Here is a 72089-nt window from a genome sequence, read left to right on the forward strand (position 1 = left end):
CGACTGAACGCCGATCATCATGATGTCGGGACCCATAGGGCCCACCCCGCGGAGGGGTGCGTGAACGGCGACGATCTTCGGGATTCATGGAACGGCTGCCTCCCCTGTGTCGTTGGTGAAACCAGGGCTGTGAACTGACCGATGCGTGTTCGCATGAACAGAACTATTGTGGATCCTGTTGTGCGACTAGGAGACCACCGAAATTTGCTGCTGCGCCGTGTGCAACAGGGCGCGGATCTGCTCGATCCCCCTGCCAGCCTCTAAATCAGTCGGCTGAAGGGAATCGGCTATCTTGGCAGCCACAGCTAAGTTGATGATGAGTGTGCGGAACAACTCCACGTTGCTCCGCCGAGTGTGCCGGCTGGCGGAACGGCGAGGCGGGCGACGTGCGCCGGACGTTTCGCCGATCTCGTGCTCGTTCGGGCCAGCTTGACGGGGATCTTCATGGGAGTTGGCCATGTGTACTTCTTCTGCAGGCCCGCGACCCGTGTACTCGGAAGGAAACTCAGTCGGAACCGAGTCCGAGCGCTGGGACGGCGGGGCAACCACAACCGACTCTAGGACCGCCACTTGTGAAGATGCGTTCTGGCGCGCCTCGGCGTGCTGCACCCAACGCTGGAGCCGCGGACGGCGAGACCGCTTGTTGGAGCGCGTAACGGCGGTGTAGGTCTGCACCGGAGCCGACTGCTGGAGAAGAAGAATGCCACGGGCGCCGACACGGAAGTGCGTAACCCCGCAGGGGGGAAGCGCCTCGATGTCGAGAGGAGCGTCCCGAAGCCATGCCGAATCATCGACGATGAAGGAGAGAGCGTCGAAGAGGATCTCGTGACCCATGCTCGAATCTCCGCCGAAAGACATGACAAAACGATGTAGTCGCAAACTCGCCGGAAGTCGCTTAGACGCCTGCCCCATGGTGGGCGCCAACTATCGTGGGTATAAGTCTGACAGTAGATGTGTAGGGTACAAAAGGATGGGCAGAGCCTTAGCTACGGCGAGGTTCTATGAGTTCAGGCCCCTCTGTGGTGGAGGTAATAGCCCTACGTCTCAGTGCTCTGGGAGCTTGTTGTCGAGTGGAATATAGAATACAGTGAATTGCTAACCCCTGCGCCAGTGGGAGGACGGTGGCTTATATAGAGTGCGCTGCCCTCCACAACGGTCCGGCGTACAGGGGTGGAGTAGTGGCGATTAAATGTCTACGATACAGGTAACGTACGTCTTAAATGCTAATAAAGGCACATGGAAACGCATGACCGTTTCCCTCCAGGGGGGTTACGATGCACAGAGTGGAATCCAGTCGGTTAGTTTGATATTCTCCGAATGCTAGTCTCCGACTGGATGGTCGAGGACCTGTTACCGACTGGACGATGGGAACTCCTTAGTTCAGTCGGAACTGACTAAGGGCCTTGTCCCTTATGAGGGGTAGTCCTTGGGTAGGACCTACAGGGCAGGCCTATGACCCTACCCTAGGACTATAACCCCATCACCCGTCAAAACTAACTCGATTACATGATAGATCTCATCCTACTCATCACCGCCCAGCGAGCCTACAAATAGATTACTCACGAACGATGAAGAGCTTCATGGAATTGGAGAGGGAAGAAGGTTGATGATGACGATTTCCCCTCTCCGGGGCCCAAAACGGACTCCAGATCTGTCCTCCACATGAAGAACAGGATGTGGCGGCGCCTCCGTATCGCAAACGCGACGAAATCTTCTCTTCTAATTTTTTTCTGGGCGAAAGTGAATTTATAGAGCTGAGATTGGGGGCGGCAGAGCCACGTGGGCCCCACAAGCTGGGTTGCCGTGGTCAAGGGGTGGCCGCGGCACAGGTCTTGTGGCCCACTGGCCCACCCCCTCTCGTGGATCTTTGCGCGGGTATTTTTCATATTTTCCAGAAAAATTCTCCGTAAATTTTTAGGACGTTTCGAGAACTTTTATTTCCGTACAAAAACAACACCATGGCAATTCTGCTGAAAACAGCGTTAGTCTGGGTTAGTTCCATTCAAATCATGCAAGTTAGAGTCCAAAACAAGGGCAAAAGAGTTTGGAAAAGTAGATACGATGGAGACGTATCAGAACTGAAAGCAAAAAGTAAACAAAGCAAAGTAAAAGTAAAAGCTGAGATAATAATTATGGGTAGACCCGGGGCCGTAGTGTTCACTAGTGCCTTCTCTCATGAAAGCAAGTAGACGGTGGGTGAACGAATTACTATCGAGCAATTTATAGAACCGCGCAAAGTCATGACGTTATCTATGGCAATGATCATACATATAGGCATTGCTACTACAACAAAAGACCTTCCAACGGTGCCAGAAATAGGTATGTTGACGGCACCAGGAATCCTTCAGCTGTGGCTACGCCTTAAGGGACTTCCTAGGAAAGTATGCAAAGGATTTCCCCCGTGGCCTTGGAGCCTTGCGTTGGTGTTCCCTCGAAGAGGAAAGGGTAATGTAGCGTAGCGGTGGTAAGTACTTCCCTCAATTTGAGAACCAAGGTATTAATCCAGTGAAGGAGTATCTCAAGATCCTGCAGAAACACAAAAACTTGCTCCCAACGCTATGAAGGGGTTGTCAATCCCTTATAGATTGTTTGCCAAGTGAGAACTGAAAGCAACAAAGTAACAAAGCAAAGTAAAAGCGGAGGTGTAAACGATGGATGTGAATAGACCCGGGGGCCGTAGTGTTTACTAGTGGCTTCTCTCATGAAAGCAAGTAGACGGTGGGTGAACAAATTACTGTCGAGCAATTGATAGAACCGCGCAAAGTCGTGATGATATCTATGCAATGATTATTTCTATAGGCATCACGTCCGAAACAAGTAGACCGATACTTTCTGCATCTACTACTATTACTCCACACGTCGACCGCTATCCAGCATGCATCTAGTGCATTAAGTCCATAAGAACAGAGTAACGCCTTAAGCAAGATGACATGATGTAGAGGGATAATCTCAAACCAATGATAAAAAAACCCCATCTTTTTACCCTTGATGGCAACTACTTGATGTGTGCCTTGCTTCCCCTACTGTCACTGGGAAAGGTCACCACATGGTAGAACCCAAAACCAAGCACTTCTCCCATTGCAAGAATCATAGATCTAGTTGGCCAAACAAAACCCAAGACTCGGAGAGACTTACAAGGATATAAAATCATGCATATAAGAAATCAGCAAAGACTCAAATATATATCATAGATAATCTGATCACAAATCCACAATTCATCGGATCTCGACAAACACACCGCCAAAGAAGATTACATCGGATAGATCTCCATGAAGATCATGGAGAACTTTGTATTGAAGATCCAAGAGAGATAAGAAGCCATCTAGCTACTAACTACGAACCCGTAGGTCTGAAGTGAACTACTCACGAGTCATTGGAGGGGCGATGATGATGATGAATAAGCCCTCCAACTCCAAAGTCCCCTCCGGCAGGGTGCCGGGAAGGGTCTCCAGATGAGATCTCGTGGAAACGGAAGATTGCGGCGGCGGAAAAGTATTTTCGAGGCTCCCCTGATTTTTTGCGGAATATTTGGGAATTTATAGGCCAAAAACCTAGGTCAGGGGGCGGCCAGGCAGGCCACAAGCCTGCCCACCGTCGCCTCCCCCCTGGTGGCGGAGTGGGGGGTTGTGGGCTTCCTGGAGCCCACCTGGCTTGGCCCAAAAGCCCCCTGGTCTTCTTCCGTTCGAGAAAAAAATCATTTCGGGGTTTTTCTTCCGTTTGGACTCCATTCCAAAATCAGATCTGAAAAGAGTCAAAAACACGGAAAAAACAGGAACTGGCACTTGACACTGAATTAATAATTTAGTCCCAAAAAAGATATAAAAGGTACATAAAACAACCAAAGAAGACAAGATAACAACGTGAAACCATCAAAAATTATAGATACGTTTGAGACGTATCAGGCATCACGTCCAAAACAAGTAGACCGATACTTTCTGCATCTACTACTATTACTCCATACATCGACCGCTATCCAGCATGCATCTAGCGTATTGAGTTTATAAGAACAGAGTAACGCCTTAAGCAAGATGACATGATGTACATGGACAATCTCAAATCTATGATGAAAGCCCATCTTGTTACCCTTGATGGCAACAACACGATGCGTGCCTTACTGCCCCTTCGGTCACTGGGAAAGGTCACCGCACGGTATGAACCCAAAACCAAGCACTTCTCTCATTGCAAGAATCATAGATCTAGTTGGCCAAACAAAACCCAAGACTCGGAGAGACTTACAAGGATATCAAATCATGCATAAGACTCAAATATAATTCATAGATAATCTGATCACAAATTCACAATTCATCGGATCTCGACAAACACACTGCCAAAGAGGATTACATTGGATAAATCTCCATGAAGATCATGGAGAACTTTGTGTTGAAGATCCAAGAGAGAGAAGAAGCCATCTAGCTACTAACTACGGACCCGTAGGTCTGAAGTAGAGTACTCACGAGTCATTGGAGAGGCAATGATGTTGATGTAGAAGCCCTCCAGCTCCAAAGTCCCCTCCGACAGGGCACCGGGAAGAGTCTCCAGATGAGATCTCGCGGAAACGGAAGCTTGCGGCGGCGGAAAAGTGGTTTCGTGAACGCCCTTATTTTTTCTAGGATTTTTGGGAATATATAGGTGAAAGAGCTAGGGCAGGGAAGCTCCAGGGGGGCCACAAGCCTGGTAGCCGCGGGCCCCCCCTGGCCGCGGCTACAGGGCTTGTGGGCTCCTTGTGGGCCTCCTGCCTTGGCCCTCAAGTCTCCCGATCTTCTTCTGTTCTGGAAAAAATTATTTCAGGGATTTTATTCCGTTTGGACTCCGTTCCAAAATCAGATCTGAAAAGAGTCAAAAACACAGAAAAAACAGAAACTGACACTTGGCACTGAATTAATAAGTTAATCCCAAAAAAGATATAAAAGGTATATAAAACATCCAAAGTTGACAAGATAACAGCATGAAACCATAAAAAATTATAGATACGTTTGAGACGTATCAGGCCCCCTTACCAATCGCTCTCAGAAGGCCCTTGCCCTCGAACCATATCTCGCAGTCGGAAGACCAGCTCAGGTAGTTCAGTCCTGTCTGGGGCAACTCAAGAAACTCCATGTTGACGATTCCGGCCATCTGCAATTTATGCAAAAATAATGAGATTACAGCAGGTAATCTTTTGCATAAATGCGATGTGCATAAACTTATTCAATAAAATGACGTTTCATTATTTAATACATTTATTATTATTATATGATTTACCAAAAGATTAAAAGTGCTAAACAATTAATCTACAACAGTAAAAACACATAATAAAATTTTTAATTGAGATAGTATATTACGCGTATAGGATGCGTGAAAAAAAAACCAGAAACGAATTTCTGAGGTATCTTCTATTTTCATAGAGACTAAAGTACGTTTTTAATTTAAAAACCGTACTGTTTTCAATATCTAAATTTGGGCTGCCGGCCCAGTTCGCCATCAGGTGGACCGGTGCTCCTCCTCTTTTTTTAAAGGAGAGGCCCAAAATCGCGGTGGCCCAGCCAGGCCAGTCCGAGCCAGACCGGGTCCCTAGGGTTCCTAGCGCCCGATCCAGCGACGGGGATCCATCTGCCCGAGGTTGGCTGCGACAATGCAGGGGGCGAGGCGGGGCACGGCGAGCGACCAGCACGGCCACCGGGCGCGGCGCCGCGGCACAGCCAGCACTGCCAGCAGCCACGGGATGGGGCGCGGCCACCGGGCCAGGTGGTGGTCGAGGCCAGCAGCCACGGAGGGGCGCGGCCAGCACGGCACGGCGAGGCCACTGGGCCAGGCGGCGGGCGAGGCCAGCAACCACGGGGGGGGGGGGGGCACGGCCATCGGGCCAGGCGGCGGCCGAGGCCAGCAGCCACGGGAGGCGCGCTGCCAGCAGCGGCACGGTGCGGCCACCGGGCCAGGCGGCGGCCGAGGCCAGCAGGCACGGGGAGGGGCGGCACGGCCAGCGGGTCAGGCGGCGGACGAGGCCAGCATAGGCCAGCAGAGGCCAGTGACGCCAGCAGGGCACAGTACAGCAGTGGCTCTGACGCGCAGGATGATTCATCGTCAAATTCATCTGGAATCATGACGGCGCTTGGCACAGCAGGTGCGTTGTGGTGGTACTATGGCCATCTGGGTCATGATGTGTACCGACTCCCATATGATGTAGTCAACAAATCCGTGCTAATCCAAGAACATCGACATTGGTCGGCGACGTATTCGTCAGCGGGTTCTTGGCAGGAAAATCCACACCATAGGTGAGTTAAATCCGAAAAAATATACTAAGCGCAAAAACGGAATCGTGACAACGAGGGGAATCCACTTTTGCAAAGAGGGATCGGATTTATACCTCCGTGCGATCGACGATAGCCTGCTTGGGGTAGGCTTGACGCAGGCTCGATGGAGAGTTGGTGAAGCGTAGCATGCTGATAACGTGTTCCGCAACTCCTGCGGGCGAGTCCGGTCCAAGGTTGCGGAGCGGAGCTAGCGTCATAGATGAAGTAGTCCAAGTAGTCGAACACACAAAGTCATAGAACACGAGGAAGTAGAGAGGGAACAAAGCTTTATTAATCAATCAAGTCTCTGTTACAATGATGGCCTCTCCTCTGCTTATATAGGGGTATGGGGTGAAGGGATAAGTACCCATCTAACGTGAGTTTAGGAAACGATAGGGGTTGGCTAGCGCCAGCCACGCTATCCACGCGCGTGATGCGCCGCACCGTGACCTGGTCAGTTTCCCAACAAGGGGATCGCAAGGGCTATTTGCATAGCGTGTGGGTGTGCGTGCGTGTGCGCATCCATCGAACGGGAGTAGGACTAGGTCCAGGTGGTTAGGGGATCGCGAGGTGGGCGTGATCGCTGTGGGCTCACCGCGAGTGGTGGCCGCGAACGGAGCGGGCCAATCGGGACGCCGATTGGGTAGGGAGAGTGGGGGTCGTGCCCAGCGCAGACCCAGCTATAAAAGGCCTCGAGCTGATCATTGTAGCTGTGTGGTGTCGAGTTCGTGTTCGGGAAAAGGATTGTCGTACGAAGCCACAGGCATATGTACGCCCGAAAACACCAATGTCCTGTGTCTCCTCATTCCTTCTTCCTCCTTTGTTTGTGCCGAGAGAGAAGTATCCAGAGAGAGGTAGAGAGCGAGAGGAGGAGCTGAGCATGGGCACAAAGAGCAAGCTAGGGCTCGGAGCCAACAATGTCTCAAGAAAACCATAAAGGTTACGATAACGTCCACACGTGTGTTGGGAGTAACATCCGCCACACGTCTATAAGGCCCACCACTATGTAGACCAAAACTGATGCCAAATTCAGTTTCTAGTCTTTGGGCACTGGTGCCATACATAGCTCAGCCAGAGCCACAAAAAGATTTCTAGGCTTCGGAGCAAGTAGATGCTCCGATGCCAAATTCATCAAAGCTAGCTCCAAGGCACTAGCATCTGTGTTTGTTTATCAATTCCTTTGTTCAATCGGTGCCCTACATTGTGGAGCTGGTGCCATAATTTTCATTGTGATGAGATGCCACCTTTTTGATTAATAAGACACCGGCAACATAGTGGAAGGCCTAACACACAGATTGTGTCACGTTATCGTATGTATGCATATGGGAATTTTTTTGGATTCTCAGTTTTTAAAAACTTGAACAGGTTTTATAGTTACAAATAAATTTTAAAAATGAGACATTTTAATTTTTGAACCTTTTATGAAAAACACAAACATTTTTGGAAAATACTAACCATCTTCGAATCCATGATTTTGTGAAAAAAAAAAAGAACACTTTTTAAATTATGATTTTTTTCTTCTGAAAACGCGAATATTTTTTGGAAACTCAAACACTTTTAAAATTAATTAAATAATTTTAAAAATTTGAAGATTTGTTTAATTTATGATTTATTTTTTGAAAACACATACATTTTTGCAAAACATGAACAATTTTTAAAACAGGAGCATCTATTAAACAAGGAATAAAAAACATTTTTTTAAAGTACCGAACATTTTTAAAAAATACAAATAATTTTAGAATTTATGACCATATTTGAAAAATGGGAACCTTACATGAAATAACCAAACATTTTCTGAAAGTGCGAACTTTTGTTCAATTTTATGAACAAATTTTCAAAACGGGAACATTTATCAGAAATTCTTTGGAAATGCATATGTTTGTCGATATTTCCAGACAGCATTTGGAAAAACCGGATTCATGAACATTTGGAAATTTGTACAGACTTTGAAAATTTAAACAACAAAAAGTTGATTACATGAAATTTTTTAAAAGGGAAAAAGGAAAAGTGACAAAAATGAAGGAAATAAAAACCGGAAAAGAAATCGGTTTGCTACCATTTTGAAGGTTCCCAAAACTGGATCCTTATCCACGCAAATCGGCCGGCCTATGCCCGGTCCGCTCGCCTCCCCACCTATGGGCGCGCTTGGTTGCCCACAGACCTGTAACTAGGCCCGCTCGATGCAACATCTTTTTGATGTTGGGCTGTTTGATATATCTACATATATTGTTGGGTCTGCATCATACGTTTCTTAAAGCATCTCTGGGCATGGCTCAATGAAAACTGCCAGATCGACAATTTCTAGCTAAACAGGCCCGAAGATGCGAGTAGCATTAGCAATTAAGAGCATCTCCAACACCCGCGCTTCGCGCCGCGTTTAAAAAATTTATTTACCGCGCGCGCTTCGGCTGGTTTGACGCGTCGCGCAGCGCTGGTTCCAGCAGCAGCGCTAAAATGCAGCGCGCGCCGCTCCAGCAGCGCGTAAAAATGCAATGAACATGTGAATTTGACACAAACAAGTTGATGCATAAAAGTTCATGCCCACAAGTTCATCCAACCAAGTTCAAAATGCAAACTAAAGTTCAAGACATATAAATGAAAGACACATCAATCATCATCTTCCTCGTCTTCGTCCTCATCTTCCGAAGACGATTCTTCCGCCTCCGTAGATGAATCTTCCTCCCTAACCTCATCACGCACCGCATCACGTGAAGCTCCGACGGTGTTGGCAAGATCTTCAACGGCATCTTCATGGGAATGTGTGTGAGGAGGCACATCGAAAGACCTTCCACCTATGGCTGGAGGTGCACTCATGCCTCCCATGGCGGCCGAATGTGCACCCATGCCTCTCATGACGGCCGGAGGTGCACCCATGCCTCCCATAAGAGAAGCAAAACTCATGCCTCCCATGGCGGCCATAGCGTCGGAGGGTGCTCCAAAGCCACCCATGCCTCCCATGGCGGCCGGAGGTGCACCCATGCATCACATGGCTCCAAAGCCACCCATGCCTCCCATGGCGCCGAGACCACCGCCATCCATGGTGCCGAGGCCACCGCCACCCATGCCGTGGATCATGGCTCTTTTTTGGATCAAGACTTCTTCACGGCCAAGGTTGACATATTCCTTTTGCGCATCATTGAACAAAGATGTGTCCAAGAAGAACAAGTGCTTCTCCCATTCCAACAACTTAGCTCGCTCCTCCATGCCCACCTTCCTCTCCTCCAAAGCCATTTTCCTCTCCTCGGCGGCCATCCACCTCTCCTCGGCCGTAGCATCTTGGTTCCTTACCATTTTCCTCACCTCGTTGGCTTCTTTTCTTGCCTTTACAATAGCTTCCATAGCATTTGTGAGCTCATCATCTCCTTTCCTCTTCTTCTTTTCGGTTTTGTCCTTCTTGCACCCATCCGGTCGTTTTGGTTTCGAGTATGAAACCGAGTTGGGTGTGGGGCTTCTCTTGCCCTCATCACTTGATGCATCATCCTCCTCCTCATCATCATTCAACTCAATTGTTCGCTTGCGTTTGTTGCTCAAATGCAAATCATCCAAATCTTCACGCTTCTTCCATTTCTCATCATCCTTCAACACTTCATAGCAATGAGGCAAGGTAAAGATCTTTCCTTTCTTGATCTTCCCCTTTTTGGTTGTCCTCGTCTCTTCTTTGAACAAGTTTTGTGCAATGTTGTACTACAAGAAAAACAAAACAAGTTAGCACTTCGGACACCAAAAACAAGTATGATGAACATGTATGAGATGCCACTTACTCTATCATCCTCATTTGTGCCACTTGGGTTAAGCTTGTCAACTGCCTTTTGTGCGGCCGCCCACTTTTGACAATCCGAGTTGATTGTCGACCATCGGGACCGAAGTGATGTCTCGGAGCGGTCAATTCCACTCACGTTCTGAGCATCAAAGTATTCTTTCATTCGCCCCCAATAAGCATCTCTACTTTGATCACGTCCAATGGATGGATCCCTCGACACTTGCAACCAAGTATTGCATAGTAATTTGTCAGCGTTGGTGGTGTGATTGCCCGCTCTTCCTTTCGGCGCCGCGACAATGCCCTCACCCTCCTCGTCCACCTTAAACTCATGGTCGTCCAAATGGATGTCATTGGTTTGAGACCAATGCGAATTGTTGGACCCAACACCCATAGTTGACATGTATGCATCATCGTTGAGACTACAAAATTTTTTGAACAATGCAAATATAAGTTATCTATATGATGATGCATTGAAAAAATAACAAGAAAATAAAAGTTGGATTTTTTTTCACCTTGGGGGCATTTCGTCGAACACGTGGTGCGCGTCGGCCGCCGGCTCAACGAGTGAGCTCGTTGGCGCTTCGGTAGACGCCGCGCCGGTCCGCCGCCCTGCAAGCTTCTTCTTCGCCTTCGAGCTCCCGGAACCGTCCGCCGCCTTCTTCTTCGCGGATGTTTTTCCTTTCTTCGACCCCGCCGCATTGGGGAGCTTCGAGGTGCGGCGGCGGCACGGGACGGCGCCTGCGCGACGCCACCCGTCAGCGTGGTCATCCGCGGCGTCAAGAAGAGGCTGCCCGCGAGGCCGACGGTTGGCGGAGCTCCGGCGGTGGCGGCGGGGGGCTCGCGGCTGTACAGCAGGGTGAGCGGGGTGCCGGTCTGCGCGTCCATGGTGGCAGGGGCGCTGGCGCCGGCGCGCGCGGTGCGAAAGAGGAAGAAAGAGAGAGAGTTCGCGCGCGCTCGAGTCTGCCGCGCGCGAAAGTGAGCGCTTCAAATTACCAGCGCGGGATAAGGCGATGGACAGCGCGACCAACTTGTTTTAGCACGCGTGCGGTTTTTACGCGTCCGCTGAAGCATCCCACCGCGTCGCGCGCGTGCTAAAAAGGCATATTTTTAAACGCGATGCTTGTTTTGCGCTGCTGTTGGACCTTATCCCCTTATTTTCTTCCTCCCTCTCTCATTGTTCACACCGTCCCTCGCGCGCCGGATCTGTCTCCGCGCCCGCGTCGGCCGTGGCGTCCGAGTCAAATGCTACCTGCATTCCAACCTTCCCAAGAGCCCAAACAGCCCTCCCTGGCTATATCATTCAAACCATTCGAAAAAGGCACGGAATACCTTCTGTTCTTTTTGCAAAATAAGTTAGATATACTACTTGAGGTGAGAGAAAAATAAAGGCCAATTAATGACCCGGCGTATGGTCCATGTAAATAGGGTGCTTGACTGCCACGATGCCATGCACACCAAGCATTCTCTTCTTTATTTCTTCGCGTCCAAATCAATTAGTTTGCCCTCCCGCTCAAATATCCCAAATCCTTTCTTCACCCCGGCCATGACTCCATGGATGTACTAGCTTGCAAGCTAAGCTACACTTCTTCTTCATACCTACACTACACGTATGCATCTGCATGCATGGCCGGCGGGGTTAATTCCTTCCATCAACAGACCAAGCTTCGAATCAACCGTCGCCATGCCAACTTCATATATACATGGCGCATCATGCCAACACCTTCCCATCCCATCCCATCTCATCTCACCTCTCCATCATCACAGACAGAGCTAGCTAGCATCACTCGCCTACGCTCCCTCATGGCGGCCACCGGCACCAAGCAGCAGCAGCAGCAGCCGACGGCAGCACCGGCGGCGAACGTGGTGGATCCCAAGTTCGAGTGGACGGAGAAGGAGCACAGCTACGTGCTCCGCATCACCCTCACGGGCTTCAGGAAGGACAACTTCCGGGTGCAGGTGGACGGCACCGGGAGGCTCACCGTGCGAGGGGCGACCCCTCCGGGCGCCGGCGGCCCGGGCTCCGCCCTCCACAGGGTCTTCCAGCTGCCCGCAACCGCCAGCCTCGACGACATCGCCGGCCGCTTCGAGGCCGGTGTGCTCACGCTCACCGTGCCCAAACGCGCCTCTGCCGGTGCCGGTGTGGCCACGGAGGACGGTGCCCCGCCGACGTCCACGAAGGAGGCTGCCAAGCCGGCGCCACCCGCGGAGGTGGGCGGCGCCAAGAAGATGCCAAAGGAGGAGGGACTCAGCGCCAGGCAGATGCTCGCCGAGGACGACAGCGGCAAGAAAAAAGAAACCGCCGCGGGCGCCGAGCCCAAGGAGAGCACGCTCAGCCGGACGACTCGGCAGGTCGCCGAGCACGTTAAGCGCATGGAAGAGGAGGCCAACAGGCGCAAGCAAGAGGGAGAGAAGAAGCCAGCACCGGCGGCGAAGAAGGACCAAAACCCGAGGCCCAAGCCTCCTCAAGCTGCGGCGACACCCGAGGTGCCGGCACTGAAGCTAGAGCCTGCCGTCGGCGAGAAGGCCAAGGCGGCAGCTGACCGGGAGAGCCTGGCGGAGAGGGTTAGGCTGTGCGGCGACGGCGAGGAAAAGAGGGCCAAGGTTGCTGCTGCCATGCCGGCAACCATGGAAGAGAAAGCGGAGCGCGAGAAGGCGGCGGTGGCGGCATCATGCACCGCGTGGAAGGAGCGCATCGCCCGGGAGCTCAAGGGGCTGACGGACATGAAGTGGGCGGATAGCGCGGTGGAGATGGCGAGGAAGAACAAGGAGGTGGTCGCCGTCGGCGTCGCCGCCTTCTCTCTCGGCTTCTTCGTCTCCCAGAAGCTCTTCGGCAAGTGAGCAGGGATGCATACGAATGATGACTATCTCACGTACACCAACAGTGGGTGCGTAATATGTACAGGCTACTATTGTATGATTAAAATGTACGTACACTGACTGAAACAAGTACTATTTGTGTAACTAGTAAGTAATCGTGCACACGTGTTGACTAATAGAGCAAAAGTGAAAGTATTAAAAGCACAAGAACTTTAGAGCATAAAAAGCTTTCACTCATTGGAAAATATATTCATACGTGACATCAAGGATGTTAAGAATCAAACTGATTGCGTATCCTTCATTGATGATTTACAGTAAGTATATATATCTCCTGAAGAGTCTCGACTCTCCAGTCTCGACTCTCTGGAGGGGCGTCGGTCCTGGAGGACACGGCGGTTCTAACAGAAGAAGCGCCCGTGCGGGAACCGCATGGCGGTTTGGGCAAGAGGAGATTCCTTCCTAATTACATATTGTAATTAATCACAATACTCCCCCTAATCTATGCTTGACCATGTAGAGTTGCCTCACGATCATTCAGGTAGGGCTATTATCTTGAAAAGATACTCCAGCTATCATCTTGTAAAGATTCTCCTTCAAAAAGTTCTTCATGAAAACTTGATGAGAATCTGAAACATAAACTCACAAAAATAGCATAATGTGATGTTATTGAACAATGATATCTCAAGAAAAGACTCCCCCTGTTGCCTGCAAGTCTCTAAGTCGTCGCATACCAATTCCATGAACATATTTCTGGAATGTTGAGTTTGGTAGAGACTTAGTAAATAAATCAGCAAGGTTGTCGCATGATTTGACTTGCAGAATGCTTATTTCCCCTCTTTTCTGAAGATTGTGAGGGAAAACCCATTTAGGAGAAATATGCTTAGTGATATTACTCTTGATGTATCTTGTTTGCATCTGTGCAGCACAGGCTGCATTATCCTCATAGATAATGGTGGGTGATTCAATTGAACCAATTCCACATGATTGTTGTATGTGGATTATCATTCTGCGAAGCCATACACATTCACATGATGCTTCAAATAATGAAATTATTTCAGAATGATTGGTAGATGTAGCCACTAGAGTCTGTTTTGAAGACTTCCATGATATAGCTGTACCACCATGTAGGAACACAAAGCCGGTCTGAGATCTGGCATTATGGGGATCAGACAAATAACCGGCATCGGTATATCCAATCATATTAGAGTCCAGATTGCGCTGAAACTGGAAAAATAGGCCTAGATCCTTTGTGCCTTGGAGATATCGAAAGATATTCTTCACTCCAGACCAATGACGTTTGGTGGGAGCTGCGTTGTGTCTAGCAAGTAGATTCACTGCAAATGCAATATCAGGTCTTGTGCAATTTGCAAGATACATAAGCGCTCCAACAGCACTGAGATATGGAACTTCAGGTCCCAACACCTCTTCTCCATCATCCCTCGGTCTGAACGGATCTTTCTCTACGTCTAGAGATCGAACCACCATAGGAGTTTTAGATGGATAGGATTTGTCCATATTGAATTTCTCCAATATTTTCTGGATATAGGCAGTTTGGTGTACCATGATTCCTGAGGGAAGGTGCTCAAGTTGAATACCTAAGCAAAATTTGGTTTTACCCAAATCCTTCATCTCAAATTCCATCTTTAGGTGATTGCGTGCTTCATCAATGACTGGTGCACTGCCGATGATGTTGAGATCATCAACATACACAGAGATGATGCAAAATCATGTAGAGGACTTCTTGATGAAGACACATGGGCAATCATCACTATTGGAGTAACCTTTCTTAAGAAGAAACTCACTTAGTGGGTTGTACCACATCCGTCCCGACTGTTTTAAGCCATACAATGACTTATTCAGCTTTACACAATACATGTTGCGTTTTGCACTGTTATTCGGGACAGAGATTCCGTCAGGAACCTTCATATATATGTCCGAATCTAGTGACCCGTAAATATATGCGGTCACGACGTCCATCAACTGCATGGATAGACGATTTTGTACTGCCATAGATATAAGATATCGGAAAGTGGTTCCACTCATTACTGGAGAGTATGTCTCATTGAAATCAATGTCGGGTTTCTGCGTAAAACCTTGTGCTACGAGCCTTGCTTTATATCTCACCACCTCATTGTTCTCATTCCGTTTCCGGAGGAAACCCCATTTGAATCCCACAGGAAAAACATTGGGAGGTGTAGGTATTGCTTCAGTGAATACCTTTCTTTTGTTAAGCGAGGCAATTTCTGCTTGGATTGCATCCTTCCATTTAGGCCAGTCGGAGCGCCTTTGGCACTCGACGATAGTCCTTGGATCATGATCGGTGAGAAGGGTATCTGCAATCTTTTCAGCAAAATATATGTCGACAGTCGTAGTCTTACGGTCAAATGATTCTCCAGAATCAACATAGTTGATGGAAATTTCCTGCACCCCTAGAGACTCTTCGTGATTTCCCAATACGGTTGAGTCTGGGTGTTCCGATGTTCCAACCAGTTTGTGCACACTAGAGCTGGGTTGTGGAGGTTGCCCTTTCACTGGGTGTGAACTACCCATCAGGTGTTTGTCAACGTTGAGTTGACCTGCATTTAGTGACTCCGAGGATTTTCTCCTCGATTTCCTTTGCTGCTTGCTAGAAGCTAGCTCCAGGTCAGAGGCCATACTACTCCCCTTCTTTTTAGGAACAGGGAGTTGAGTGATTTTTATTGGTACCTCCACTCTTTGTGGCGCGTTTCTGGCCGGATTTAAGGATTTTGTAACACCTTTCATATGAGTAAATGAATCTGGCAGATTATTTGCAAGATGTTGCAAATTAATGATCTTTCGAACTTGAAGTTCGGTCTCATGGGTACGTGGATCAGAGGATGAAATGGCATGAGCATTCCAATCAATTTCCGGGCATTCTTTCTGGTACTTGAAATCTCCCCCTAATGCCGGAAAATGTTCCTCATTAAATATGCAATCAGCGTGACGGGCTGTGAACAGATCCCCAGTTAAGGGTTCCAGGTACTTGATAATCGACGGCGATTTCTACCCCACATAGATCCCCAACTTTCTGTGTGGGCCCATAGATGTCTGCTGTGGTGGTGAGATCGGGATGTATGCAGCACATTCAAACTTGCGTAGATGGGAAATGCTTGGAGGATTACCACGTACCAATTCCAGAGGGAAGAACTGTGATATGCAGTTGGCCTCAATTGTATCAAGTCGGCAGCGTGTAAAGCTGCATGACCCCAACAAGAGGTTGGCAAGTTGCAATTCGTCAATAAAGGTCTTGCAATGAGTTTAATCCTCTTAATTAATGCTTCAGCCAAACCATTTTGTGTATGGACATATGGAACAGAGTGCTGAACTTCAAACCCAAAGCCATGCAAAAAAACATTGAAAGCCCGTGAGGAGAATTCTGCAGCATTGTCCATTTGAATTGTCTTAATTCCACTTTCAGGATAATGGGCTTGCAACTTAATGACTTGCCTCATTATCTTGGCAAATGCATGGTTTCGCGTGGATAGAAGACACACATGTGACCATCGTGTAGATGCGTCAATCAGAACCATGAAATACCGGAAAGGTCCAGATAATGGTTGAATGGGACCACAAATGTCTCCTTGAATACGTTCAAGGAACTGAAGTGGTTCAGCTTGTATTTTGAGATGCGAGGGCCTCAAAATTAGCTTTCCCGTGGCACAAGATGTGCACACAAAATCAGATTGAGGAAATTTTGACTCAAGCAAATTATGACCAATGGAATTGCTAGTAATTTTTCTCATCATCCCTATTCCGGGATGGCCTAGGCGATCATGCCAGGTTTGGAATGCATTAACATTCTGAAAAATTACTTTGTATGCAACATGTTCCACGGGTTTGATGTACGCATAGTACAAACCAGACGATAGAGAAGGAATTTTCTCATGTACCTTTTTGCCATATCCGTGATCTTTAGTAAAGAGTAAATACTCCTCTTTGTTGTCTTCATGGGTTTCAATATGAAAACCATTCTTACAGATATCTCGATAACTGATCAGGGTACGTGATGAGTCGGGATACAATAAAGCATCCTCTATCGTCACTTGTGTACCACTTGGGAGGGTGAATATGGCACGTCCAGTACCAACAATCACTGTATCGCGTCCAGCGATAGTTAGAATATCTCCATTCATCTTTTTCGGAGTTTGGAAATATTTTATCTCCCTCAGTATGGAGTTTGTGGTACCACTGTCCACAAGGCATAATTCCTCTTCCATCGGATTGTCCCCGTAGAAAAACAGGGGCAAGGTGCTCCCTCTCCTTTTCTCCTTCTGTGTTCTTTTGTCGCCCTTGTTGGCTGTTCTACGTGCTGATAACGTGTTAAGAATCAAACTGATTGCGTATCCTTCATTGATGATTTACATGAAGTATATATATCTTCTGGAGAGTCTCGACTCTCTGGAGAGGCGTCGGTCCTGGAGGACACGACGGTTCTAACAGAAGAAGCGCCCGTGCGGGAACCGCATGACGGTTTGGGCAAGAGGAGATTCCTCCCTAATTACATATTGTAATTAATCACAGTAAATGACATCTAAGGCTAAGGAAGAATTCTAGAAAGCCGAGTACTCACAAGTGGTAATCTCATCTGGTGTTGCTTTTGGAGAATGGAAGCTTCCGAACATATAGCATGGTGTCTGTTGTCCCTAAATGATCATAAACAACATCATTTGTAGTACTCTATTACAACTTGAATTGATTTATTATTTTCGTTTAGAAACTCAAGTGTTTTGTCTTCGTGATTACACAAGGATTGGTGCAAAGGAAGGACCAAGGGGACTTTTTCTTTCGACGTCCGAAAGGGCATGGTCTTGCTTATTCAGTTTCGAAATTGACCATTGATATACAAATGTAACCTTGATAAGTACAACGTATGACGTCAGATCCAATGTTTAGTTGATAACCATTCTACTGCAGATTTTCAGTTTTGTGCATAGGCATAAGAACTGTAACTAGTGTTGCTCAATTACCATGATGACATAATAATTGTAACTAGTGCTGCTAAACTACCATGATGCATTGCAGGAAAAGAGTACATCATGCATTGATGTGTTTGATTACCTGCACCATTTTTTGGAGGTTGCATAAAATAAACGGGCCAGTGTTTGATTACCTGCACCATTTTTTGGAGGTTGCATAAAATAAACGGGCCATGCTGAATAGAGTCTGGTTGAGGAGATGCATGCCAAAATACGATATTTGCACGATGTTTGGTCATCTCTATATATGTTGCCTGCATAGTGAAAGCTATTGGGAACCACTAGCAATCAGACTACTGATGGCTAGCTTTCTATCATACTAGTCTATTGCCGTTGGATTACTAATATGTGGGCCGTTCGATTATGTACCAGGTGTGCACCCACGTTGTGGGATTTTTTCTGTTCAGATTTGCAGTAATTAAGCCTTGAGCCATAACAACTACCTTAAATCACGTTGGGTCTTTCCATGCTTCCGTCCTGTCCCATGCTTAATTGTGCCACATCCAACGTCTAGGTTTATAAGGCTGATAGTTTACGGTTGAAGCAAATTTATAAACTGAAGGAAGCAACATTTTTTGTTTCCAATGTTATTAAGTTTTGCTTCTAATGGAGTTGTTGCTTTGAAATGTAGCCACGTATTGGAAGCAATTACCCGCAAAAAAAAATGCTTCACACAAAAATAAGAATATTCTTGCTCTCATGGATGGAGTGTTTTACCCATAGAAACACCATTTTTTAGGAAATAATCTGTGATAATTGCTTCCAATACTTGGCTACATCTAATTATGAGCCATGCAGTTCGATTCCATATGATAAAAATTGTTTTCAATTGTTGCAATTTAATTTTGCTTCCTACCTAAAATATTTTGTTTCCCTTGGCTAACTAGATTGCTTTAAGATATCTGAATCTCGTTTCCAACATAGACGAAGAAATATATTTGCTTAGAGAGCAAATAATCAGCTTTCAAAGATAATTGTGTTTGCTTCCCAAGTTACGAAAGCTATTTGCTTAGATCTACATTACGTCCAAAACACAATATCATTCAATATCGAAGAAAACATTGTTCCTTTTTTGCTTCCAACGAAACTATGCTTCCAACAAAAGTAATACTATTTGCTTCCTGTGATATTAGCATTTGCTTTTGTATACAAGAATTGTCACAGGGTTAGCTTCGTCCGACACAATGCTACCGCGATGGCGCATGCGAGAGGGGGACATGCCAGACGGACCATAGAAGCATCCATTGGCACGACCCATGATTAAACATAGATGCTGTTGGCCGTCGTCTAGGCGGCAGAGCGTGGAAACGGCGGCCAAGAGAGAAGGGGAGATGTCTTTGAGATTTAGGGGCTCCGTGTGAAGTGATCTTCACCGCTGATAAGGAGCGCCATGGATGGTCGTCGGCGAGGCAGCATGCTAAGAAAGATGAAGCATGGTGATACAGATGATGGGAGCGGTGCGTTTGATGCGAGCTGGGTGGAGGTACGTGTAAGGAAAGAGAGAAGAATGAGTTTTGGAAGAGCATCCTCGGGCCATTGATCAGGGGAGGAGATTACGCGGCATATGCGGGTGATTAGCAACTGATTGACGTGATTTGTTTTTTTCGAAAAACAAGAGATGGGATAAGAAGTATCCTCACAATGAGATTCGGACGGAATCGGCGGTAGTCAATTGGTCTGATGCATTACCTCCGATCAGACTACAGACTACAAGAGTTTCCCAAAGCTATTTCTACTCGGTATTTTGTTCCATAATTGCACCGTGATTAGTAGTTATAGCATATCCAACAGCCCCACAAAAAATTCGCGTCCAATAGAAGTCATAGCATATCCAACAGCCCCACAAAAAATTCGCGTCCAATAAAAGTTATAGCGCGCCACTGTAGTACTTTTAATGCGTCGGGACCAACATTATTTTAGCAGACGTCCAAAAACACGCGCCCAAAAAAGCACGCGGTGTAAATTGTAAAGTGTGCGCAATCTGCCACCCATAATATGTTGCGCGTGATAACATTTTCAGCGCGTGGCCAAAACATTTTAGCTCGTGCAATATTTTACATCATCGATCTATTGAAACTGTTCGACACCAAAAATATGGATTTTTAACGCGTGGAGCTTTTTTTAGGTGCCGGCTGAAGATGCTCTTAAAAATTACACTGAAACGTGAACAACACACCCACAAGTTCACATTAGCAACACACACACAAACATACATTTTCACATGAATAACACACACATGACAACACCCTCACAAGTTCGAAGCACTGTTGTCTGAGGTGTATATGTATTTGCCTATGACCGTCGAAATAGAATAGGTACAACATGAAAGTCATGTGAAACAGGTAGATGAGACTACTGGTCAAAGAAAAATTCAAATGGTTGACTGTGCGAAATTCATCGAAATAGCTTCAAACATAAACATGAAATTAAACATTTACGGTCATGAAATCACAAACCAATCGCCTGAATGAAACCATAACATTGATATGCATTTTTTTTGTATGGAGAATTTATAGACCGGCGAACGAGATTAGAGGCGGAATTGCTAAATCTCAGTCGAGTGAGATTTAACCAAGTATCAGTGGATACTATATTCATGAGATTTTACATGGAGATCTGTATAAAAAATATTTTTTATCTTTGTTTTATATGTTCTACTCATTTTATATGTTTTACATGGAGATTTGGTTAAAACTCAAGTCTTTTTTGGAAGGTGATCGTAGGGTGCTGTGCACGCGGCCGGCCGAGGATGGACGGAGTTGGCTTGGGTGCCTCGATGACATGCACACCAAGCATTAATATTCCCCGTCTTTCTTTCTTCATCCATAAATTTGCCCTCCCGCGCAAAGATCCCAAAACCTTTCCTCACCCATGGATCCATGTAGTACTAGCTTGCAAGCTAAGCTACACGTATATGCATCCATCCATACACCAATCTCCTCACAGCCCAAGCTTCGAATCAATCACCCAAACATTCCATCCGTCACCTACGTCCTATATGTATGTATATATACACGGCGCACCATGCCACCCTTCAATTCCCATCTCACCTCTCCATCATCACCATCATCATCCATCCATCCATTCCACAGAGCTAGCTAGCATCACCCGCAGGCCATCACGATTCCTTCCCTACGCTCCCTCATGGCGGCCACCGGCGCCAGGCAGCAGCAGCAGCCGCAGGCGGCGGCGGCGGAGCCCAAGTTCGAGCTGGCGGAGAAGGCCGGCAGCTACGTGCTCCGCATCACCCTCCAGGGCTTGAGGAAGGACGACTTCCGGGTGCAGGTGGACCGCGCCGGGAGGCTCACCGTGCGCGGCGCCACCAGGCCGGGCTCCTCCCTCCACAAGGTCTTCCAGCTCCCCGCAGACGCCAGCCTCGACGACATCGCCGGCCGCTTCCAGGCCGGCGTGCTCACGCTCACCGTGCCCAAGCGCGTCCCGTCGACGAGCGTCGAGGAAGTCAAGAAGAGTACACCCGGCGTGGCCAAGGAGGAGGACGCCGCCAAGACGACGCAGTCCGCAGAGGTCGACGCCGCCAAGAGCATGCCCGCCAAGCCGACGCCACCGGCAGAGGTTGACGGCGCCAAGAAGATGGGCAAGGAGGAGGGTGCCGCCAAGCCGACGCCACCGGCAGAGGTCGACGGCGCCAAGAAGATGTCCAAGGGCAGCGGTGCTGGAAAGAAGGAGACCGACGGCGCCAAGCAGCCGGCTGGCAGGGACGACGGCGGCGAGAAGAAGGAAACCGCCGTTGGCACCAAGCCCAAGGAGAGCACGTTCGGCAGGACGACGCGCCAGGTCGCGGAGCATGTTCAACGCATGGAGGAGGACAGCAGACGCAAGGAAATTGAGCACAAGCCGGCGCCAGCGGCGAAGAAGGAACAGGAACCAAAGCCCAAGGCTCCTCAGGCGGCAGCGACACCCGAGAAGCCGGCACCAAAGCCAACCTCCGGCGAGGTTGGAAAGGAGAGCCTGGCGGAGACGGTGAGGCAGCACGGCGAGGAAGAGAGGGCCAAGGCTGCTGCCGCGGCGACGGTCATGGAAGCAAAAGCGGAGCGGGCGAAGAAGGCGGTGGCGTCGACGTGCGCGGCCTGGAAGGAGCGCATCGCCGGGGAGCTCAAGGGGGTGACGGACATGAAGTGGGCAGACGACGCGGTGGAGATGGCACGGAAGAACAAGGAGGTTATCGCCGTCGGGGTTGCCGCCTTCTCCATCGGCTTCCTTGTCTCCCAGAAGCTCTTCAGGAAGTGAGCAGCGCTGCATATGTAACATGTAAATATGCACTGAACATGTAAAGATATGTGTGCAAGTAAAGTGTGTAAACCAAAACCTGGCTGAAGATTGATATGACAAATTAGTATGCCTTTCTTTTACACATGCGCAGCATATACTCCCTCCGTTCCTAAATATAAGTCTTTTAAGAGATTCCACTAGAAGACCACATACATAGCAAAATGAATGAATTTATATTCTAAAGTATGTCTATATACATCCGTATGTAGTCTTTTAATGAAACCTCTAAAAAGACTTATATTTAGGAACGGAAGGAGTAGATGATACGGCAAATTTCACACAATTCAATTAAGCTTTAAACTTGCTCCATCCCAAAAGGTATGAAACGCTAGTCTGAATGAATCTAGAAAATGTGAAAGTCTGAACCTTAAGATTTTTTTCAACTTCCATGAGAGTTTTCGTTGTCCGGCACACATTTATTATATGTTCACCATAACCCAAGAAACCGTCACCGAAATAGCTAAGGAATTACTAGTTATCACCATAAGGCGACATGCTTACTGCAAGCCTGGTAGTACAACAAATGTTTACAACAACAACAACGGGAGGCAACTAGAAGATCACTTGACAATGTCCAATGCGTCTCGAGTTGGTCTTCAGGGTTTTTTCTTGAGCAGCCATACTCTTGTCGAAAGGCACCTTCTACCTGAAATAATGGAAAGGAATGACATCAAGCATGCAAAACTCAGGTACACCCTAATCTGCTAATATTCCCTCCGTCCCAAAATAAGTGTCTTCATCTTAGTATAATTTTATACTAGAGCTAGTACAAAGTTGAGACAGTTATTTTGGGACGAAGGGAGCATGAAATATGGTTTACTGTCTGTAGTAAATGACAGTCATTATGAATATTGTAAGTGTAAGCCACTCACAAGTGGATGACCTAACTGACATATTTCTTATATATGTAAAACCCTCAATGCTCTAATTAACACATTCTCTTATTTATGCAAAACCCTTAATGTTACACCTGCAAAGACATCCCACGGATCACAAATATCGCATTGACTAAAATATGACACCGACGCATGCTTTTCCATGGAATGTGAAAGCTTTTAAAAAAAAATATCCAGAACATCCATGCTTACCATACTGCAAACTAACGCTTTTGACTGATCAAACATGAATCATTCATGGTCTGGATTGCCTTTTAGCTTAAGCTCAACTTCTAGCTCCTTGTGCTTTAGCTGAAGTTCCAAACGCTTGTTCTCGAGCAGCATGTCTTCATTCTCCGATTCCATCCTTTCGATTTCCCTGTCCTTCTTCCTCCTGAATCTCTCCCACTTGAGACGTTGCTCTGTTACTTCCAGTTCCTGTGCTTCAATCTGCAAGCGGCGTTTCCGAAGCTCTATTGCCTGGGAAGCCAGTTCCTTCCGCAAAACAGACAGGTTGGTTCCATCCAGAAGAGCTTTGTTGATATCCAATGCGATGCCATGGGGATCCAAACTCCCACTACCATCATTCGAGCTTGAGGTGACAAAACCCGCATCACCATGATCCAATGCATGGCACATCCTTTTGTTCATGGAAGGATCCCTCATACTGTGATGAACTGCTTGATGCTCTTCGTCATGATCCTCGTAATCAGAATCTGCACTCTGTTCATCTTCTTCAGCATCTCCACTTGCATCCCTCCTCGGATCATGCTCCTCTTTACATCTAAGAGCAACCTGTAGTGAGTGCTGAAGTGCAAGATCTTCAGGTAAATTCACACGGTTGTTGTTATGATAGGAACACATCATCTCATAGAATAAATGCTTCGAGTTCAATATCTTCCTTGCATCTTCTTTCATCTTGTCAGAAAGATTACTCATGCAATCAAGGAGTGCTGGATTGTCCACAACAGTGCAAGCAGTACCACGACCAAGGATATCTGTAAGCCTTTTGTATCTCTTGTTGAGGTCATTGAACTTGTCCTCGCACTGCTGTGGTGACACATTGCAGCCTCTTTCGCCCATGACCTTTGATATTGCTTTCCATTTGCCCTTCTTCTGCATTACGGTAATGTTCCTCCTCCCGCCGCCCAAATCTGCCCCAGGATCCTCCCCAGTGTAAGATGCTGCGGTAATCAAAAGCTTAACCATCGAACCAGTCCACTTCATTCGATGCCATGCTGAGCCTTTCTTGCCCTTGCCACTCTGAGCATCAGTAGTATCCTCGGTCACATCATGCTCCTCGCCGTCACTGATGGAGTTCTTTATGAGATGATTGTGCTGCTGCTGCTGGTGGTGATCCTTTTTTCCATGTTCTACAAATTGAAATCCGGATCCGGGGTTATCATGCTCTGTAGCCCGGTTGATAGGCATTGTGAAACTCCCTGGCATCTGAGATTGGTTGAATAGATGTTTTCCTGAGCTTGGAGCATGCATTTGCATGGAGTTACCATGTACATTCAAACTACCATAAGGAGTTCCTTGCGTCGGGTTTCCAGGAGGTAGGTTACTGCGGTCCATTTTCCCAAAATAATCACCCAGGCAGTTGTACTTCTTGTCAATACCATACAAAAGGCACAGGAGGTGCCACAGGTCTTCACTTCAATATCACAATATCGCCCTGCATAGTAATTTGGACAAATTATCAAAATCCTTGCACATGCATATTTGCACATCTGTATACTTCTCGATGTTGCCACAACCAAATACTAGTTAACTGACCAGCTAACTATTGCAAGAAACAAAATGAAAAGGCTGCCATGTTACGATGCCAAGGCGCTAAGAACCTACAGAACAAAAAGGTTATACAATATCATAATATAAGATGATAGGTTTAAAACATAACCATAACATGGTTGTTCATAAGCTGCTGTGGTGAATAGAGTTTGGGGCAGACAGCCTGTATGTCTGACGCATATTCAAATATGATATCCCATACACAAAATTAGTGCTTTAGTCCATGGCTCAGGGTTCTGGTCAAAATCAGGCTGTCAATAAACACTCAAATTTACTCGGAAAAAAAAACACTCAAATTCAGTTGATGCTCAAAGCACAATTAAATAAAAGAGTACAGTTGGACCATTCCCTTTTTCCTATGCAGCAAAAACAGGACAACTTTTATCTGTTGGCATTTTCAAGAGGTGGAGCCACACGCGCACTGATAAATAAACCTTTCTTTGTATACATTCACGATTTACCACATCTGGATGATACCTTCGCTGTGTCTGAACCTGAAGTACAGATGTGGTAGTCTGAACCTGAAGATCGTTTAGAAACTTCCATATTAAGTTTTATATCTGTCAAATTCATTAAGTTCATAAGCAATGGTTATCTTGAGGTTTGGTTAAATAAAGGGACACCCTGGGTTAAGTGAAAACCTAGACATGGACCGAGTTGAGGCTGCAAACTGAGTCTGGTTGGGACTCGTGGATACATGGGACGGAAAAAACTAGTCAGAGATGGATTTTGGTGCCATCCGACGGTCTATAACACTGCAATAAAGGCTGCTAGAGGTGATTTCTCAAGAATTAAAGGGGAGGCTTGAATGCAGTCTCCAATTTGTAAATATACATACAGGGTATGAATTTCAGCGTGCAAGGTTAATCGCAGCAGTCCATTAAAAAGGGATTGGAAAGCAAGAAAAATGTAAACATTACAATAAGAACACAGCATTTGACATGATGCTTACAGCCAAAGTAATTATAGAAATGTAGAAGTAGCTACATCTCCTCCAATTATGACACATAACCTAGTCTGTTTGAAATTTGGCTCATAAACTATGGCATACACTTTCAACAGAAAAAAAATGAAACCACTGAAAGAAGAGAGTAGCCAGGAAAATTTGTAGCTTAATTTTAAATTGCAATATATAGGAAAACTGATGTTTAGCAACAGGCCAATAAGTTCGGCACAGCTAGAAAACCAAATCAAACCGTAGCATAGCCATACTGGAAGGCAATGCCAGCAGAGGTGGAACCGACATTTGCATTTCTGATGAGTGGCCAAATTTATTGTTGCCATGTGTCACCACTTCATGTGGAAAAACACTTTTTTCCTATGTATATTTGTTTTTCTGTTGCAGGTATATGTGAAATATTACGTGCTTGGTATTTGGCTAGAAATTTCCTTTCCATTCTCTTTACAAAATGGAATTGCATAAGTCCAAAGGTGTATACCGAAGCTTCTCTTAAATGCCAGAAGGTGGGGATAGTCTCACAAGAAAAATTCAGTTGATACTCAAATTGCAATTAAATCCACTTCCAATGCGACAAAAACAGGACAACTGCTATCTGCTACATTTATACACTCACTGGCAATTAAACCTTTCTTGTATACATTCACCACATCTGGATGACACCTTTACTGTGTCCTGAGAATCAGAACCTACAAATGTGACAGTCTGAAGCTAAAGACTGTTTACAAACTTCCATGCAAATTTTTATTTGTCCGGCATATTTACTACTCCCTCCGTCCCATAAAGACTGTTTCTTTACACTGGTGTAGTGTAAGAAACGCTCTTATATTATGGGACGGAGGGAGTATTTTCATAGGCAATGGTTATCTTGCAGTTCAATTAAAAAAGAGACGCCCTGGGTCAAGTGAAAACGCAGACAGGACCGAGATTCGGCTTTTAATTGAGTCTGGTTGAGTCGTGTGGATAGATGGGACACACAAATTAATTAGAGATGGATTTAGGTGGCATCCAATGGTGTATATCACTGCAATAAAGGTTGCTAGACGTGATTTCTCAAGAATTAAATGTGCAGGTTCGATGGCGCCTCTGATTTGTAAATAAACATGTAGTAAGATATTAACTTAACATGCAAGGTAAATCCCAGCATTCCATCACTAAGGAATTGGAAAAGCATAAATTTTAAAATAAAAACACCACCTATGTCATGATGCTTGCAACCAAAGTAATGATACAAATGTGTAACTAGACATCTGCGAGTTGGAAAAATGCCAGCAGAGGTGGAACCGACATTTGCGATTTCTGATGAGTGGCCAAATTTATAGTTGCCATGTGTGTCACCGCTTCATGCGAAAAAACACAATTTATGTATGCATATTTGTTTTGCTGTTGCAGTGTAAGGATTTGCATTAAATATTAGGAGTACGTTGGCTAGAAACTTCCTTGTCCATTCTGTTTACAAAATGGAATTGCATAAGTCCCCATGTATATATCAAAACTTGTCATGGTTGCCAAAAGGTGGGGATAGTATCACAAGACAAGGGTCCCAAATAAAAGTGATTTAATCGAGGAACCCATTTGAATCACCTTGCAGGAGATCACTTATTCTTACTACTCTTTATTAAGTAGGAGTTCTTACTAGAAGAATTTGAACCCTCCAGCCCTTCCCTGCATATACGCCCATTGCAGCGCCGTGAGGCCCGGCATACCGCCCACCCCCCTACCCCTGCCTCGCCAGGCATACCGGCTCCCACTTACCTCCGTCCCTAGGCATGGCTGTAACCCTAGACCTACACCCGCTGTACCATTTCCATCCTATACTGTCTACCGTATGTATTGCTACACCTTGTACTCTACTCTACTCTACTCTACTCTACTCTACTTGGTGAGGGGCCTTCAGAAATGGACGTCTACAATCAAGCTGGTGGAAATCAATCATGGTCGCGGGGCGATGCGGCGCCACAGTACGGCCGCTGCTCTTACCGTCCACGGTGACCGCCGGCTCCCTCCTCCCGCTTCCGCGCCGAGGCCTATCCGCTGCGGTAAGGTACCACGGCAGCGCTTCTCCCCGGTCGCCGACGTCCGGCGTCCTCGAGCCGCGCCAGTCCCGCGGCCGGCCGGCCGGCCACTCCGCGGCGGTAGATCGGATGGGGTGGATGTGGGTGAGGGAGGATGGGAGGGGAGGAAGAACGGCGGGCGGGCGGGCAGGGGGCGGAGGAGGAGGATTCCGGCGCCGGCGAGGGATTGGGGATCGGCGTTGGGTTGGGAGAGGAAGGAGAGTGGATGTGCGACGGAATATGCGCCGAGATGGGCGATGTTAGCTGGGCCTGGGCCTGGGCCACACACATCAAAACGCGGCCCGCTTCTGCTCAATCTACCCGGACTGTATTCCCTCCTCAAAAAACCCCTAAGAAAATATTCCCTCCTCAAAATATCTCAAAAAGAAATATCCCTCCTAAAAAAAAGAGCCGATATGTCTTTTTCCCGCCTTCGATGACTGACCCATGGAGCTATGTGAATCTACCAACGTACCCCACTTGAAATCGGATGTTTGATCGGCGTCGTTGCCTTTAGGTAGTTGTTGTCATGGAGCTCCGAAACTTCACTTGAACCGGATGTCTATGCGACAAGAGACTGTTGTGCAAGTCCATGGAATGTTGACTCCACGATTGGATCTTCTTTATGTTTATTTTTAACACCGGTGCTCTAATTTAGAGTCTACAAAAATTTTCGGGCTAGTGAAATAATTTCCTACCCATATACATTTTTCTTGTTGCCCATTGTGACATTTTATGTTATAAAAATGTGAAAAAGCAAACAACGAATACATAGTTATTTTCAACATGTGTGAGCATTTTGCTAATATAGGTGGGTTTTTTAATGAAGAGTGTGTGATTCTGAAAGAACATTTTATTACAACTTTCGTTTTTGAACTACAAAACATTATTAATGTAGATGATCGCCACTGCCATTGCCACAAGCTCTTCTCCAGGAAGTAAAAAATACATACACAATTTGTGGATAAATGTACTCATTTAATAAATAAATAAAATAGAACTATTGCGTAACCAAAGTATATTTTTTTCTAAAATAATAATTGAACATTTTACCGGCTAAAAAATTATTGTACAGTATACAGTAGTATTTGTGTAAATAAAAAAATGTGCACGCTGACACAAGAAACTTCAAGTCTATTATCACATCTGCTACAAACCAAAGTTGGCAAAAAAAAATTGGGTTTCCAACGGTGAAATATGCCAGAGAATACAATATCCACGACAAGATAGTGGCAAACATACAGCTGCTGCACATTCTAAGTCCACAACCATCAGGCCCGCTCGGGCGCAGGACAGTCGCATGAGTGCATCATCGCGTTCTAGTCTATCTGGGCGCCGGAGTCGACCATCGCCCAGCTCCAGCCGGTGCGCGCTTCCCAGACTGCCGCATCTCCTGCGCCTTCGCCAGCTGCGAGGTCAGGTCCTGATCCACGACGAACCAATCGGTCAGCACAAAGCACCCGCGGCATACAGAAATCATAAACCAGACATGGATCGACAAGGGTCTAAAAGGTGGCACCTTTTGCTTGAACGAGCCGTCCAGCGAGTGCAGGATTGTGTCGGCGAGTCCGTAGTCGATGGCCTCCTGTGCACGGAAGTACCTTGGGCCTCTCAGGAATTCTGCGAGCTCTTCCTTAGGTTTACCGACTCCCTTGGACACGAGCTCCAGGTAGTAGTCTGTGTTTGTCTCCAGCTCTTTTGCCTTGAGGACAAAATAAATATTCAGTGCATGGTGCAACACGGCAGTACCATGTCGCGGGTCAGATGTACTCATATCCGAAAGGAGAGTCGAGTTTCACCTTAATCCACATATCAATGGCAGCCCCACCAGATTTGTGGACCTTGGGCAGGTGCAGTTTAGCTGCAGTTCAGAAATGAGCATCAAGATATATTTAAGACTACCGTGTCAGAGTCAAATATGCATGTGGCCCAGGAATCCGAGAAAAGGGACATACTTATCGAATTTGGTAGCACTCCTCTTTTACCCTTCATCCCCAGGGAAAGAAGCATTGCAGCCTGACCATACGCCATGCTAAGATTGATGGTGTAAACCTTAGCTTTGCTTCGCTGTAGAACCAAGAAAAATACGGCAGGAGAGTCAGACAGAACTCTTTTGTGTATGTAAGAAAATCAACGTGGATAGTCCTATCGCTTCAAAGGGAATGGGATGCTTGGTTCCACTTGATTTATCAGAGTATGTTAAGATGTAACTGCACAGACTGAGGGATACAAGCCTCCATCTTCTGCAGATCCATGGTTCACTAAACACTAATGAAGTGAATTCAAGAGCCTTTACAACCAAAGGTGGAAGCAAAAAAAAAAAAAAAAAAAGGAAATTCCCAGTGCTGAAACCCTTTTTGTGCATATATAAAGATCAACCCTGGTAGTCGTATTGCTTCAATGGAAATGGAATCCTTCATCCCGTGTGATTTATCAATGGAGTATGCTAAGGTGTTACTGCACAGTCTGAGAGGTAAAAGCAACCAACTGCTATAGCTCCAGTTTCATGGTTCACTAAACACAAGTGAATTCAAGAGTCCTTACAATGAAATGTGCAAGCAAAAGCTAGAAGAAACAAAGTAAGAGCCAGCATCTCTGATAGCAGACACAACTCCAGCAAATTGAACCTTGCTTCAATTTTCGGTAAATGTGAAGGAACACAATCAAATATGCAGAATATTCAAACCGCTATAAACTAAAAACCCCAAGGGCTGAATAGATTGGCATGCTGCAACGACATGCAAATTTGTGCAAAAACTTCTGGACAATCATGATACTGAAAATTTGCAACATAAGGACAATAATTACTTGCCCAGTCCAAAAATATAAATATATGCCCTGGGACTATAACAAAAACAGAGGATCATCAATGCAAACATAGTTCATGGATCCAACACCATATGCAAATATCGACAGGAGTTATGACGAATTATGTGTAACATTATGGGCACGATATAAACGTATATCAAGTTTCCAGTTAATCTGAGTAACAAAAGAAAAGGGCTTACATTAATGAAATCAGCAATTGCATAGGCATCAGTTTCAGATGCGACCAGCTCATTATTTTCATCCTATTGCAGCACAGAGAATAGGAAAATCAATACTCGAATAATGTCAAAGAGAATGGAAAAATTGGATGTTAACAATTTAGAAGAAATGTTGTTTCCGATATCGATATCTAAGTACTTACGTACCATTGTTCCTGTGGAGTTTATATACAAGTAAATTGGCTTCGTGCGGTCATCATAGTCTAGCCACAGAAACTGAGCAGCAATAAGCTCAGTCACAGCTGGAACAATCTAGCAACAGGACAAGGAAAACACAAGGTTACCATTTTGCTAGTTGAAACCTTATAAATTCAGTGTTGCGCATAAGGAATAAGACATAAGGTTGATCTCTTACTGGCATTCCAAGAAATATAATTCGGGAGTCCAACAGCAATGATGGCAGATCTGGGGCTGAGCTTCTCATTCTTCTATATCCTTTTCCTGCTCTACCCATGCTCATGCTGGGCATGCCCATGCCCATGTTGTAACTTGTAGGGCCCTCATGCGTGCCTGATAAGGAGTACATACCAAATTCATCATAACTCCTCAAAGCAGAAATGCTTTCCTGCATTTATAGGGGGGGAATACCATGTCAGGTTTAATGTATTATTGTCATAGAACAAACTTCAATAATAAAAAATGAGCAGAGCTATATAATCTCACCAACCTCTGTAACTTTCTGTGACAGCCGATTATAAGGGTTGTTGTCGGTCATAAACATTTCCATCTGAGATGGGCTTAAGCCATAAAGGAACTGAGGAACATTCTTGTAATTATCCATCACTACAAGGAGGTTGAAGAAAAGCCTTAAAGCCACACACAAAATAACTGGTACAGAAAGCGTTAGGGATAAGGTACAATTGCTTAGCTCCTCAACATAAAAAGCTAGCAACTGCTACGGTTTGTAAGCATGCATAGATGTGTCATATGAGGACATTTTACATCAAGTGTTTGATGAGACAAGTCCACCTATGAAGATAAAACATGGATATAGCATGTCTGGTACTTATGCATAGTCAACATGCAAACGTCTACCATTTCTCCTCTGCGGTTGTCTTTTAAAAAATGTCTACTGCTTGTTAACAACCACCAGGCAGTAAAATTGCCCTATGGATATATTTTCCTACCATTTGGTAAGATAGCGTCAAGATAATATATTGTGCAGTAGTAAACTTCTGAACTCTCACAAACATTTCGACCTATAGACCATCCATAGCGCACTGCCCCTGCTCAATAGCCTCAATTCCTAGTCATAGTCGAGTTAGTTGTGTTCAACATGCTAAGGGATGTGTGGGCAATGCCATTATCTACATTCTATACCGTCCATTGCTCTACAGAAGGCCTATGTAGTTCACAGCAGCTAGGAGAAGTATCTCATCATGGACGCCCCTGTACGAAAAGGTTTATTTGACTCTATTGTGAATTTTCATGCATACATGGTTTTGTACAGTTGTACCGACCGCTTCGTGTCCATGTGTGGGCGTTGAAATTGGGCAGTGAAATGCAGCAGTGAATTGACTGAATCTACGAACCAGTAGCTTAACTTGAAACAACCATAATCTGTACAGATAATATTATTTTTCTGTTCCATGGTTGCATACCATTGGAGGTCTGAATCTGATCATGATGAGTTCCAGAAGAACTTAAGACGGACAGCGCATAGTTTATTCACAAAACTAAATACTACCGCTAGAGTATATTTCAGCAGCTGACAGCAATGAGATGCTGCTTGAAGGTTGACGCCATGGCATGATGCATAGTTAAATACAGTAGTAAACTATATGAATCTATGACCCAGTAACTTAACTTCAAACAATCATAATCTGTGCAGATAATATTTTTGATCTGTTTCATGGCTGCATACCAGTGAAGGTCTAATTAGGATTGCTCTATCACAAATGCAACCGAGGAGCAATTCTTAAGACAAAAGGCATGTAGTTTATCCAGACAATCACATACTACTCCTAGATAAAATTAGAGCAGCTGATAGAAATGGCTGATGTTGCTTGGTGACGGGTAGGAAGTCTAGTAAACTAGCTGAATCTACAACCCAGAAACTTAACTTGAAACAATCATAGTTTGTACAGATATATTTTTGTTCTGTTCTCATGGTTGCATACCTAGAGATATATTTTTGGTCTGTTCTCATGGTTGCATACCAGTGGGCGGTGGAGGTCTGATTGTGGAAAGATAGCAGTGGAGATGTGATTATGATGAGTTGTAGCAGAAATGCAACCGAGGAACGCTTTTAAGACGAAAAGCATATCACTTATTTACTCAACGTAATACTGTACTTTAACAGACAGGAACGCTGCTGCTGCTGCTGCTGCTGCTGCTGCTTGAAGTTGAAGGATAAGTCCAGTAGACGATGATGAGCTAGCTAGCGAGATGTTGTACTGAATGTTTGAGAAGGATGGGGAGGGAGCTCACGGCCATCCTTGAGGTTCTCCTCGCGGAACTGCTTGGGGATGTGGTCGAAACTCCTTGGCGGGCCGTCGCCGTGGTTGTACTGGCACCTGCAGCCTCCCACCGGTCTCCTCGGGAGCCTCGCCGCCGACTGGGGGTGGTAGTGGGAGGAGGAGTTGGGGAAGGGGGCCCTGGCCGGCGAGGCGGCGGCGGGGCAGCGCAGCGCGAGCGCCATGGCTGATGGGGAGGGAGGTTCGGATAACTGGAGTGGGTGTGGTAATTTGGTGGGGTGGGGTGGGGTGTGTGACTTCCTATCTGCCGCTCTCCGCGGCAGATTGGCGGCGGGGGAACTGCACGGGCGACCACCCGACTGGACCGGCCCACTAGCCCACGCAGCGAAATAGAAAGAAAACCCAACATTTATTTACTCAAAAAAAAGGAAGAAAACCGGACCAAGTATGTACTGTAAGCTAATCCTATAGCGACTTCTTCTAAAACAATAATACTGTAGGACCGCTTTTTTTTAATAGATGGGAATAGTTTTTTCAATGCGTGTAAATTTTATGAAATTTCTAATATTATTAAATTTTCTTTTTTTTGAAAAAACAATAAACGAATATGGAATTCCAAACTTTTTTTTAAAACTTCAACCACTTTTCAAATTTGTCGAAAAATATTCTGAAATTGCGAATAGTTTTCGACAAGGCGAATATTTTTCAATTTTATAAATATCTTTGAAAAGCATGAACATTATTTCAAATTTGCGAACATTCTATCAACTTTCTGAATGGGCTGACCCATCTTACATTTGCTAGTTGTCATCCTGTACGTTTTACCGATTACTTGACGCAGAGCGTTCCGAACAGGAAATTCCGCTAACTGTTGAGAGCATTGCGCGTAGCACCCATGATGTTTTGATGATTAACAGACAATCCCTCGGGTCAAGCTACGGGATATGTATGGGCCGGCCCAAAGCCAGGGACGTTCCTGCACAATATGCAATTTGCGCAAGAAAAAATGTTGCAATTTTCAAAAATTACCCACCGGTTTTATTTTTCAAGGGGGTTTGCCTAGTGGACATCATCATTTCCCGCTTCACCAAAGACATCTCGATCCATGTTCGATTTCACTAAAGAGTATACTCGTGTAGTCTTGACTAACCTCAAAGGTTTCGAATGGCCGCATGTAACGTCCACTACAAGGGACGAGAGTCTTAGACCTTTGAGTATCCTATGGTTATGGTCTAGGTACATACCTCATAGAAGTAAGGTCACAGAATCACTATAAAAACATCCCAATGGTCGAAGGAGAAAACCATCATGATAATACAAAGAAATCCGTGAGATCAAGACATGGCCAGGTCCGTGGCATCATCCGCGGGAGAAAAAAATGACGTGTGGGGTTGTTATCCCACATCATGTCATCATCTCCACTATGCTACAAGTACATGCCGTGCAAATATACAGGTAGGGCTGCAAGAAAAGTTTGAAGCTGGTGAGTAACTCTGAGATCGTGTCAATTCTTGGCTCGGCTCAGAAAGAAATGAGTTGAGTATGAGCATTTCATGTAGCTCGATTAAGAAATGACATGATCTTAAGCTAGCACTGGCTCACTTACATTTATGCTTTTTCACTTCTCGGGGAGTATAGTTGTGCTTCACGTGGAAGCACAATTATGCTTTTTTACTTTTCGTGGAGCACATATATGCTTCACCTGAAAGCATAGTTGTGTTTCACCACGAACCATGATTGAGCGTCACATGAAAGCATCGATGTGCTTTTCACTTTTTCGTCAAGCACAACTATAAAAAACCTACTTAGATGTACTCCCTCTGTTTCTTTTCAGTCTGCATATAAAGTTTGGTCAAAGTCAAGCTTTTTAAAGTTTGACTAACTTTATATTAAAAAATATCAACATTCACAACATGAAATCAATATTATCAGATGCACCACGAGATGTATTTTCATACTATATAATTTTAATATAGTAGATATTCATATTTTTGAATATAAATTTAATCAATTTTTATGTTGTTTGATTTTGACCAAATCTTATATGCGGAGTAAAAAGAAACGGAGGGAGTACTTCACACAGAAGCACAGATGTGCTTGATGGCGAAGCACATCTGTGCTATTCTTTTTTCGAAAGCAGATTTATGCTTCCTTTTTTCACACGGTGTACTTCATGGAAAAAATAAAGTAAAAGACTTTTTCAGAAAAAAGATAGAGAAAACAGGTAAAATTTTAAAAACCAGAAAGAAAACATATTGAAAAAATAAAAACCGTGCTCTTGCAGGTGGGCCCTGCACGCGACCCACGGCTTCTTGCGGTGGCAACACGGGGGCACATTGTAACGGCTGACGCGGACCAGATCAAATGGCTAATGCACGCTCGATTGAGCGGCTCAGGAGGCGAGCGATATAATACGGAATTGGCGCATAGCACATTCGTTTAACACAGTATAGATGCAATCGTTTATATAAAAATGCATACATTCGCTTCTGTAAATGTATACAAGCACACTCTATCACTATAATCATTTTAAAAAACTGAATTGACATATCATCTTGAGTTATTAAAAAGTCATTATAATTACATTGTAGTCGACTAAAACGTCTCGTTCACTGAACACACATTACCGAAAAACTTAAAATTAAATCCTGGATAAATGAGAGCAACAAGACTTGAATCCTCATGAGCTGGGATATCACTGTTTTTCTAACCATCCAACCATAGCACATATTTTTCCGCGTATATGTTTGATTGCGCATGTATGCGACAAGCATAACACACATTCCACTTTTTACGAGCATAACACACATTCCACTTTTTAAAATTTACATTGGACACTAATTGTACAACAATTTAATGTTATTTGAGGAGGACACGACTCCATACCCTCTAAACACCCCTTTCTTCCTCCCGTGGTGCCCTCGTGGGCGACGCGGGAGGAAACCCTAGCCAGCCGCCGCCGTATCTCTTCCCCACCTTGTCTCCCTTCTCCGTCGTCGTTGAAGGGCGTCGTCGGATAAATCTCGCACGGCGTCGGTGATGGCGGGGCTTGTTCTCTCTTCCCCGTGTTTCGGATGGGTTTGCACGAGACGCCAGATCCGACGGATGCCCGCGCGGTGGCTGGGTGCACACTTGGCATCGAGGCGAGCGCGGGTAGGAGGAGTGGTGCCGGTAGCGCTGCTCGAGGGCTTCTCTCCCATCTAGATCTGGGCTTTTGCAGGAGCGGCGACCGGACTTGTCGTGGCATCGGCGACTCGGCTTGCCGTGGCAGCGGCTGGAGGATGGTGGGGGTTGATGCCACGTGAAGGGTGGGTGGTGGTGGGGTGGGGCGGTACCTCTGGTGGTGATGGATGGTGAAGTCTTGTGGTGCCACTCTCGTCGTCCAGGCTCGACACGTCGTGGAGGGGAGGAGTGGTGCTTGGCCGAGTGGTTTTACATGCTTTCTTCACTTGATGATACTTATTTTCAACTCGTTAAACTAACTTGTCATTTTATTGAATGTTTTTTAGAAGCTGAGATTGCACTTAAAGCTATGAAGTTATCTTGATACTACTCTATTTGCAATATGTAAATAGATGATTTTATAATTTGATACAAATGACGATATATCTTCCGGCCTTTAGTTTTAGTGCAACGACTATATGTGATAAGTGATATTATATTCGTATTCGCTATGTTTTAAAAGTGATAGGAAAAATGTTTAGACTTCGTTCATACCAAAATCATCATATAATGAACCAATGAATGAACTGACTCCTAAAAAAAAAACAATGAATGAACCCATTGGCTAAATTTTCTCGCCGTATGTACTCATTTTTAATGTAGAGGCATTCTGACTTTTATTTCGTTGGGAAGTGAGGTGAGACCGATAACTAATGTACCCCTCTATAAACAAATATTAGACCGTCCATATCACTACTTTACTGATCTGAATGGTCTAATGTTAGTTTAGAGACGGAGTACATGCATATATTATAGCAAGAGGATATATTTTATTCAAATTAATACGATCGACAGATGCCAACAAAACACATGCTACGCTACAAAACAGAGCAACTTGATCAATGTCCGGGCATGCATGAGTTACGTACGTAGTTTGGATCGACAGGATGCGGCCGGTTTAGAGCAACTCTAGCAGACCCTGTATCTCGCCGGCCCGCAAAACGTGTTTGCGGTTCGTGCAAAATCATTTTTGCGGGTCGGCGATCCGTAAAAAAATATATTCGCGGAATATGCTTTTTTACGGATCGGCTTCTGCAGTTTCTGCTCGGACTCCACCGCGACGACCCGCAAACAGAAAAACTGCAAATCTCACATTTGACATAGGGTTTGACAAACAAGTTTAAATTCAAACGGAATAAACAGTTTACGCGCAAATAAAAACGAAGTTTTTCATATTTCCATGTGCTGTAAAACCATGTGCTGGTCTCGAATACTACAGAACTCTTGTGATTTACCCAAGTAATTTAAAGCCTTGAGTGGGATTACCAAGCAAGAAACTAGTACTGCAAGACCATGGAAAGCTAAATGTATCTGAGGTGTACTCCATTGCAACGAGGGTTTATTTGGCGGAATAAAAATATATCCCAAGGCACCACTTTTGAAAAAGTTCTTATAACAACTCTTTACGATGGATATTTAAATGGAACAAACATAAAAGCACGACACCACTTTCAAAAAATTACTTCTAACACCTCTTTGTTCACACCCAACCTAGAGAAATATACGAATAAATTGCATAACGAGATGAATTTAAAATCATGTGTCGAGTTTTTATGCCCTCTCTAATTCTACTAGTAAACATCTATGAAAGCAAGACATCGATGGACCGTTCATTCTGTTAAGCAACTCCTAGAGTGTTGTTACGATATAGACCAAATATTCGAAAAAATGGATTAGTGGACAATGGATACCGAGAGTTAACTCAATTATTATTAATTAATAGTCATAAACCAAAAGAGGGATTTTATTAGTCAATTCTGTTTATTTTCATATGTATAGTTCATTTGTGTAAGTGCTAATACCACCCACATATACAGCCGACTTTGTTTGTTGAGTGACAATCCTATTGGATGCTTTCTTTTCTTTATTGTCCATTATATTGTATGTGTGTACATATCTGACACAGATAGGTGAACGAGGGAAAAATGATTGTAGATGTCGTATTTACGTTGAAGCTTTTGTACCAGCAAGAGTTGTTTCCCATGATGGTAGGCACACTCGGATTCACATATGATACTCCTTTCCATTTCTCTTTCCAACCTACCCTAGCTCATAATCTTCACTCGTGACAATGCCGGTGTCGTTGTTAAACCGATGTGCGTACGCGTCTGGATTCCAAAACCACTTTGAACCATCCAATGCATGGAAGGGTTAAATACACATTTGATATTCTGTCAAGCCAAATTCTACTTTGTAAACACATAAATGGATACCATAACTACTCACCTTTTTGGATTAGTCTTGTACTCCATGTCGCAGGATAAGTTTAATATAATTGCACTCTTTTTGGATTAGAGTAATTGCAAAAATCCACATGACATGTAATAGTGGTTATAATGTCCTTACTTCATTGTAGTTTGTATCTGCAAAGTATATTTTTTATTTATTTTTATTCTTTAATGTTATAAAAGAACAAAAAAATTGGTAAGAAGAAGGCAAATCTTGAGGTAGAGAAGGCGCATGCATTCACACCAAGCACAAAGTGGTATCTTATAGCAGACCGATAATTTTATACCTTTCATTCAAATATTTCAATATTTTCATGACCATAAACTGCTCACGGTTTAATATTTGCAAATTCTATTCATTTTTTCCGACTAAGGCTTGTTTGTTCCACTATAGGGTTACTCCTCTTCATCCTGTATTCATGTTTATCGAGATATATACTTGGTTAGTTGCGCTCTTTGTCACGTAGATCACTAAATTTCGGAGTCTCTTCTACACGATGACCCCAACCCCAATTAGTTTTGGCATTTACTCATACGTATCAATACTATTCTAGTGTGCAACAAGACTATCCCTGCTATTTGCAGTTCACACTTTAGCTACTACACAATTAGTTTCGTTTTCATTGTATAATGAGGATTTCTTTTGAATCACCACTTTATTAGTGCACAACTTCATCTATCTAATTATATGATGTCACATCAACCCTAAAAAAAATATGATGTCACATCAAAGCAATCATCATTGTCAACCATCTATTAATCTGCATATATTACAAAGAGAAGGGAATACAACAAAATAAACACATTGATTTGTGTCTCAAGTCATTTTGCTACCTCTGGGCTCCATGGCACTCAGCATACCTGGATGGGGAAGTGTACATGTCCTATATGTGCTATACATGAAGGTAAGAAGAAATGTTCACTATGTGCTATAAGTGTACACAATTACCTTCACTATGCATGAATGATGTTTTTGTTGTGTATACATTTTTACATTATAATATTGTAGTCGTGCTTGTTTGTTCTATTATATTACCTCTAGAGCATTATGATCGGGATGAGGTGCCACCCTTTGTCGTGCGGATTCCTTGTTGGCGACAAACTAGTAGTATATGTGGAGCTATTCCATGATACGATGCTGCCAGGCAACAGTGTGAAAATGTTTTTGTATGCTTATTTTAGTTTTTTTTGTTGACAAGTGAATTGTGATTAGCAATTTGTTCTTTGTGGGCAACCCCGTTATTCCTTTGAAGCACACATAATTTTCGTAGGGTAACTATTCTTCTCTTTTGACTCAAACAAATTGCTATTTTGTTGGAAGTGGTTCTCTAGTTAGTGGAAAAAAGAGAGTGATGCTTCTGAATTATTGTGTCAAGATCACGAAAAACCTAACCCCATAATCCATTCCTGTTGTTTGAAGCAACTCCTATGGAAGCAGATTCAGAAATGCTTTGAAGTAAAATTTATTTTCTTCGGAAGCAAGTTCTAATTTTTTATGAAATGTTTGATACAAACAATTTTTTGCAAGCAGGTCACATATATACCCGAAACAATTATCTGGTCGCATGAAACATATTTTGTATGCTCAAACAAAATACACTGAACACAACTTCAAACATGAAATAGTCACAAACAATTTAATAAGACCAAAGCACTCCATATGGAAGAACTTTGATCGAAACAAATAAAAAGACTGTAAAAAATAAAAATAGTAAACCAAGCTAAAGTTTTGGAAGCAAAGATCCTCGCAAGTGAAAAATAGCGAAGGAAGCAAACAAAAATAAGTCTCGAGACTAGAAACTTCTTACGAAGCAAATAGAATTTTTGGAAGCAACGATCCTAGTTTGTAGGAAGCAAAGGAAATTTGTGAAGCACCAATCCTATTTAGGAACCAATGGTCCTCACGATTGGAAACAAATAAGGAAGAAAAGATCCTAATGTTTAGGAAGCAATGGTCATCACGATTTTATAAAATATCTTGAATTAATCATCCCTAGATTTGGAGCGGAAGTTAGGAAACAATATGGGGGCTGCTACGCGTCGGCAGGTGGATCTTGTAAAAAGATCCGCCGCCTCGCAAGTTGTCAGGTCTGACACAGATGTAGGGCAATGAGCGTCTTTCCTTTACTTTGCAATAAAGATCTTGCAACAGAGGTCTTGTTACAGAAATATTTGTAACAATTTTTTTGTGCAATGGAGGTTGAGTTGCAAATATTTTTTTGCAACATGGGTTGTGTGGCAGATTTCTTTTTGCAACAAAGGTATTGTTGCGGAGTTTATTTGGTAACAAAGATCTTGTTATAGAATTTTTTTTGTAATAAAGGCCTTGTTGCACATTTTTTTTGAACATCGGTTATGTTACACAAGTGGACGGTGCCTTGCTGTTGTCGGCGTCGAGCGGACGTTGTCTGCTTCATCACCCGGTAACAGCAAGAGCTGGCGCCCTCGATCGACAAGAGGGAGGAGGAGAGATAGCGAGTGGTGATGAAAGTGGTCGACGACTGCGACGATGGAGCGCGTACTCGCCGGCGTCAGCGGCGTGGCTGCTCGCGGCAGCGCGGCTGCTAGCGCCTCGCCCAGATTAAGGCAAGAAGAGGAAGAAGGAGAGATGGTGGATGGTGGTGGACGCGGCCGACGGCCGCGACGACGGAGCGAGTGCTTGCCGGCATTAGCCGTGGTGCAGCGGGGGTGCTTGGCGGTGGCAGGACGCGGGTGCTCGCCGACGTCAGTGATGGAGCAGCGGGGGTGCTTGGCGGTGGTGCGACGCGGGTGCTCGCCGGCGTCAGCGGTGGCGTAGTGGAGAGATCGTAGTGGGGTGCTTGGGAGGACCAGGGTGATGGCTGCTCTCGAGGGATCAAGGTTCAGATTTTGTAAAACGCCACTTGTTGCTTGGGGAAATTGCAACGAACCACTTAATTGCAAAAACTAGTCTCAATTATACAGTACATTTGCTTTTTTGCATGATCATCATCGTCACCGGCGTGACACCATGATCACCATCATCATGATCTCCATCATCGTGTCTCCGTGAAGTCGTCACGCCAACTACTACTATCACTACTACTATAGCTAACCGTTAGCAATGAAGTAAAAGTAGTAAGCACATGGCGTTGCATCTCATACAATAAATTAAGACAACTCCTATGGCTCCTGCCAGTTGTCATACTCATCGACATGCAAGTCGTGAAACCTATTACAATAACATGATCATCTCATACATCATACATGCAACATCACAACTTTGGCCATATCACATCACATGTCAAACCCTGCAAAAACAAGTTAGACGTCCTCTAATTGTTGTTGCAAGTTTTACGTGGCTGATTTGGGTTTCTAGCAAGAACGCCTTCTTACCTACGTGACAGCCACAACGATGATATGCCAAATCTATTTACCCTTCATAAGGACCCTTTTCATCAAATCCAATCCGACTAGAGTAGGAGAGACAAACACCCGCTAGCCACCTTTATGCACGGTGTGCATGTCTGTCGATGGAACCAGTCTCACGTAAGCGTACGTGTAAGGTCGGTCCGGACCGCTTCATCCCACAATACCGCCGGAAAAGAATAAGACTATTAACGGCAAGCAAATTGAAAAACCATCGCCCACAACTTTTGTGTTCTACTCGTGCATAGAATCTACGCATAGAGAACCTCGCTCGGATGTCACTGTTGGTTAACGTAGCATAAATTCAAAATTTTCCTACGCATGTTCAGATCTTCCTATGGAGAGACCAGCAACGATAGAGGGGTAAGAGCATCTTCGTAACTTTGAAGATCGCTAAGCAGAAGCGTTGCTAGAACGCGGTTGATGGAGTCGTACTCGCGGCGATTCCGATCTAGTGCCGAACAACGGCACCTCCGCGTTCAACACACGTGTAGCCCGGTGACGCCTCCCGCACCTTGATCCAGCAAGGAGGAGGGAGAGGTTGGGGAAGAATTCCAGCAACACGATGGCATGGTGTCGGTGGAGAGACGAGGTCTCCCGGCAGGGCTTCGCCAAGCGCCGGCAGAGAGGAGGAGGGAGAGGAGCAGGGCTGCGCCGAGAGAGAGATGAAACGGTGTCTCAAACAGCCTCGAATCCTCAACTATATATAGGAGGAGAGGGAGGGGGCGCAGCCCTTAGGGTTACCACCCCCAAGGGGTGCGGCAGCCCCAGATGGGAGAGGGGGCGGCGGCCAGGGCAGGGAGGAGGGGTGGCGCACCCCTCTTGTGGGCCTTAGGCCCACCTATGCTAGAGTTCCCCCCTTCCCCCTCTTCTCTGGTGCGCATGGGCTGGGTGGGGGGCGCACCAGCCCACCTAAGGGCTGGTTCCCTTCCCCACTTAGCCCATCTAGCCTCCCGGGGTCGTTGCCCCCCTTCGGTGGTCCCCCGGGACCACCTCCGGTGGTCCCGGTGGTCCCGGTACATTACCGGTGACGCCCGAAACACTTCCGGTGTCCAAAACCATCCGTCCTATATATCAATCTTTACCTCCGGACCATTCCGGAGCTCCTCGTGACGTCTGGGATCTCATCCGAGACTCCGAACAACTTTCGGTAACCTCGTACAACAATTCCCTATAACCCTAGCGTCATCGAACCTTAAGTGTGTAGACCCTACGGGTTCGGGAGACAGGCAGACATGACCGAGACACCTCTCTGGCCAATAACCATCAGCGGGGTCTAGATACCCATGGTGGCTCCCACTTGCTCCACGATGATCTCATCGGATGAACCTACGCCCCCCGGAAGATAGCACCTCCCAATACCAGCCGGGCGGAGCCCAGTCCCGATAGAGCCCCTCTGATCAAGCAGGTGTCCTCCGCCGAGTCGACGACGAGGATGCGGGATAGGCATCGTAAAATGAACTAAAAAAATAAACTAGTTCTATTAATTTTCTTGCTAAAAATAAACTATTAACACTTAAGCATATAAAATAGCAAAATTAAACTATTAACACTTAAGCATATACAATAGCAAAATTAAGCAATAATCTAAGAAACACTATTAACACTTAAGCATATACACTATACAATAGCAAAATTCCTTGTCTTCTTATTTTCATTTTTCTTCTCCTCCTCTTCTTTTCTTCTCTTCTCCTCCTCTTCTTTTCTTCTTTTCTTATACACTATACACTATATACACTATAGCAAAATTCCTACTCTCCTTATACACTATACACTATATACACTATACACTTAAGCATATACACTATACAATATACATTTTCTTCTTCTTTTCTTCTCCTCCTCTTCTTATTTTCATTTTTCCTATTCTTATTTTCTTATTTTTGTTCATATTTCTTCTTCTTGTAACCCTAACCTAATTCTAAATATTACTAACCCTAATAATCTAGCACAAACCTAATAAAATAGGAATTAAATGACAAAAAAAATCCTTTTCTTTTTCTTCTTTTCTTCTCCTTTTTCTTCCTTTCTTCTATATATACTGGCCAGAGTGTTGGGGAGGAGGGGGCGGGGGGCTTACCGGCCGGAGGTGTTGACGGCGCGCGGCGGGGAGGACGGCGCGGAGGACGGCGCGACGGCGAGGAGCACGACGCGACGGCTAGGAGGACGGCGCGGCGGCGAGGAGGACGGCGAGGAGGACGGCCCGGCGGTGAGGAGGACGGCGCGACGGCGAGGAGGACGCCGACGGCGAGGAGGACGACAGGCTGCGGCGAGCAGGACGGCGGGCAGCCTGACGGTGTCGGTTAGTTCGTCGCTGTGCCGCGCCGGGCAGGAGAACGAGAGGAAGAAGAAGAGAAATGGACGAATTGAGTTGGAAATTTTCGAAGTCCCGCTTATATAGGTGGATCTATAGTCCCGGTGCGTGGCTCGGGCCGGGACTAAAGACCCCCTTTAGTCCCGGGTGGAGCCACGACCCGGGACTAAAGGCCTCTTTTCGGGCAGACCAGGAGGCGGGAAGCAGGGGGTCTTTAGTCCCGGGGCGTGGCTCCAGCCGGGACTAAAGGGGGTCTTTAGTCCCGGGTCGTGGCTTCACCCGGGACTAAAGCCCCTCCTCGGCTGCACGATAAGTTTTGTCCCACCTCGCCAAGCCAGGGGGACAAACACTTGTTTATAAGCCCGTCGCAGCTTGTCCATCGAGCTCCTTTCTAAAGCAGGCTTACGGGCCTAAACTTACTGAAAATTGAAACTATATTCGAAATTGTGGAGAAAATTCAATCTGAATTCAAAGTGAATTCAGGTCGAATTTTGTCCATGATTTCTCATATAGTTTCAATTTTTTTCTATTTTCAAAATTAATTATTTTGACTATCCAAACTATTAACTTATTTTGTTATTTTCAATTAAAAACTATGTTTATTAAAAATTATTTTTGCATCTTTGAGAATTTGACAAAACTATGATAATGAAAAGTGTTTGAAATTGAATAAATAATTCAAAACTATTTTCTATTTTCATAATTAATAATTTTGACTATCCAAACTATTATCTATTTTGTTATTTTCAATTAAAAACTATGTTTATTAAAAATTCTTTTTGCATATTTGAGAATTTGACAAAACTATGATAATGAAAAGTTTTTCAAATTGAATAAATAATGCAAAACTATTTTCTATTTTCATAGTTAATAATTTTGACTATCCAAACTATTATCTATTTTGTTATTTTCAATTAAAAACTATGTTTATTAAAAATTATTTTTGCATATTTGAGAATTTGACAAAACTATGATAATGAAAAGTGTTTCAAGTTGAATAAATAATCCAAAAATATTTTTTATTTTCGTAATGAATAATTTTGACTATCCAAACTATTATCTATTTTGTTATTTTCAATTAAAAACTATGTTTATTAAAAATTCTTTTTGCATATTTGAGAATTTGACAAAACTATGATAATGAAAAGTGTTTCAAATTGAATAAATAATGCAAAAATATTTTTTATTTTCATAATTAATAATTTTGACTATCCAAACTATTATCTATTTTGTTATTTTGACTTCATTTGATATATTTCGTGCATTTACTTATTTTTTTTTGAGCTAGTTGACCCTGAAATTGAAAAGCACTACAAATGAACTCTGAAAATGTTGAAAGTTGGCATGCTATCATCATTTCACCCACATAGCGTGTGTTAAAAAGTTGAGAGGGCTACGACAAAAACTGGATGTAGTTCGTGTACAAAACTGACAATCTCTCTCGAAGTAGCAGGGTTTCGAACGAGAACTCATCTCTTACAAATGGATTTCATTTTTTTGAACTTATTTGAACTCCATACTTTTTGTGTGTTCAAAATGCACCATTCAAAGGCACATCACAAAATTTCAACAATTTCTGACTTCATTTGGTATTCTTTGTGCATTTACTTATTTTTTTTGAGCTAGTTGACCCTGAAATTGAAAAGCACTACAGATGAACTCTGAAAATGTTGAAAGTTGGCATGCTATCATCATTTGACCCACATAGCATGTGTTAAAAAGTTGAGAGGGCTACGACAAAAACTGGATGCAGTTCGTGTACAAAACCGACAATCTCTCTCGAAGTAGCAGGGATTCGAACAAGAACTCATCTCTTACAAAGGGATTTCATTTTTTTGAACTTATTTGAACTCCATACTTTTTGCGTGTTCAAAATGCACCATTCAAAGGCACATCACGAAATTTCAACAATTTCTGACTTCATTTGGTATTCTTCGTGCATTTACTTATTTTTTTTGAGCTAGTTGACCCTGAAATTGAAAAGCACTACAAATGAACTCTGAAAATGTTGAAAGTTGGCATGCTCTCATCATTTGACCCACATAGCATGTGTTAAAAAGTTGAGAGGGCTACGACAAAAACTAGATACAGTTCGTGTACAAAACTAACAATCTCTCTCCAAGTAGTAGGGTTTTGAACGAGAACTCATCTCTTACAAAGGGATTTCATTGTTTTGAACTTATTTGAACTCCATACTTTTTGTGTGTTCAAAATGCACCATTCAAAGGCACATCACAAAGGGATTTCTTCTTCTCTCATATATCGTTTGGAGATCAACGAGGCAACCAGCTGGTATCTCAATACCGAAGCTGTGCCTCATCTTCAGCTTGTCGTTCCTTATGTCAACGGAAGCAAAAGTGATGCCGCTGCGAAGGAACTCCATGAGTTCTGGACAATGCTTGTCACTCCTGCAACAAAAACAAATTAAAATGGAACAAATGTTACATACTGCTGCAATAAGGAAACATGTTTCACTACAACTAAAGAGAAACTTATCTTTAGGATTCAAATAGAACATATGCAATGGAACCTAGAGAGATCACTATAGCTATCCAATGGAACCTAGAGAGATCACTAGCTATATGCAATTTTCATGACTATGACATATCATATTGCTATCCAATGGAACCTAGAGAGATCACTAGCTATATTCAATTTTCATAACCTTGGATCAAAGAACACCGCATAAAATTGTATCACTACAACTATGATTTCAATGAAACATATTGAACCAATCAGATTTTTCAGATTATGGAACACTATTCCAATCAGATTGTGTTCCCTTCAACTAATCAAAATTGTTTCACTACAACTATTTGAAACGAACCAACTATGATTACAATGGAACATATTAAACACTAGTTGATTCTAATACGATTTTTCAGATTATGGAACACTATTCCAATCAGATTGTGTTCCCCTTCAACTAATCAAAATTGTTTCACTACAACTATTTGAAGGGAACCAACTATGATTCCAATGGAACATATTAAACACTAGTTGATTCTAATATGATTTTTCAGATTATGGAACACTATTCCAATTAGATTGTGCTCCCCTTCAAGTAATCAAAATTGTTTCACTACAACTATTTGAAGGGAACCAACTATGATTGAAACAAATAAACTTACAATGTCATTATCTCGGATCAAAGAAAGCCTCAAAACTTACCTCGCCCATTGGAAGATCAAGACATGGCTTGCGAAGCATAGTTGGATGACGGCAACACCGCGTTGATCGGCCGTGTACTCCAGATCAAGCCCGAAGAACTTCTCATGATCCGTTGCGTGGTCAGACCATCGTTCCTTCAACTGTTGAAGAAAAAACGACACCTCCCTGCTCAGGTTCGTGTACACGACACGGAGCTTGGTCGTGCCATGTGCGAGCACCTCACGAAAGATAGTTGGCATGGTGGAAGAAGAGAAGGGAAGAAGAGAGGAGAAGAACAGAGGAGAAGAACAGAGAGGGCGACGCGAGAGAGAAGAAGAACAGAGAAATGGCGACTGTACGCTTCGGTTCGTGCTTTTCATCGCCCAAAACGACGCGGGATGCAAACCGTTTGGGCCTTTAGTCCCGGGTTGAGCCACCAACCGGGACTAAAGAGGTATACCAAACGGTTGCCACCACCACGGCAGGCCACGTGTTAGGCCTTTAGTCCCGGGTTGAGCCACCAACCGGGACTAAAGAGGTATACCAACGGTCGCCACCACTACGGCAGGCCACGTGTTAGTCCTTTAGTCCCGGGTTGAGCCACTAACCGGGACTAAAGAGGGATACCAACGGTTGCCACCACCACTGCCCGCCGCGTAGCCCTTTAGTCCCGGTTTGGGACACGAACCGGGACTAAAGGCTCCTTACGGGCCGGGACTAAAGCCTCGAGGGAGGCATTGAGAATTGGGGCGACGTGGCCGAGCCTTTAGTCCCGGCCCAGAGGCAGGCCGGGACTAAATGGTCCAGGCCAAAGGCCCGTTTTCTACTAGTGACCAAGCACTTCTATCATAGTCTTTGTAATTTGTTTGACATAGAAGATAGAGGTGCTCTCTGTCATCGCCAAGTTGTCATCAATGTAGACCACCGGAGGGCAGGGCAGCCGTTCGGCGGCGAGGAGTGCGGGCTGCGACGACTGGTAGGCAGAGGGGATGACCGGACGTCGACAGAGAAGAAGGCAGGAGTTCGATGCGGCCAATGGGCAGCTTTGCACGTCCGGAAGAACAGCCGAGCTTCGCGGCCATCAGGCGGGTGGCTTGGCTCTCTTCCCCTACTCTGGCGGGGGTCTTGGGCTACAAAGGAGCCTACCACATCTTAGACCTCGCCGGAGAATCCATTTAGGCCAGCCGTAGCCGTCGAAAATGCTTCGATTCGGCTGCGGCCGAAAATGAATCGGCAGTTGCGGGCGGTGGGCTGACGAGGTAAGCGGAGCGGGGCGGGGCGGCGAAATCGCAATGGGATTGGGGGCGTCGGGTGGGCAGGTGGGGGCGTAGAGTATAGGCGGATTCGGTCGGTTGCTGAGGGGAGTCGAGCGGCGGTTGTGCGCGCGGAAAACAACGGAATGGCAGTTGCTGGGTTGGGGGCAGTTTTGTTTTTACATCTACTAGAGGTGGAGATGCAAGTTTACACCATTAGGTATTGGAGTTTACGTCTTCAGAAGCAAGGACGTAATTTATTTTGCGTCTATACGATGTATTGAATAAGCGTTTTTTGGCCTTAAAGATGCAAAAATAGTTTTTATATATATACATCTTCTATTAAGGATGCTAGTAGAAATGCAATTTTGTGACAGAGATTTAGGCCTCATACTAATAGGGTGTGCCCGCGATTCTAGCTTAAGAGCATGGTTAATAATACAGCCAACTGATGGCTGTAAGATGTTGTCATATCATCTATAGCCAATACATACATTCACTTATACAATAAGGTTAGCTATAAGGTTGGTCATAAGAGTACTATTTTTTCTCATCTTCTTTCTATCTCTTTCTTCACATTTATTGCATCTTTCTAAAACCCGTATATAGTTAGGCTCTTAAATAAAAGCCTCACTTCCTTTACTTTTTCATGTCTCTCTCCTCCACATAAGCAAAATTGCCATGTAGGCACGCTTATAGCGAGAATGGCGTTCTGGAGCTCGGCCTCCATGGAGGCCAAATATTTTGAAAAAATCAAAATTCGAAAAATTAGTTCCAAAAAGTCTAAAAAATATACAACTAAACAAAGATGTGATCCGTGTGTGTAAAATTACAGGTTGAAATACTTTGAAACGCGACCTGTAAAAAAAGACAAATTTATGGTCTGAAATGATGAATAGTAACATGTGTTAAAAAGTTTTAGATGTGTCTTTTTTTCACATCCCTCATTTAAACGTATTTTGTTCTGAAAATTTACACACTTGTGTATTATATCTTGATCTATCTATGTATTTTTTTTCAGATTTTTTTAACATATTAAAAATATGATTTTTTATGAAATTTGAAGTTTGAATTTAAAGACCTCCATGGAGTTCGGGAGTCAAAAGCAATTTCTGGGCTTATAGCCTACTATTATACTTGCTCTAAAGGTATAAATACATGGTCCCAACTTGTCCATTCGAGGGCCGCGTGTGAAGTGAGTGGAGACGAGAGTTAATGTTTGAATACTTTTCAGAGAACTTCAAAGACGATATACAATACTTCCTTCGTTTTAAAATAAATATCTCGACATTATAATGATACTAGTAGTAGTAGTATAGAATTATATTATTAAGCTTGAGACATTTATTTTAAAACAGAGAAACTATATTGGTATGTACGGACAAAAGATAAGAATGAGCACTAGCTATACTCCCGCATATACGACACGTACGTGAGTTGTTGGTTCGACGGGATGCTGACGGTTTTGGTTGGTTGAGAGATGGATCGAATCCACGCCAAATTACTATCTTTAAAAAATGTATTAAATCGGTGACAATAAATATGGATCGTATGGGTAATACGGAGTAGAGTAGTACCGGTTGCTGCTGCTACTTGCAACTAAACAACAAAACGGCTAATGTAGTACTCACAGTTGTGTAATATTATAATCCCGGAGAAGATGTCAATAACAATATATAGAAATTTTAGGAAGGTGTTTGGATACATTTTAGTCCTATGATTAAAAATAGTAGGACTAAAACTTGCTAGCCTCATCCATGCTTGGATCCAAATACTAAAAAGACTAAAATCAAGTTAACGAACATTTATTAACCTTCAAATCCTTCAATCCAGAATTCGTCTGCGTTAAACTACTAATCTATATTTTAGTAGGGGTATCCCTGATTAAAAAAAATAGTCTCAAAACTAGTTTTAACCTTTCCTTAATTAGGGCTGCTTGAAACTTTAGCCTCTTAAAAAAGCTATTTTCAATCAGACTAAAATAAGTTCCTTGGATCCAAACATTCTTTAAAAACCACGAAAGCTAGATGAATGTAGGTGGGTCCATCGAAAACCTAAAACTACCTCATCCCAAAAAACAAAAAAAATAATCATGACCCATTCGCAGCAAAAGACAAAACGACCAACCGTGGTTTCGGTCGATGGGGTGCAATTCATGCATGCAGCGGATTAAGTTGGCAGGGACGATCGATGAATGGAAAGCAACTTGCAGCTCAGAAATCCAATGCTGCAAAGCATATGAAGCAAGTCAGGCAGCGTGCCTACTACTCGTCGATCGACGGTACCGTATACTTCTTTTCAACCTCGGACGGCTCGCATCATGCACGCACTAAGAGCATCTACATTTGGACCGCGCAAATCCGCCCCTATGCGTCTGCGGACGCGTTGGCGCATGCCCATGCCCACACATACATCCGGACGACCCTTTATATTTTGTTTCGTACATTCACATATCTTATATCCGGACTTTTAAATTCATATAAACTATCCACGTCGATCATCCAATACAAATTATTTGAATTTAATAATTTTAAACAAAAGCAAATGATATCATAGTTACCAAACAGACATGTCAAAATGAAATCAATGTCCGACCGACAAGTGTTGATTGTCGGATCACTGGCCGGGTGAGTTCATCCATGCGCCCTGCTCCGCCTGCACATCTATCTCCGTCTACATCCAATTTGCTTCCTCCGTCTGCATCCTGGCAACGATCGCCGCCTGCATCCGGGCTACCTCCTCCGTCTGTATCCTGATGGTCTGCTCCGCTCCTACAGCCATAGCCGTCCTGGCCGCTTCCAACGCTCTACGGTCTTTAATTTCATTTTTCTTCTCTACAAGCCTTTTTTGGCATGTTCAGCCAAGGTGGATTCATCCGCGAGCAAGATTTTTGCATGCTCCACGCCGCGTGAGAGTTGCAACCTCTTCTTCTCGAGCTCAATCTCTCCAAATGTCTTGGTCTTCTGGAGTTCTCATTTGATCGCGGCCTCTTGGTTCTCCAACTCGACCTTCTCCCTCTCAATTTCAAGCCGCCTCTCTGCCCTCGTCCGATCCCACTCCATCCTCCCCCTTTGCGCATCCAACATAAGCTTGTACATCTCCTCTTTTTTGTTCTCCTTTGCTGAAAAGTGCTCGTCCATGTGGACGACATTTTTATAGCCACTGCATCACGGGCGATCCTTGTCTTCCCCAGTTATTTCCCATGACTAGCCAGTTATCCTTTGGCACGGTAACTTTTTCATTGGTGACGACAACATCGTTGTCATCATCATCCAACCAATGGATTGGTGGAAACTTGAGCCATCATTCCTCTTCTTGCCGGCCTTGACTTTGGTCACTCCGCCTCCCTCTATCGCTCCCAACTCCGCCTTCCTCTGTCGCTGCCAGCGATGGCTCATCTTTCGAGCAATGTTCTTCGGCTTGCAAGACGAAGCAGATGAAGGGCCGTCGACGAACGAGGCGGACTGCATCTCACGGCGGTTGGGGACGGGGTGGAATACATCACGACGGTTGGGGATGGGGTGGAAGACATCATGGCGGTGGATCGGGATAGGTTGTGAGGATGGAATCGCCGAAAGTGCTTCGATTCGATGGCGGTCGAAAATGAATCGGCGGTTGCAGGCGGCAAGGCGCCGAGGTAAGCGGAGGGGGACGGGGCGGCGAAGTCGCAGCGGGGCTAGGGGTGAAGGGGGGGGGGGGGGGTGGGGCGTAGAATTGAGGCGAATTCGGCCGGTTGCTGAGGGGAGTCGAGTGGCAGTTGTGCGTGCGTAAGGCAGCGGAATGGAAATTGCTTGGTTGGTGGGCGATTTCGTTTTTCACAACTGCTAGAGGTGGAGATGCAAATTTAGACCATTAGATACTGCAGTTTACATCTCCGAAAGGCGAAAATGTATTTTCTTTTGCATCTATATCATTTATGAAGAAGCGTTTTTTAACTTCAATGATGCAAAAAATAGTTTGTTTATATATACATCTTCTACTAAAGATGCTACTCCCTCCGGCTCGGTTTATAAATCATCTTAGGTTGTGCACCGGACCAGACGGAGAAGAAAACGAAATAAATTAATGTTAATTTGCTAATTAATACTATTGCATGTAATGAGTTAACCGGTGCATGTCGTAGAGTTAGTCTTAAATCATTAAAAACATACACGCCCCACGTCTCTTATTGATTGATTTATTTATTTATGTTAAAAAACAAGAAAGAAGGTAAAAGTTAATGCACCGTATTTAAATATTTTGAGATTATTTGATTTTTTAAGATGATTTATAAACCGAGACAAAGAGAGTATTAAAAATGCAGTTTTGTTACAGACATTTCGGGTGTGTCCGTGATTCTTGCTAATGGTATGTATACATGGTCCCAACTTGTCCATTCGAGGGCCCCGTGTGAAGTGAGCTGAGACGAGAGTTAATATAATGGTTGGATACTTTTCAGAAAATTTCAAGTACGATATACAGTACTCCCTTCATTCTAGAATAAATGTTTTTTTTACATTTTATTAGTTTTAAAATAAAATTGTATTATTAAATATGAGATATTTATTTTAAAACGGAGGAAGTATATATTGATACATACGGACAAAAGATAAGAATGAGCACTAGCTATACTCCCGCATATACGACACGCACGTAAGTTGTTGGTTCGATCGACGGGATGCTAATGCATGGTTTTGGTTGGTTAAGAGATGGATCGAATCCACGCCAAACTACTATCTTTTAAAACTATATTAAATCAATGACAATTAATATGGATCGCAGGGGTAATAGAATACTCCTAATGTAATACTCACAGTTGTGTAATATTTTCGGTTGCTGCTGATTTGCCTGAAACTATTCAACGAAATATACTACTCCCTCCGTTTCGTTTATAAATCATCTTACGAAAACCAAATAATCCTAAAACACTTAGACATGGTGCATTAATTTTTATCTTTTTTTTTTTTTTTCATCTTGGTCACCGTGCATAATCTAAAATAATCTATACACCGAGACGGAGGAAGTACTAGTAGTACTCCGAGTGTTAAATTAAGGTTTCGCTAAACCTCGGATGCACAAAAACCCCATTAGCGTGCAGTGATGGGTGCATGCCTGCCGGCCACCTAGGCGCCGTCCAACTTTGAGTAGTGTATGATACTAGTATCATCATAGTGAATATCATAGAGTAGTGTTCCCTCTGTAAACTGATATAATAACGATTGTATCATTATTTTTAGTGATATAAACATTTTTATATTTGTTTACGGAAGAAGTATGATATATAATTTAACTTATCGTCATGCATGACATAAAGTAGTGTAATATTTAATTTGAAAAGGTATCAACCTATGTTACTCTAGCTCTTTTAAAAAAAAAATCTCAGTAACATCAGCGTGTTTGTTATTTCCGAGTGCATGATACCACCGCTATGTCCAGCCTGGTCCCTAGGCGCACACTCCCAGCTCTAGGCCTCAAGGCAAGCCTATTATGACATAACACAAAGGTAAATTTTTGTTTTCAGGTAACGTTATAAGTTTGTATCATGTATATAATGTTAATGTGTGATACTATCTCTATAATGCATAATATTCATTGCTAGAGTTGGAATACTAGTATCTTAGATAGCCTTATTTATTAGCATGCAAGACACATGTTAGTTTTGGGAGTAGTTCAATGAGATTTCACGGGTTGGCTTGTTGCGAGATGCAATCCACGGTGTCCTCAGGCTGCTCATAATGGGGAGTAACTAGAAGTAGTAACATAATGTTGTTACTACTCTATGTTACTACCTCCATAGTGGGGAGTAACATACATGTGGTGTCATGCAAACTAGCATTTATTAGGTTATAGACACATAATGCATTGAAATATGTGATGTGATGGTAACTAGCTATGTTACTACCACCATCTCTCTCCGCATTAATTACTTGCCACGTCAGATTTTTTACCTACGTGGCGTTGATGTTACTACTTAGTTACTTCCCACTATGGCTAGTCTCATCACAGCTTAACTTTGGTGTCGGCTTGACCCTAATCGTATTGATGTTCGCCTAATTTCTCCACAATTAACCATCAACCATCTTCTTCTTAATTAATGGAAGCAAAGCTTATGCTTTTTTTTAAAGTGTAGTATTTTTTTCACATTCACGACAGAGGTTCAAGCCTTTTGGTTTTGGGGTACACATTTTTAGTGCAAAACTATTACTTCCTCTGTTTTAAATTAAGTGTCATGGTTTTTAGTTTGAATTTAAACCTAAACCATGATACTTATTTTAGATACTTCCTTGGTTCCTAAATATAGGTCTTTCTAGAGATTTTACTAATGGACTACAAACGGATGTATATAGACATATTTTAAAATGTAGATTCATTCATTTTATTTCGTATGTAGACCTTTAATGAAATCTTTTAAAAAATATATATTTAGAAACGGAGGGAGTAACTGTTATGTTGGTAAGTGGCGTGCGGAGCAAGGCGAGACAAAAATTAATTATTGGATATGCTATAAAACTTCAAATACGACGATGAAAACACATATGTACAAAATAGCTAGAGCAACTTTCCGGTCATGCATGCGTCACGTTGTCTGGTTTGGATCGACAGGGTGCGTCTGGTTTGGAGTACACTAAACTATTGCTAAGAGCTACTCCTACTTGCATTTAAAAAAGTATTGGTGATATACCAGCCCTCTGTATACATATATATATATAGGAGTATTATATATATATCCGATCTATACCGGCATGCATGGACGATGCACCCACACCCACACCCACAGGAAGTGCTTGAGTAGTGAGCACCGGTCGTCCCTAGCTAGCTATATAGAGTCCATGCGTGCACGCGGACCGTAGAATATATAACTTATTAATTTTGCTAAACCTCGGACCGGCAAAGCTGTATCGGTGCCCACGAGGCTGGCCGGTAGCGATGCTGCTTGCGTCTCCCTGATGATGCATGCATGCCGCCCAACTTGCTCCCCGGCACACGGGCATGCACGGGGCACATGTCATCACCACTAAGGCCACTTCCAACGCATCTTATGCTAAACACATTAAATAGTTTAGCAACTAAAATTTCTAATGCATAGTTGCTTAGAGCATGGTTAATAGTATAGCCAACTCCTGGCTATAAGCAGTCTTCTAGCCCATCTTATAGCTAGCTTGTACAATAGTTAACTATAAAAAAGTACTATTTTTATCATATATGACCCACCTTTCATTATCACAAAACACCTAGGAGCACGTGCTAGAGGTGGCTCTTCACGAAGAGGCCACTTCTCTTCTCTCTTCTCTTCTCTCTCATCCAACTCAGCAAAAATATTGTATTTTAATCCTTACAGCCCGCTGACTGTACCTTATTGTACTTGCTCTTAGCTTATTGTAGCCAAACCTCCTTATTTAGTGCTTTTGCAACTAAAGTTGTGCATGCGTTGGTGCATTTCTTTGATTTAATTCTTTTACCTAGGTTCACGCGTTTAACATTGTTTCTTTCTGGGGTCACCACACTCATCTCTCTCTTATTAATTATCTTGCCACATCAGATTTTTTGCTTATGTGGCAGGCTTAACACCAGTACAAGGTGGAGCATTGAAAGTAGCCTAAGAGCAAGTACAATAGTAGAGTCGACTGCCGGCTGTAAGCTCATGCCATGTCATCTATAGCCCATCTTATAACTAACATGTACAATAGTTGATTAGAAGATTGTAGTACTTATTTATTATATGGCCCATCTTTCATTATCACAAAGTCCCTAGGAGCACGTGCTAGAGCTGGCTCTTAACTAAGAGCCCGCTTACCTTCTCTCTCCTCTTCTCTCTCCTTCAACTAAGCAAAAATATTGTATTTTAATCCTTACAGCCCGCTGACTGTACCTTATTGTACTTGCTCTTAGCTTATTGTAGCCAAACCTCCTTATTTAATGCTTTTGCAACTAAAGTTGTGCATGCGTTGGTGCATTTCTTTGATTTAATTCTTTTACCTAGGTTCACGCGCTTAACATTGTTTCTTTCTGGGGTCACCACACTCATCTCTCTCCTATTAATTATCTTGCCACATCAGATTTTTTGCTTATGTGGCAGGCTTAACACCAGTACAAGGTGGAGCATTGGAAGTAGCCTAAGAGAAAGTACAATAGTAGAGTCGACTGCCGGCTGTAAGCTCATGCCATGTCATCTATAGCCCATCTTATAGCTAACATGTACAATAGTTGATTAGAAGATTGTAGTACTTATTTATTATATGGCCCATCTTTCATTCTCACAAAGTCCCTACGAGCACGTGCTAGAGCTGGCTCTTAACTAAGAGCCCGCTTACCTTCTCTCTCCTCTTCTCTCTCCTTCAACTAAGCAAAAATATACTACTTTATTCCTTACAGCCCGCTGACTGTACCTTATTGTACTTGCTCTTAGCTTATTGTAGCCAAACCTCCTTATTTAATGCTTTTGCAACTAAAGTTGTGCATGCGTTGGTGCATTTCTTTGATTTAATTCTTTTACCTAGGTTCACGCGCTTAACATTGTTTCTTTCTGGGGTCACCACACTCATCTCTCTCCTATTAATTATCTTGCCACATCAGATTTTTTGCTTATGTGGCAGGCTTAACACCAGTACAAGGTGGAGCATTGGAAGTAGCCTAAGAGCAAGTACAATAGTAGAGTCGACTGTCGGCTGTAAGCTCATGCCATGTCATCTATAGTCCATCTTGTTGCTAACATGTACAATAGTTGATTAGAAGATTGTAGTACTTATTTATTATATGGCCCATCTTTCATTTCCACAAAGTCCCTAGGAGCACGTGCTAGAGGTGGCTCTTCACTAAGAATCCGCTTACCTTCTCTCTCCTCTTCTCTCTCCTTCAACTAAGCAAAAATATTGTATTTTAATCCTTACAGCCCGCTGACTGTACCTTATTGTACTTGCTCTTAGCTTATTGTAGCCAAACCTCCTTATTTAATGCTTTTGCAACTAAAGTTGTGCGTGCGTTGGTGCATTTCTTTGATTTAATTCTTTTACCTAGGTTCACGCGCTTAACATTGTTTCTTTTTGGGGTCACCACACTCATCTCTCTCCTATTAATTATCTTGCCACGTCAGATTTTTTGCTTATGTGGCAGGCTTAACACCAGTACAAGGTGGAGCATTGGAAGTAGCCTAAGAGCAAGTACAATAGTAGAGTCGACTGCCGGCTGTAAGCTCATGCCATGTCATCTATAGTCCATCTTATAGCTAACATGTACAATAGTTGATTAGAAGATTGTAGTACTTATTTATTATATGGGCCATCTTTCATTCTCATAAAGTCCCTAGGAGCACTTGCTAGAGCTGGCTCTTAACTAAGAGCCCGCTTACCTTCTCTCTCCTCTTCTCTCTCCTTCAACTAAGCAAAAATATTGTATTTTAATCCTTACAGCCCGCTGACTGTACCTTATTGTACTTGCTCTTAGCTTATTGTAGCCAAACCTCCTTATTTAATGCTTTTGCAACTAAAGTTGTGCATGCGTTGGTGCATTTCTTTGATTTAATTCTTTTACCTAGGTTCACGCGCTTAACATTGTTTCTTTCTGGGGTCACCACACTCATCTCTCTCCTATTAATTATCTTGCCACATCAGATTTTTTGCTTATGTGGCAGGCTTAACACCAGTACAAGGTGGAGCATTGGAAGTAGCCTAAGAGAAAGTACAATAGTAGAGTCGACTGCCGGCTGTAAGCTCATGCCATGTCATCTATAGCCCATCTTATAGCTAACATGTACAATAGTTGATTAGAAGATTGTAGTACTTATTTATTATATGGCCCATCTTTCATTCTCACAAAGTCCCTACGAGCACGTGGTAGAGCTGGCTCTTAACTAAGAGCCCGCTTACCTTCTCTCTCCTCTTCTCTCTCCTTCAACTAAGCAAAAATATACTACTTTATTCCTTACAGCCCGCTGACTGTACCTTATTGTACTTGCTCTTAGCTTATTGTAGCCAAACCTCCTTATTTAATGCTTTTGCAACTAAAGTTGTGCATGCGTTGGTGCATTTCTTTGATTTAATTCTTTTACCTAGGTTCACGCGCTTAACATTGTTTCTTTCTGGGGTCACCACACTCATCTCTCTCCTATTAATTATCTTGCCACATCAGATTTTTTGCTTATGTGGCAGGCTTAACACCAGTACAAGGTGGAGCATTGGAAGTAGCCTAAGAGAAAGTACAATAGTAGAGTCGACTGCCGGCTGTAAGCTCATGCCATGTCATCTATAGCCCATCTTATAGCTAACATGTACAATAGTTGATTAGAAGATTGTAGTACTTATTTATTATATGGCCCATCTTTCATTTCCACAAAGTCCCTAGGAGCACGTGCTAGAGCTGGCTCTTCACTAAGAGTCCGCTTACCTTCTCTCTCCTCTTCTCTCTCCTTCAACTAAGCAAAAATATTGTATTTTAATCCTTACAGCCCGCTGATTGTACCTTATTGTACTTGCTCTTAGCTTATTGTAGCCAAACCTCCTTATTTAATGCTTTTGCAACTAAAGTTGTGCGTGCGTTGGTGCATTTCTTTGATTTAATTCTTTTACCTAGGTTCACGCGCTTAACATTGTTTCTTTTTGGGGTCACCACACTCATCTCTTTTCTATTAATTATCTTGCCACATCAGATTTTTTGCTTATGTGGCAGGCTTAACACCAGTACAAGGTGGAGCATTGAAAGTAGCCTAAGAGCAAGTACAATAGTAGAGTCGACTGCCGGCTGTAAGCTCATGCCATGTCATCTATAGTCCATCTTATAGCTAACATGTACAATAGTTGATTAGAAGATTGTAGTACTTATTTATTATATGGCCCATCTTTCATTTTCACAAAGTCCCTAGGAGCACGTGCTAGAGCTGGCTCTTCAATAAGAGTCCGCTTACCTTCTCTCTCCTCTTCTCTCTCCTTCAACTAAGCAAAAATATTGTATTTTAATCCTTACAGCTCGCTGACTGTACCTTATTGTACTTGCTCTTAGCTTATTGTAGCCAAACCTCCTTATTTAATGCTTTTGCAACTAAAGTTGTGCGTGCGTTGGTGCATTTCTTTGATTTAATTCTTTTACCTAGGTTCACGCGCTTAACATTGTTTCTTTCTGGGGTCACCACACTCATCTCTCTCCTATTAATTATCTTGCCACATCAGATTTTTTGCTTATGTGGCAGGCTTAACACCAGTACAAGGTGGAGCATTGGAAGTAGCCTAAGAGCAAGTACAATAGTAGAGTCGACTGCCGGCTGTAAGCTCATGCCATGTCATCTATAGCCCATCTTATAGCTAACATGTACAATAGTTGATTAGAAGATTGTAGTACTTATTTATTATATGGCCCATCTTTCATTCTCACAAAGTGCCTAGGAGCACGTGCTAGAGCTGGCTCTTAACTAAGAGCCCGCTTACCTTCTCTCTCCTCTTCTCTCTCCTTCAACTAAGCAAAAATATACTACTTTATTCCTTATAGCCGGCTGACTCAGCTCTATTGTACTTGCTGTAAGGCCACTTCCAATGCATTGGTGCTAAGATGAGGTGCTAAACACATTAAATAGTTTAGCAACTAAAGTTCTCAATGCATAGTTGCTTAGCTTATTGTAGCCAAGCCTCCTTATTTAATGATTTTGCAACTAAAGTTATGCATGCATTGATGCATTTATTTCATTTAATTGTTTCACCTAGGTTCACAGGTTTAGCATTGTTTCTTTCTAGGATCATCACACTCATCTCTCTCTTATTAATTAGCTTGCCACATCAGATTTTTTTACCTATGTGGCAGCCTTAGCACCTGTACAAGGTGGAGCATTGAGAGTAGCCTTAAGGTGAAGCTAGTTTTCGGGAAACTACTGCATGGCCGGGCCCATGACAAGCCAATTGTATCGGAGAAACCATACATCACCGACGATATACTGCAACAAAGGGGCGAATGCATTGATGGAACAAACACAATCCAAGTGTCGCTTTTTGAAAAGAGACTCTAGCATTTTGTTGTCGTCAAAACAGAACACAAAGAAAAACCCAGAAGTACAAGGAGAATTTTAAGAGGTTATTAGCTCATGGGGATCCACATGGTTTCCTACGCCCCTCTCTAGTTGTACTATTACTTAATATCTACAAACGTATGTCATTAGTGGGAATCCGATGTCGAGAGATAATTCAAGGATAGTTAACACGCAAAGAGTTGTTGGACCAAAAGAAGGGGTTTCAGTAACCGACCTAATGGTTTATATATATAGGTCAGTGCGTAAGTGCTATGTAGAATCCATCTTCATCAGTTAAGATACATCAGTATTGGATGCACTTTTATTTCTCGACTTCATTGTATAGATGTAGGTAGATGGTACTGACTGGTGAACAAGCTAGGCAAAAGTCATCGTACATGAAAATTTGCGTTGGAGCTTTCAGACGGACGAGAGATGTGTTACACATGACAACAAATTCATCTTGATTTTAAAATCAGAGCTGCCTAAAAATGTGACAGAAGTTTTGCAATGACATGATTGGTATAACTAACAAAGGTCTTGTTTAACTAGAAAGAATTGTATATATTTAGGGCTAATTAACCTAGAGATTGAAACGTCTGAAGTGGATGGAGAAGACATGTGGCACATCTAACTAGTGTGACGTGAACGTACACGTGGTATTCTTGGTTGCGTGACATGCTAAAATAAAATATCAAAAACAGTTGAGATAACTAAGATGGGTGAAGGGGAGAGTAGATATGCTAGAGCAGTAAAGAAGAAGAGCTCATTGCCCATGTGTTGCAATGGAGCATACATATTCTAGTGGTTCAACACTAATCATGGTTGACATATACCTAACACACATCATATTTCTAGATATTGGTAAGATTCGATTTGATTCAAGTATGGGTATAGGAAAAGAAGGTATGTTTGATTCAGTTAAGGTTCTAGTAAGATCTTATTTAATTTGGGACGGATAGAGAAGAAAAGGAATATTTTGATTTAAATGATGTTTTGGTGAGATAAGATTTGATTTGAATGAGTTAATGCAGGACGTGATGAGTGACTGAGGGAAATACGAAAGTGCGAGGGGCAGGGGAGGAGGCAAACGTACAATGACCAACTCTCCTTTAATAGTAGAGATATGTTTGTTCTATTCTGAAACAAACTACAAACCTAGCGTAGTTGGGCGCTAGAATAGTCTTGACCCTCTCAACATTGTTTCATTTGAGGGCAAAAAATCATTGTTTACCCACAATTTATTAGAACATCAGCTAAAGGAATAACAACTAAAGTGCAGTATTGCCCACATAAAGTAGAAAATAGAGGGATGGTTGAGTTCCGTCCCATGCTCTTTCCCGTTACCCACGGTTTTCATATTTCTGTGTGCTGTAAAACAATGGGCTGGTCTCGAATACTATAGAGCTCTCGTGATTTGCCCAAGTAATGTAAAGCCTTTGAGTGGGATTACCAGACAAGAAACTACTCCAAGACCATGACAAGCTACTTGTACCTGCGGTGTACTCCATTGCAGCGATGGTTTATTTGACGGAATAAAAATATATATCCCAAGGCACCTCTTTCGAAGAAGTTCTTATAAAAACTCTTTACGAAAGATATTTAAATGGAACAAACATAAAACAAAGGCACCACTTTTGAAATATTACTTCTATTAATCATCTCATGAGCAACCCCCCAACATCTTGCTTCATAATTTCTATGTTGGTGTTACTACTTGGTACAGATTTGTACTTGATACTGTTACGGTGGTAATTTCTTAATGAGTCACACTTAGAATGCTTTTAAGGCCATACAAATTTTAGTTGGGTCACCCCCTATTATCATTAATGAAATTATTTTGACCTTGGAACATGTTATGCAAAGGCTTGATGTTATTGTGAAAATAAAATAGCCACTAAGGAACAAATTTCGAAAGTGGAGGCCCATGTTGATGGCAAGGCTGCTTTACCCGGAGGCATCGCCATCCATATGGAGCTAATTTCTATCTGGATGGACCTCTTCGTCGATACTTCTTGTGAGCCCCATGTGATGACGAGTTGATGGATATACTTCTCACCCCTCGTTGGTTACCCCAAGTGGAAGGTGGAGATGTAGTCAGCAACAAATTTCCCTTACACGGAGACTGTAAGGTTTATCGAACCAGGAGGACTCCTAGGATCAACAAGTAGGTGTCTTCCACCCTGACGCTAGCAGAAGACGTGGACCTGCACACAGAACAAACAACTTTGCTCCCAATGAGTATAGAGCGGTTGTCAATCTCTCCGGCCTTGTAGTTTGCAAAGGATCAAAACACAAGCGGGAAGGTAATAGTGATTGCAACGGAAAAGTAAATGAAAGCGGTAAATGATGGAGGTGTAAGCAATGATGGTGATATGGACCGGAGTCACATGATGTTCACTAGTGATGTTGTTGGAATTATGCCCTAGAGGCAATAATAAATATAGTTATTATTATAATTCATGTATCAAGATAATCGTTTATTATCCATGCTATAATTGTATTGAATGAAGACTTATATACATGTGTGGATACATAGACAAAACACTATCCCTAGCAAGCCTCTAGTTGGCTAGCTAGTTGATCAAAGATAGTCAGTGTCTTCTGATTATAAACAAGGTGTTGTTGCTTGATAACTGGATCACGTCATTAGGAGAATCACGTGATGGACTAGACCCAAACTAATAGACGTAGCATGTTGATCGTGTCATTTTGTTGCTACTGTTTTCTGCGTATCAAGTATTTGTTCCTATGACCATGAGATCATATAACTCACTGACACCGGAGGAATACTTTGTGTGTATCAAACGTCGCAACGTAACTGGGTGACTATAAAGATGCTCTACAGGTATCTCCGAAGGTGTTCGTTGAGTTAGTATGGATCGAGACTGGGATTTGTCACTTCGTGTGACGGAGAGGTATCTCGGGGCCCACTCGGTAATACAACATCACACACAAGCCTTGCAAGCAACGTGACTTAGTGTAAGTTGCGGGATCTTGTATTACAGAACGAGTAAAGAGACTTGCCGGTAAACGAGATTGAAATAGGTATGCGGATACTGACGATCAAATCTCGGGCAAGTAACATACCGAAGGACAAAGGGAATGACATACGAGATTATATGAATCCTTGGCACTGAGGTTCAAACGATAAGATCTTCGTAGAATATGTAGGATCCAATATGGGCATCCAGGTCCCGCTATAGGATATTGACCGAGGAGTCTCTCGGGTCATGTCTACATAGTTCTCGAACCCGCAGGGTCTGCACACTTAAGGTTCGACGTTGTTTTATGCGTATTTGAGTTATATGGTTGGTTACCGAATGTTGTTAGGAGTCCCGGATGAGATCACGGACGTCACGAGGGTTTCCGGAATGGTCCGGAAACGAAGATTGATATATAGGATGACCTCATTTGATTACCGGAAGGTTTTCGGAGTTACCGGGAATATATCGGGAATGACGAATGGGTTCCGGGAGTTCACCGGGGGGGGGGGAACCCACCCCGGGGAAGCCCATAGGCCTTGGGGGTGGCGCACCAGCCCTTAGTGGACTGGTGGGACAGCCCAAGAAGGCCCTATGCGCCATAGGAAGAAAATCAAAGAGAAAAAAAAGAGGTGGGAAAAGGGGGAAGGACTCCTCCTTCCAAACCTAGTTGGACTCGGTTTGGAAGGGGAGGGTTGCCCTCCTTGGCTCGGCCGAAGCCCTTGAGGGTCCTTGGACCCCAAGGCAAGGCTCCCCCTCTTCCCCCTATATATACGGAGGTTTTAGGGCTGATTTGAGATGACTTTTCCACGGCAGCCCGACCACATACCTCCACGGTTTTTCCTCTAGATCGCGTTTCTGCGGAGCTCGGGCGGAGCCCTGCTGAGATAAGATCACCACCAACCTACGGAGCGCCGTCACGCTGCCGGAGAACTCTTCTACCTCTCCGTCTCTATTGCTGGATCAAGAAGGCCGAGATCATCGTCGAGCTGTACGTGTGCTGAACGCGGAGGTGCCGTCCGTTCGGCACTAGATCGTGGGACTGATCGCGGGACGGTTCGCGGGGCGGATCGAGGGACGTGAGGACGTTCCACTACATCAACCGCGTTCACTAACGCTTCTGCTGTACGGTCTACAAGGGTACGTAGATCACACATCCCCTCTCGTAGATGGACATCACCATGATAGGTCTTCGTGCGCGTAGGAATTTTTTTGTTTCCCATGCGACGTTCCCTAACAGATGTCTCTCTCCCAAAAGACGATTAAAAACTATGCTTGGGTAAAAAAATCACAGTTCGGCAATTGACAAAATTATGATCGCACCGCAATGCTAATTATGCTACTTGATAGTTAGAGGTTCAATAGTAATGGGCAGTACGCCAAGACAAGTAGACCGTTTATTCATCAACATCTACTTACTAATCATCCACCTTGAGATATCTATCCAGAACATCTCTCCGGTATTAAGTTGCGAGCCCCACCCAAAGTGTAAACTCAAAGCAACGGACAACTGCATTAACGAACTATGCGTAAGGTAAACAATCCTTGCAACCGTGGTCGCAAGCACCATGGTTTTCTCCCTGGTGGCAACAAGCACATACCCTAGTCTCATGTTTCTGTCACTCAAGCTAGACATCGAGGGGCATGAACCCACAATCATGCATAAAGCTCCCTCTTGGAGTTACAATCTACTACTTGGCCAAAGCAATAAATAGCAACGGAGAACATGCATGAATCACTAGGGAACATAATATAAAAGGATAATCAAATACATAACTCATAACAATCTGAACATAATCTCATAAACCATCGGATCCCAACAATCCAAGCATAGCAATAGCAAGAGAATTACATAGATGCCTTGATCATGTAGGGCAGCTCACAAGGACTAACCATTGAAGCACAAGATTGGAGAGAAGACATCACATAGCTAGTGGTCATGGACTTATGGTCCAAGGAGGACTACTCACGACACGTCCGAGAAGCATCCATGGCGGTGGAGAAGCTCCCGGAGGTCCATCCTCCCTCCGGCAGGGTGTTGGGAAGAGGTCTCCTGACGCTCCCAATCTCGGAAGAGCTGCGGCGGTGGAACGATGGAGAAATTCGCGATTCCCAAAAGTCTGCGAGGGTTTCCTCTCGGGACTCTAAATATAGGCCAAACGAGGGAACCGGGGGAGGTGGGACCCACCCAGGTGACCTCCTGCCGCGGCCTAGGGCCTGGCCGCGCGAGCAGGCCGCCTCGGAGGCCCGTGGCCCCCCTCTGGGCCATCTTCGGTGATCCGGAAGCTTCCGTTTTGCTGATTTTTTATGTATTTTTTATGGAATTTTTCGGGTTTCGGAAAATTGGGTAAAAGCCCCTGCAAAATAGACATCATCACACAAAAACTCGCACTGGGTGCACTGAGTTAGTAGGTTAGTCTAAATATGTGTAAAATGATATAAAAGTGTAGCAAAACATATAACAATATCACCCAAAAGATTATGGAACAAGCAGAAATTATTGATACGTTTGGGACATATCAACATCCCCAAGCTTAATTTCTGCTCGTCCTCGAGTAGATAAATGATAACACAATAATTTCTGTGGTGACATGCTAACACACATATAAGAACTTCAAAGTAAAGCAAGTAAGATATGCAATTCAAGTCAAGATAATAACAAGCAAGAGTCTATATTTAGTATGGAGTTTAGCAAAGTAAGAACATAAGGGTGCAAGAGCTCTCGCTGTCCATGACTCGAATGTCTCCAAATGGTGTTTGCGTGCAAGAAGTGGGAGATGGGTTGAAATCATAATATATATTTTTTGTTAATTGAGAACTCAATCTACTAAATCTCACACTTAGTGTCCTTCGGAATATTATTTTGACTCATCCCCAGACCACTAGTCAGGCACAAGTCAAAATGATCCTCTCCCTTTCGATTTTGAGCACTCATGCAATGGATGAGCGTAAGCAAGATATGTTGGCACTTAGGATGGCAAATAGAATAATGAGGGGGAAGGAAGAAAAAAATATGTGAAAGGCTCACATCAATGAGGACAACCATAGGCGAGAGAAAGCCAAATGATAGATATGATGTGAGGAGTAGGGATTGCCATGTAATAGATGCACATATGAGCTAAGGTAAGGTCTCCAATGGAACTAGTGGGGGTGCATCCAACATGTTTGCTCATGAAGACCTAGAGGTCATTTGTGGAGGCTCATCATTGGAATATGCAAACCAAGTTCTATAGTGTAAGGGTCCCCACATAGTTATGCATGAATGATAATCTCTATGTAGTACCAATATAGCAAGAGTACGAGTGTGGATCTTTCAAAGGAATAGTTGTGTTGCCCCTTCTCTCTTTTTTATTTTCTTTTTCTATTTTTCTTTTTATTTTTTTGTGGCCTCTTTGGCTCTTTCTTTTTATCTCTCGTTTGTCCTCTTTGGGATCTTTTGTTTGTCCACTTTGGGATCTTTTCCTCACTTCAGGGCAACACTCTATGTTTTACATGAATAAAAAGCATCACACCTTATAAGAAGTACTCAACATAAAGACACGTGAAAACTATCATGATGTATGCAAATGTATGCCTCTGCCAGTGTAGCGGGATATGCAATGATACTAGTGTGTCATGTAGGAGTAATAAGGGCAATGCCCAACTAGCATGCGACTCTACGATCAAGCAAAATCATGTATGACATGAATATCAAGTCATGAGATGGTGGATGGTGCATGGCAATGTATCTCGGAAAGGCTATCAAAATGCCTAAATCGGTAGGTATAGTGGCTGTTTTGAGGAAAGATATAATGAGGCTTATGTATGACAGAGCGTATCATGTCATGGGTATGGATGCACCGGCGGAGTTTGCACCAACTCTCAATGTGAGAAATGGAAATGCACGGTACCGAAGAGGCTAGAAAAATATGTATGGTGGAAGTGCCAACAACCGAATACTCACCGCACGTCCGGGAAGCGTCCATGGCGGTGGAGAAGCTCCCGGAGGTCAATCCTCCCTCCGGCAGGGTGCCGGGAAGAGGTCTCGTGACGCTCCCGATCTCGGAATCGCCGCGGCGGCGGAACGATGGAGAAATTCGTGATTCCAGAAAGTCTGCGAGGGTTTCCTCTCGGGACTCTAAGTATAGGCCAAAGGAGGGAACCGGAGGAGGTGGGACCCACCCAGGCGACCTCCTGGCACGGCCTAGGGTCTGGCCGCGCCAGCAGGCCGCCTAGGAGGTCCCTGGCCCCCCTGGCCCATCTTCTGTGATGCGGAAGCTTCTGTTACGCTGATTTTTATATATTTTTATGGAATTTTTCGGGCTTCGGAAAATTGGGTAAAAGCCCGTTCAAAATAGACATCAACACACAGAAACTGGCACTGGGTGCACTGAGTTAGTAGGTTAGTCCAAATATGTGTAAAATGATATAAAAGTGTTGAAAATACCTCGATGACGCCTAGAGGGGGGGTGAATAGGCTATTGAAAAACTTCTTCGGATTTGGCTTGAAACTAATGCGGAAATAAACTAAGAGGGTACTTGTCAAGCACAAATCCTAAATGCACTAGGCACTGCAACGTGTATCAACAACACGATCTACCAAGATGGACAGAATACAGTTACTAACAAGCACAAGTAAGTTACACAAACTTACTTGAGCTATATCACACGACAAGTAGGTGAACAACACAAGATACTAGATCACACTGTATCACACGATATATCAAAAGCTGCAAGTATGAACGTGTGGATATAGAAGGTATGCTTGAATGATTAATCTTGTACAAGAAATAGCCAACACAATATAATGAGCACAAACAATATGCAATGTATGTATGCTCAAGTAACACAAGTAAACCAGAAGTAAGGAGTTAGGGTTAAGGATAACCAAGGTCAGTGAGACGAAGATGTATCCCGATGTTCACTTCCTTGGAGGGAAGCTAGTCACCATTAGAGAGGTGGATGTTACCACGAAGGCACACCAACGCCACGAAGTCTCACCCTATTCTCCCTTTGAGATAACACCACGAAGGCATTTCTCAACCACTAGTGGTAAGCCTTTGAGGTGGCTTCCAAACCCTCACAAACTTTTCCGGGGGTAATCACACGGATTGATTCCTCTCCGAACAACTCCTACCGCCTAGGAGTCTCCAACCTCCAAGAGTAACAAGATCACGGGAAATGCTCAAAACATGCTCAAATATGAAATAGCTTGGGTTGAGAGAAGGAGAGGGAGACGATCTATCTTTTGATTGGAACAACTCTCAAAGGGGCTCACAAATGCTCTTGGGATCTAAGATTTGGTGTTACCAAATGTGTGTGAGGTGGAAATGTGTTCTTATGAGGATATGGCTGTGTTGGGCCCCTTCTCACGAAGTGGGAGGGGGGTATTTATAGTGGGGAGTGTAAAACAGCCGTTGGGGGGACTTTAAGTCACACAGGGTTCGGACGTCCGGCAGTTTTCGGAAGTCCGCGCGTCCGCAAGGGGTCGGACGTCTGACAGGGGTCGGTCGTCCGAGAGCTGTAGATATGACTGGAAACACTGTGAATTGAACAGCGACCAGACGTCCGTAGAAGGCCAGAAATCCGAGTTATTCGACTCAGCTTCTTCTGGTGGGAGGTTCCGGATTTCTGAAAGGGGGCGGACGTCCGACCCTCGGACGTCCGGAGGGAGCCGGAAATCCGAGTTATAGAGCTCACGTTCTTCTGGTGCAGGGCTCCGGATTTCCGAAGCTGGTCGGACGTCCGGCCCTCGGATGTCCGGAGGGAGCCGGAAATCCGAGTTATATGACTCAAATTGTTCTGGTGGAGGGCTCTGGATTTCCGAAGCCTGTCGGTTGTTCGGCCCTCGGACGTCCGGAGGGAGCCAGAAGTCCGAGGCAATAAACCTGTTTTGAGATAGGAGCAGAGTAGAGAATATGTGGTATTGAGTAGGATAGTGAATATCTAGTTTGAGCAAGTTCATCACAAAAACATGTGATCCCCTCTTAACAGTGCGGGATCCCTAAAGACTCAAGAATTGTAAAAGGGATACCGATGATCCATACTTGAGTGTGGACTTTTATTCGCTGATCATCACTCCGCACCGGTAACATCAAAGTAACTGATACCTTGAGTTAGCCCTTTCACTTGAGCTTGATGTTGTTGTTCCTTCTTGGCTCAATGTTGAAAGCAGGACATGATGAAGTCTTCAAGTAGCTCTCCCATACACAATGTGGAAAGCCTAGCTTATATATTTATCTTCATTTGTCCACCATGTGAACATCCACAAGGATCAAGCATGTAGTGCTCAGGTATGCTTATCTTGATCTTGTCCTTGTTAGCACATGAGCTTGTCCTTATCAACACATGATCATTCACAATAGCTTACAAAGGGTTAGTGATTAATTATCTATATGTGTGTTGTCAGCAACACCAAAACATGATTAAGGGCATGACTGCACTTTCAAGTGTAGCAAAACATATAACAATGTCACCCAAAAGATCATGGAACAAGCAGAAATTATAGATACGTTTGGGACGTATCACGATGCATTTTGCAGGGGCTCTTGCAAGTAGTGCACGAGGAGACCTGGCACAAGCCACACATAGGAGGAGCACAACATATTTGCCTTCGCATGGCCCAGGTATAGCCGAACTTCATCCCTGTCTTTCCTAATTTATATCCATAGAATATGATGACCTCCTCCAGCTTAGACTGGTTAATAGAGTGTGTGCTTCACCCTAATATGTTCTCTTTATGCTTCAGGTGACTCAACTTGGATTTAGGGTTCCTATTTATTTACAAGTTACAGTCACAAAAGTTTGTTGTGTTCACACTCTACATATTAGATGCCCATATATTCCCCTATTTATACTAGCCTCATACCCCTCCCAGTCCTCCACCCCAGCCATGCCTCTAACTCCCTTGATGCACTCCAGATTGATGGCTCAAGATTGGGATTTTCTCCTTCCGACGATGGAGAGATATTCTTTGGGCCCTCTTGGCAATATACTATTCATCATCATCTAGCTAGACACGGGATGATATAATCACACATATGTCAGAAAACAGGAACAATTACATAGAAACAAACAATAACGAGCATATATGGTATAGTGATCAAGAGTTGCTTCACATGGACACCAATAAGTCTTACCTCAGGTTTGTTAACTATCGATAAATCAATGTGAATTGTGTATGAAAAGTAAGGTTTGCTTGAGTATCAATTGACCGAAAGGAAATTCCGAGTAATGTCTGCAGTTTATCGAACCTCTGAGATCACATGCTTAAGGTTCAACAATTTGCTAAGTACACAAACCGTTAGGAGCTTGAGAGAAATACACACTAAATGTTACATGTATATAAAAATCACATAGAGAACTGGAGGTGTTTAGGAGGAAACGAGGAGTATTTCAGAGAAAAACATACTAGTATCAATTAATTGGAAAAGTATCGGATACCCTAAGAGACTACCGAAAGACTCGGGAAGGTTCCTCAATTTTTCCAAATCCTCTCATAATGTTCCTATAGTGCCATAGGCTAGTCCCAAGGCAAGGCCCAACCGGGGGTATCCACATCAGCCCTATGGGCTCAAAAGTGTGGCGCTCCTAGGCTTGGTGGCCAGGCCACTTATTGGTTGCTAGGGTTTGGGAGGGGCCCACCCTTGGTGCGTTAAACTAGGAGAAGTTAGCCCTTCCTCCAAGACTGCCCATCCCTCCATTGTGCCCATATATAGATGAGGGCAGTGCCCAAGCATGATTTCTCTATCGATATCCACATGTATGTTCAAACCAATTTCGCGGAGGTAGCCCCATCTCTCTCTCTCTCTCTCTCTAATGTAAATTGTTCTACCATTACGCTGCTCCACCTCCAACTCTACTTCTCCAACGTGGGTTTTTTCTCGATGGAAAAGCCATGCTAAATTGGTGTGAACATACATGTGGATATCGATAGAGAAATCATGCTTCTGATCTTTGTTCGAGGGAGAAAATTATCTAGGTAGAGAGTTTATAGACTCTAACTGTGTGAATCTACACCAACACATCTTCTACTGCAGCCTTCTTGGTTAAATTCAGATCCAATCTCATATTAATATTCATATTGATCTTGGGAATTTGAGTTGTAGGACGATTTTTTGAACTATGTTTCACGGGAATAGGCACCTCATAAATGTACCATCCTATAAAAATACCATCGATGTAGGAATTATAGGAGGGCCTTGATATTATATATATGCCTAAAACTTTTATTCGGCAAAAACTTCTATTTATATAGAGACCCTCTATAGATTTTTGGTCCTTCTTTCAGATGATGTTGGTTCTGAATTGATGATAATATTTTATGAAG

General features: G+C 43.9%; 4 protein-coding genes across 4 annotated transcripts; 2 read left to right on the forward strand and 2 right to left on the reverse strand.

The window, feature by feature from the left end:
• Window positions 1-11771: 11771 nt before the first annotated feature.
• Window positions 11772-12990, forward strand: LOC123452570 (inactive protein RESTRICTED TEV MOVEMENT 2-like). Its single transcript, XM_045129246.1, has one exon. The coding sequence runs from the start codon at window positions 11830-11832 to the stop codon at window positions 12865-12867; it is 1038 nt and encodes a 345-aa protein (XP_044985181.1). The 5' UTR covers window positions 11772-11829; the 3' UTR covers window positions 12868-12990.
• A 7806-nt stretch (window positions 12991-20796) lies between these two features.
• LOC123452578 (neurofilament heavy polypeptide-like) lies at window positions 20797-22213 on the forward strand. The gene has a single exon (XM_045129257.1). The coding sequence runs from the start codon at window positions 20988-20990 to the stop codon at window positions 22089-22091; it is 1104 nt and encodes a 367-aa protein (XP_044985192.1). The 5' UTR covers window positions 20797-20987; the 3' UTR covers window positions 22092-22213.
• A 273-nt stretch (window positions 22214-22486) lies between these two features.
• On the reverse strand, window positions 22487-28016 carry LOC123452589. Its single transcript, XM_045129267.1, has 3 exons — window positions 27741-28016; window positions 23222-24686; window positions 22487-22779 (listed from the first exon to the last, which is right to left on the reverse strand). Exon 2 carries the CDS (start codon window positions 24584-24586, stop codon window positions 23261-23263), a length of 1326 nt encoding a protein of 441 aa, XP_044985202.1. The 5' UTR covers window positions 24587-24686; window positions 27741-28016; the 3' UTR covers window positions 22487-22779; window positions 23222-23260.
• A 996-nt stretch (window positions 28017-29012) lies between these two features.
• Window positions 29013-33551, reverse strand: LOC123452597 (ATP-dependent Clp protease proteolytic subunit-related protein 1, chloroplastic). The gene is made up of 9 exons (XM_045129278.1): window positions 33292-33551; window positions 31529-31644; window positions 31217-31426; window positions 31009-31113; window positions 30823-30885; window positions 29770-29881; window positions 29614-29675; window positions 29334-29516; window positions 29013-29237 (listed from the first exon to the last, which is right to left on the reverse strand). The coding sequence occupies exons 1-9, from the start codon at window positions 33500-33502 to the stop codon at window positions 29139-29141; spliced, it is 1161 nt and encodes a 386-aa protein (XP_044985213.1). The 5' UTR covers window positions 33503-33551; the 3' UTR covers window positions 29013-29138.
• Window positions 33552-72089: the final 38538 nt, after the last annotated feature.

Source organism: Hordeum vulgare, chromosome 1H (assembly GCF_904849725.1).
Source record: "Hordeum vulgare subsp. vulgare chromosome 1H, MorexV3_pseudomolecules_assembly, whole genome shotgun sequence".
Classification (NCBI taxonomy): Eukaryota; Viridiplantae; Streptophyta; class Magnoliopsida; order Poales; family Poaceae; genus Hordeum; species Hordeum vulgare.

What these genes read in the sequence shown, in the direction of transcription:
- LOC123452570 (XM_045129246.1), top strand. Translation starts at nt 11,830, where the DNA reads ATGGCGGCCACCGGCACCAAGCAGCAGCAGCAGCAGCCGACGGCAGCA.
- LOC123452578 (XM_045129257.1), top strand. Translation starts at nt 20,988, where the DNA reads ATGGCGGCCACCGGCGCCAGGCAGCAGCAGCAGCCGCAGGCGGCGGCG.
- LOC123452589 (XM_045129267.1), bottom strand. Translation starts at nt 24,586, where the DNA reads ATGGACCGCAGTAACCTACCTCCTGGAAACCCGACGCAAGGAACTCCT.
- LOC123452597 (XM_045129278.1), bottom strand. Translation starts at nt 33,502, where the DNA reads ATGGCGCTCGCGCTGCGCTGCCCCGCCGCCGCCTCGCCGGCCAGGGCC. An exon ending in TTATATTTCTTGGAATGCCA is followed by an intron (nt 31,114 to 31,216) that starts GTAAGAGATCAA and finishes TCCTGTTGCTAG; the next exon opens with ATTGTTCCAGCTGTGACTGA. An exon ending in AGTGCTACCAAATTCGATAA is followed by an intron (nt 29,676 to 29,769) that starts GTATGTCCCTTT and finishes TCTGAACTGCAG; the next exon opens with CTAAACTGCACCTGCCCAAG.